General features: G+C 35.3%; 5 protein-coding genes, 1 long non-coding RNA gene, 2 other non-coding genes and 4 pseudogenes across 8 annotated transcripts; 7 read left to right on the forward strand and 5 right to left on the reverse strand.

Annotated features, from left to right (window-relative positions):
• Positions 1 to 3518: 3518 nt before the first annotated feature.
• On the forward strand, positions 3519 to 6176 carry LOC120172338 (annotated as a pseudogene).
• Positions 6177 to 9488: 3312 nt separating this feature from the next.
• Positions 9489 to 9583, forward strand: LOC120172379. The gene has a single exon (XR_005520960.1). It is a non-coding gene; the product is annotated as a small nucleolar RNA R41 (small nucleolar RNA).
• Positions 9584 to 9650: 67 nt separating this feature from the next.
• Positions 9651 to 9730, forward strand: LOC120172380. Its single transcript, XR_005520961.1, has one exon. It is a non-coding gene; the product is annotated as a small nucleolar RNA Z155 (small nucleolar RNA).
• On the reverse strand, positions 9659 to 13975 carry LOC120172340 (metal tolerance protein C1-like). Its single transcript, XM_039179820.1, has 12 exons — positions 13543 to 13975; positions 13388 to 13457; positions 13163 to 13260; positions 12924 to 13063; positions 12703 to 12818; positions 12174 to 12270; positions 11533 to 11617; positions 11300 to 11362; positions 11018 to 11123; positions 10348 to 10493; positions 10073 to 10164; positions 9659 to 9977 (listed from the first exon to the last, which is right to left on the reverse strand). The coding sequence occupies exons 1-12, from the start codon at positions 13912 to 13914 to the stop codon at positions 9857 to 9859; spliced, it is 1506 nt and encodes a 501-aa protein (XP_039035751.1). The 5' UTR covers positions 13915 to 13975; the 3' UTR covers positions 9659 to 9856.
• Positions 13976 to 15294: 1319 nt separating this feature from the next.
• On the reverse strand, positions 15295 to 22224 carry LOC120172370 (homeobox protein LUMINIDEPENDENS-like). Its single transcript, XM_039179841.1, is given in 14 exon segments — positions 15295 to 16349; positions 16764 to 17038; positions 17041 to 17280; positions 18651 to 19079; positions 19476 to 19564; positions 19663 to 19691; positions 19774 to 19825; positions 19901 to 20030; positions 20427 to 20520; positions 20604 to 20697; positions 20785 to 21137; positions 21376 to 21506; positions 21748 to 21775; positions 21877 to 22224. Coding segments are annotated over 14 exon segments (2946 nt in total). The 5' UTR covers positions 22051 to 22224; the 3' UTR covers positions 15295 to 15521.
• An 8092-nt stretch (positions 22225 to 30316) lies between these two features.
• Positions 30317 to 32783, forward strand: LOC120172364 (annotated as a pseudogene).
• Positions 32784 to 34029: 1246 nt separating this feature from the next.
• On the forward strand, positions 34030 to 36607 carry LOC120172366 (annotated as a pseudogene).
• Positions 36608 to 37881: 1274 nt separating this feature from the next.
• On the reverse strand, positions 37882 to 39039 carry LOC120172368. Its single transcript, XR_005520958.1, has 3 exons — positions 38996 to 39039; positions 38793 to 38914; positions 37882 to 38117 (listed from the first exon to the last, which is right to left on the reverse strand). It is a non-coding gene; the product is annotated as an uncharacterized LOC120172368 (long non-coding RNA).
• An 859-nt stretch (positions 39040 to 39898) lies between these two features.
• On the reverse strand, positions 39899 to 48595 carry LOC120172367 (cysteine-tryptophan domain-containing zinc finger protein 3-like). Its single transcript, XM_039179835.1, is given in 13 exon segments — positions 39899 to 40097; positions 40374 to 40513; positions 40516 to 40524; positions 41190 to 41350; positions 41539 to 41699; positions 41797 to 42553; positions 42845 to 43718; positions 43808 to 44232; positions 45158 to 46428; positions 46549 to 46947; positions 47084 to 47205; positions 47311 to 47383; positions 48061 to 48595. Coding segments are annotated over 13 exon segments (4761 nt in total). The 5' UTR covers positions 48241 to 48595; the 3' UTR covers positions 39899 to 39908.
• Positions 48596 to 51695: 3100 nt separating this feature from the next.
• LOC120172306 (peroxisome biogenesis protein 6-like) lies at positions 51696 to 53051 on the reverse strand (the record flags this gene model as incomplete). The annotated part of the gene is given in 8 exon segments (XM_039179791.1): positions 51696 to 51814; positions 51947 to 52018; positions 52165 to 52307; positions 52406 to 52524; positions 52607 to 52647; positions 52738 to 52848; positions 52924 to 53015; positions 53018 to 53051. Coding segments are annotated over 8 exon segments (702 nt in total), but the record flags the coding sequence as incomplete, so codon positions are not given.
• A 6049-nt stretch (positions 53052 to 59100) lies between these two features.
• On the forward strand, positions 59101 to 61344 carry LOC120172363 (annotated as a pseudogene).
• A 4889-nt stretch (positions 61345 to 66233) lies between these two features.
• LOC120172344 (E3 ubiquitin-protein ligase MIEL1-like) lies at positions 66234 to 69935 on the forward strand. Its single transcript, XM_039179823.1, has 12 exons — positions 66234 to 66393; positions 66482 to 66569; positions 66711 to 66767; positions 66881 to 66913; positions 66992 to 67069; positions 67153 to 67196; positions 67824 to 67864; positions 68146 to 68227; positions 68313 to 68403; positions 68497 to 68566; positions 68797 to 68834; positions 69621 to 69935. The coding sequence occupies exons 1-9, from the start codon at positions 66335 to 66337 to the stop codon at positions 68368 to 68370; spliced, it is 540 nt and encodes a 179-aa protein (XP_039035754.1). The 5' UTR covers positions 66234 to 66334; the 3' UTR covers positions 68371 to 68403; positions 68497 to 68566; positions 68797 to 68834; positions 69621 to 69935.
• The last annotated feature ends 2154 nt before the right edge of the window (positions 69936 to 72089 follow it).

The following is a 72089-nucleotide window of genomic DNA, read 5'->3' on the forward strand; positions in this document are numbered from 1 at the left end:
CATGTGAGGACCTTAGCAGAGGAGTAAGGGAAGCGTGAGACTCCTATTTCATTAACAGAACAGTTGAGCCCTAAATAGGTAGCACTTGATCAAGATCATGCATGTACCTACTTCTTAGTACAACATTTTTATCATTATTATGTTTATGAGACTCATAATATTGCTCTAGATTAGCTATTATACTACTGGGCTTTGTAAGCTCATCATTCAGATATTTTCGTTCGTAGGTTTTTAGCTTGGACCGTTTATGGAACATCGTCACAACATGACTTTCAATATCTCATTTAGAGTAATGTAATGTAACTTTAGTGTGCATATGTATTCATAGAACCTTACTCATGTATTCAGATTTATAACTTAGAGTTTGTATTATTTTGGTTTTAAATTATATGTCACGGAGCTCTAATTTTTTATAAAGTGTTTTTGTAATTGTTATTCATGTTTATTATGATACCATTTAGATTATTTGAAAAGAAAATGAATATGTTTTGAACATCAGGAATTGTCTTGGTAGCCCAATGTGGTACTTTAGGCCCAATCGGGTTTAGGTTGTTACAAAAGCACATTCTGAACACTGAGCTTACAAGCTCATTACCACACTAATAATTGTATTATACTACGTGCAATCATTACATGAGCATGCTAGTAGGAAAGGTATGAACATACAAGAATACTAACATATAAAGCCGAGGTAGGCATCATGATGTGGTCGGAGAGTCTTGCATCTCAGGACACACACCCATATAGCCTACCTATAATACCTTGGGTATTCGAGGTGAGATCCAGAACTACACCGGAAATGTACACCCGGCCAGCTCATCAAAGTCTTGTGGCATATGCGCCTAACCAACAACTAAAGTGCATTGGCACGAGCTGAGATATATCCGGATATTCTAAACATGCAAGATGATCATCATACTACTAGAGTAACTCGGGTTTCATGTCTGTTTCCCGAGCATCACACAATGGTTAGATTTATGCCATATTAGTTCATATTGTATCTAGTTGTAATTGCATTCATTAAATGTTCCCTCTTGTAGTTTTATTTAATGAAGTTCTGGTGTTATTAAACTTTTTCCCAAACCCCTTGGCCAAACTGGGTTTCTTGCCCAATTTAAGACGATGATATCGATACTAAGCCTTTTAGTATCGGTACCCACCCTTGGTGCTGATACCAAAACTGGCTACTGGAATCTAAGAATGCTTGACAATATCGATACCCTTATTTAGGGTATCGATACTTCTGTACTAGGGTATCAATGTCATCCTGAGTATTGATACCAAAATTAGGTTTAATGTTTTGGGAAACTAAACTCAATATCGATACCCTTACTTAGGGTATTGAGACCCCTGCTCTGTATGCTATCGATACCCCCATGAGTATCGATACCAAAACTAGCTACTGGAATTTAAAATTCAAAGATAGTATTGATACCCTAACTTTGGGCATCAATACCCGAAGAATAATATTGATACCCAATGAAAATATCAATACCACAAGCCAAAACCATTGTTTTAGGCTATTTGAAGAATAGTATCAGTGTTGTTCATCTAGTAGCGATAACAGGTCCATAAATGCTCTGTTTTGAGTACAAAAATGATACTCAACTTTCCTCAAAAGTTCTACTAAGGCACCCAACTATTATTTAGATTTTATGTACGTTAAAAGGGGTCATTATAGGCCAATTTTTATGCTAAATAACATCATAAACTAAAATCTGCCATGTATGCACTTATATGTTTCATGAACTTATGCAAACCAACCAAACACATATGGTGATCTATAAGTGGTAAAGATGAGTTAGAAATGTATTAGCTTAAATCCTAGGCTATTGAAAACACTCAACGCTCAACCAAGTGGTTGGTAGCTTCCCATTTCCTTTGTTTTTGAAACTTTCTCCAACTTCACTTACTAATCAAAAGATAAGAAATTGATTTACTCACTCAATTAGGAACTCAGAAGTGAGCACATAACACTTCCTAAGGTTTAAAACCACTAAAAATGAACTAATTTAGTAAGGACATCTAAAACCCCACTTATGGTCACCATAATTAACCTTTGATTTTGTGGGCTTCAAAGGTAGCTCTAAGGATGCTGATTAAGAATCTTACCTTTGTTGATTTGAACTAATGGTGTCGGAGAATAAAACTGACACCTTGAGGAAGTTACAAGAAAGAAGAAGAGAGTGTTTGGACGAAGATGAAGATAAACGTTTGAAAAATGAAAAAGACACAATGACCAGTTTTTTATCCTCTCTCAAGCGGTGTGACCTCACCCTCATTGATGGGGATTCAACCTTTGAAATTTTAAATGGGATATTTATGCCTTTGGTCCTCCTAATTTTGATCTCAACTGAAAAATACATTTTTATTACAAGTTGGGCTCAACCCAAGCCCAATCCAACTCAACTTTGGGTCAAGGCTTCTTACAAGGCTAATGGCCTTATCTAGAACCATCTCGGGTTAGCCTGAAACTACTAATATGAGATTTAGGGCGTTACAAGGTTACTCTGTAAATATTATTAAGGTAAAATGAATTGAGATTGAATGAATAAAGTTATGTTTAGAATTGTTTATTTATTTTTGAAAGTGTTCATATTTCGTTCGTGTTCAGTAAAACTTTTAGTATCATCTTCGTGTTTGTTTATTTAATTTTGAAGGTGGGTGCTAATTCATTTAGTGTTCATAAACATATTCATTTAACGTTTGTCAGTATGTACATTTAATGTTTGTAAATATGTTCGTTTAATGTTTTTGGTAACCAAAACTCTCTTTTTATTCTTTTTATTTGCAAGCTAAAGAAAAATGGTAAAATCAAGTTAGTACTCCTTAATTTCCTTAGACGTCACAGTTTAAATTCTAAAATTTACTTTATATTCGATTTAGTCCTTACCTTCACCAATTTTTAAAATATAAAAAATAAAAGAAAAATGAAAACGGAGTAATCAAGTCTATAAGTGAGCCAATAAACGAGCTTGTTCGTGAACATAAATGAATCGAACACACTTATGTTCATGTATTCGGTTCATTCATATATTAAATTAAAAATCTATTTATACTCATTTATTTAATTTTAATAAGTTAATATAAACAATTGATCGAGGCTATATTGATTTACATCCCTAAATCATGCCTAGAAAACAAAGCAGCAAGCAACCAGATTCATTGATTTTATGTTTGATTAAGAGACAGAAACTCTGGACACTGACTTGTTTTGTCTGGTATCCTACATCGATCGGATGAAAAGAGACAAACAAGATTCGGCACAATTTCAACTTATTATACCATACGCTTCCTAATAATGACATGATAAGCTTCTTTTACATATATATGTTGTCTTAATCGATTATGAAAGCGAGTGGCAATTAGTTTAACAATTAGCAAATTAGAGGGTAATTGCAAGCGGTTGTCCGTTCCAAACTCTAACCCTATTAATATATATATATATATATAAAGCCAAGGAAAAAGGTGTTCCAGTCCAGCTAGTCTTGGAGGCAGCTAGTGCTAGTTCCCTTTGCTTTTCACCAGAAATCAAGGGAGATTATTTTGTCTTCCTCTTTGATACAAAGCAAGCCTGGGTTTTAGCTACTGCACCAACAACACCAGGGTTTTGGAGCTAAGCGAAAAGGGAAAGGGACAAGCTTTGATATTTGTTAACTAAAATGTCGAATATGTCAGGTGATGATGATGGAAGCTTCTCTTCGGGGGAGGAAGTCCAACAGCAGAAACAAGGGCCGCTAAACAACTTTGCAGTTGGCTCTGCTTCAGGACCTTCTGCTGCTGCTTCACACCAAGCAGTCAAGAAGAAAAGGAGTTTACCAGGAACTCCAGGCAAATCATCCCCTTTACATCCTCAATTATGCTTTCTTCTATGCTTCTAAACCTAGTTCAGGATATATATATATATATATATATATACGCAGATAGATAGAAAGAGTGATAGTATCTCTTCACACGGTTTAAAATTTTCTAAATTTTACATATGTTTTGAATTGCTGTGCGAGTGGAAATAAATTATTGATTTTCTTAAATAATTTAAAGTGATTATGGAATAATATTTATTTAAAAAAATTTAGTCAATTAATAACTTTCTGACGCAGCTGTTAAACCCAGATATATATTATATATTAAAAAAAGGAAAAGTTTTGATGAAAAATATAGCTGACGTTGGTTTTTGGTTATGAACCAGGTATTTCAGTTCGATATGTATGGGTTTAAGGTTCGCACGTGCTTCCATAGAAGCATGCAGGTCCAGCTATGAAAACAAAAGAACAACATGAAAAAGAAAGATCAATAGTCAAATTCTATCATTAGTGCTTGTGCTATGAATAAATTTTGGATTTGCTCCTTGTACTATAATTTGGTCAATTTTAGTTCTTGTACTCCTCAAATTTAGAAATTTTAATCTTGATCCAAATTGAAAAACATGAAAACCTATAATTTACACATAATACAAGAACTAAAATCGACCAAATTTGTTATAGATCAAAATAATTGCCAACAACCGTGTGCTGATTGATTGCACTTTTTACTTATCTTTTTTAATTTTGACTGTTTGCTAATTGATTGCACTTTTACCATTGGCTTTTCAGTGTCCAAGTGATCCTACAGAACTTGCTGCAATCTTTTGAGCTAAACGGTTTATAATTTATGTTTGAAAGCAGATCCAAATGCTGAAGTTATTGCACTATCACCAACAACGCTAATGGCCACAAATAGATTTGTATGTGAGATATGCAACAAAGGTTTCCAAAGGGACCAAAACCTACAGTTGCACCGGAGGGGTCACAATCTCCCATGGAAGCTAAAGCAAAGGTCAGCAACCGAGGTCAAGAAACGAGTGTACATATGTCCCGAGCCCACCTGCGTCCACCACAATCCGGCTCGCGCTCTCGGAGATCTCACCGGTATTAAGAAGCATTTCAGCCGTAAACATGGCGAGAAGAAGTGGAAATGCGACAAGTGCTCTAAGAAATATGCTGTGCAATCTGATTGGAAAGCTCATCAGAAGATCTGTGGTACTAGGGAATACAAATGTGATTGTGGAACCATCTTTTCAAGGTTAATTTGTATATATAAATGTATATGTCTATGTGTATATAGTTTATTGAATGCCACTGATTATTCTTTGTGCAGGAGAGATAGCTTCATCACCCACAGGGCATTCTGTGACGCATTAGCTGAAGAAAACAACAAGGTAAACCAGGGCCTAATGAACAACATGGGACCTAACTCGCAAAACCAAATGGCACCCGAGCTTATACCGTCGATGCCGATGAGCAACGGCAATGCAAGTGTGGGAGTACCCGACTTCGGCAACTTAGACCCGAGTTCCCCGCTCAAATCGCTTCCCCAAGAGCTAGTCCCAATGCCGTTTATGTCCATGGACATGGGAGGAGGCATGTTTTCGAGTAGTTCGAGCAGTCAGTTCGGCAGATCAAGAAGCGTTTCCTCCTCCTCGTCTAGTCTACAACTTAGTTCAAATAGTGCGTCCGGACTCAACTACTCTCATGACGGTAAAAAATGGTTGCCCGATCATGTCGGCGACGGCCTTGTTACAGAAAGCAGCACAGATGGGTGCAACTGCAAGCAATAGTATAAACTCTCCTATGATGCAAAAAGGCTTTGCTAGTAGCATGACATGTCCTCAGCAGCAGAACAAATCTTACGATCATCACTTTGCGCCGCAAACGGATCAGTCGAGCATGATGGGGATCAGCCCAATCATGAGCTCGGCAATGAACGATATGGGAATGTTCGCAAACATGTTGGTTAACGGAGCTGATCACCAAAACCAAGGCTTGATGAAGAGCATGGAACAAGAGGATAGTGACAGCTCTAGCTTGTTACAAGGAAGAACTCAGGGACCGGCGATGTTCGGAACGAACAGTGGCGGTGGCGGAAGTAGTAACATGACGACCCTTGATTTCATGGGGATTGGAGGGTCAAGGCCAAACGGCTTGCATGAACAGCAGCATCACCAGCAACAAAGATTGGAACTGGAAGCAATAAGCCAACAACAAAGACTGCCGATGATGAACCCTTTCTCGCAACAGCTCTCTCATGGGGATCCATCCATCGAAAAACCCCTCTGGGAAGTTTAAGAGCTATATAATATAAGCTTTCTTTGTTGCATTTTTAGCTATCGGCTGTCCCTCGAGGATATTCTTTCTCGTCTATGGTCATAATAAATAAGCTGGTGTTTTCTTCTCTAAGGTTCAATCTTTTCTTAAATGATTGAAACAAACAACCGACACCTTTTGGTTTGTAACCTAAGAGGCACCGTTTATCATATATACACTAACAATATTTTGATTGTAATATTTAAATTTCAATATATATATAATATTAATATTTTTTAATAAGAAATTAACCGCTTGAAATAATGTCAATGTACATATAATTAATTTTTTTTAATAATTATTTAAATAAAAAATTAATTATTTGAGATCATACATTGATCATATAAAAAAATGTTAAAATCACAATATAAAAATTCAGACAACGATATGAATAGATCTTATTTCAATGACAAACAAACTAGAAAATGAGATTAAAACTACTAAAAGCCTATAAACTATATGTCAAAGTCGAGCGATGTGAAAACGGTGTTCCCAAATTCAATATGAGAGTCCTAAATAGAAAAGATAAATAGGATAAAATATAAGTGTCTTCTTGATCGATTGATGCGTCGTCAAATCTAATCCTTAAAATAATAAAAAGAGAAAGATAGAAAAAATGTCAAAAAATATATTATTAAGACAGAAAAAATATTCTATAAAGATAGTAATATTAAAAATAATAAATAATAAAAATAAAATAAAAATAAAATATTAATAATCGATAATTAATATAAAGAGCAAAGATGAAAAATAAAAAAGTTTAAGGTGGCGGGAGGAGAGAAACTGTGAATACGTTTAGGGTTGAGTAGTGTTTATATATTTTTTTAAAGGTATTAAGTATTTTTACAATTTACATAATGCTAATATTATCTTAAAGTGTGTTAATTTTATTTATTTTCAATGTTTTTGTGTACTTTAGGAATTTTGAGACAAGTGACACCCTTAATCAAAGTCCGGTTCCGCCCATGCTGCTGATTGTGAGACAGAATAGCTAGGAAAAACATTGCAATTTCGAAATATTTCTACATGTGTTTTTGGATAAATTGAGTAATTTTTTTAATTAATTTAAGATAAATATTATGTAGTATCTATTTAAAGATATTTTTTAATTATTTGACGTTGAATGTTTATACTTTAAGTATAATGGTGTTCGAATTTAGGACTTTAAAGAATAATAAAAACTTTTTTTACTAATAAGATCATTTGATTCGTGCAATAGATAGAATAATTGAATGAACGAATGAGATAAATAATAAAAAAATATTTTTTTATGAAAAATGAATTATTTTTAAGATAAAAAATTAGTTTTGATTATTAGATTCAATTAGTTTAATGATATATAAGTGTATCCTATCTCATATATATATATACATATATTATAACTCATTCATATAGTATAATACTTTTAAATCTTATATTCTTTTATTAGATTAAACTATTTTAATGATTGGGATTAAAAACTTTTAAACTGAAAATAGTATACTTTTTCATTATTATTTTTATTTAATTTCACTCATCTATTATTATTCATTTAATGATCTAAAAAATGTATAAACTTAAATATAAGTATAAACCAAGTTTTGAACATTTTGTCTTAACCCAAAAATTATATACTTAAATTAGACTCGACTATAATTTTTTTTGTATGATACAGAAAAACACAAGACTAGCACAAAAAGGCTTGGTCTCTACCAATTAAATCGATCACCTCATTAGGAGGGATATAGTGAAATACCATAGATATTATGGGTGTGAACGTTTAATGTCAAAAAATTAAGAATTATCTTTGTACATATACTCCCTTACATTTACTAAATTAATAAAAAAAAACTTTATCAGCAACCAAACTAGCCTCACCACAAATGTGGCTTATCTTTGTTTTCTAGTCCCTATTCAAAATCGCACGAATCGAAATCGCCGTAGCACTATCTGTTTCCACCTCGACTTTCTTAAAGTCTAGCTCCCAAACATATGACAAAATATCGTGGATAGCTCACAGTTCTGTTGCCGGCACAGAACAAATACCCAAGCTAGGAGCGAAGTCAAACAGCCAACCACCTCGACTATCTCGCAAGACCCCGTCAGCAACGGCCATATCTCGCAAAGCCCCCACTGTATGTCGATCTATTACTCGACTTGCTGTTTTGACGCCAACACTTTTTATTTTTCTCATTTTTTTTAAGTAGCATACTTTGCACCAGAATATCCTAGCAATCAATGTAATCAGACTGAAACATCAAGTCACATCGACGCTTCCAAATCTTCCAGCAAATAACGGCGAACAGAGTACTCAAGTCTCTCTCATTAACCGCATAGTGGCCATGATTATTCACGTTTCCTGGAATCTATCATCAAGAATCAGTCGATGCGAAACACCAAGGGCGAACGGGCAACGACGGAACGCATGAGTCATATATTCATCCTCATTCTGACATAAAGTCACTGGGCAGAGGTAGCTTGTATGGCGCCGATATGTAAGCAATCTTCCATGAAGAGATAACCAAAGAAAACCCTTATTCAACGAGGTATATTAAGCCTCCAAACTACCTTCCAAGACTCGGCAGTGACAGTTTGTGAAGTGGGGGATAAAGCTTTATAAGCCGATTTGAACGTGAAAGTGTGGTTTGCCTCCCATCGTCATCCTAGGTGAGGAAAGCTGGTTGCAGCAATCCGAATACAAGTTTGCTCCGGAACACACGCTGACAGCTTATTCCAATCCCAAGAATCGGGGCTGTTAACATTGAGCACACCGCTGTCCTGTAGGTTGACAAGGAACGTTATACAAACAATGATCAAAATGAATTTTATTTGGTCAAAAATCAGGTCAACATAAATAAGGATTTAATTAACAAATCTAAAAATTAGAAAAAAATTCTAAAAATGTGAGTAATTTTTTTCTTATCTCTTCAACCCATTCAATTAAATTTAATATAGTTGTGAGCATTAACCTCTAATTTAATGATTAACTTTCAAACAATTAATATGAATTAAGCGGTAAAAAATTATTATTATTTCTTAAAATCCCAGGTTAATCGCACTCATTTACTATTATTTCTTAACTTTAAATTTAATTGTCGTGCTACCCTAAATTTTACAAAATAAGAAAGAGTCTGGTGGAATAATAAAAACACCAAAAGCCCAAACGCAATGAGCCATCTGCCGACTTCGAGAGTATCGTCCACCACAGGGGTGGAATCGTAATAAGGATTTGAAGCCCTAAACCCTATTTTATAAAAATTTTCTATATTTATAGCCAACTCTGCAGCTGAAGCCAATGCTTCGAATTCCTTTCATTTCCTTTTTCTCTGTTTTCTTGTGTCTTGCAATGAAGCTTTTGATTTTTTTTTCTGTTGGTTTCAATAAGATTAGAAGGCTGTGATGTTTGAAACCTACCTATTTCATGAAGGGTTTTCATAGCCCTCTCTTGATTAGAGAATCACCAATGGATCCTTGAGCCTTCTTCTTTCCTAAACTCTACGCATTTTGTTTTTTATTTAATTACAAAAGTACTGATATATGATTCAGAGCCTTTGAGATGATGATATTCTTTTCTGAAATAAAATATAATGTAGACTAAAAGATATCAGACTACAATTATCTGATCATTTGGCTCTTAATTTCGTATCCCTTCTCCTTTTTATTCATGTGAAATCAACTATACCTACAGAAAATAGAGAAAGAAGGGGATGTAACTTAAGTCATATGTTAAAAAAGAGGAATATTTGAATTCATGTTTAAACATATTTGAACTGTGGAATTGGGCGTCCTAGTCTCAGCTGAACATTGACATGAACAATGTTTGAAGCTGCCTTCCTTATCTCCTTCTCTGCTTCCTTTGCTGCGTCCATGGCTTCACTGCATTTACCCAAATAATTGGGGCATTGAATTTGAATGTCAATGCTAAAGTCTATAAAAATCACTATCGGTAGAACAAAGAGGAAGCTAGTTACCGAATTGTAATCTCCGGCGGCATGGTACCCTCTACTTCGAGTAACATTTTCCCTTGCAACGTGTGCCTGGTGATGCGCTCCACCGTGAATTTCTGCAAACATTCATATATGCTTCAAGAAACACAAGGTTGACGAATAGAAAGTGTAGAACCCGGTTATGACTCGATGTGTGTTTGCAATGGCATTTCGCCTTGCTACTTGGGCGCTTAAAATCTCTATCTACGGCATGGCTATTTATAGCTGGGTTTAAACTCTGAACAAAATGAGAAGATTACCTCTGAGAACTTTGATGAGAGAATGCCAGAAACAATTGCTTCAACATTTTCTTCCCTGGTAGAAATATTACCATTCTGTTCTGTGATCGTCTCCAAACATTCTTTCTGGTCCATCACATCAGGGGAGAACTCTATATATGCAGGGTCTACAATTTTGAAATGGAAAAAGAAAAGTGGTCTTAAGCAAACAGTGTTTTTATCTCTACTGGGATGTCAGTTATCTATGCCAGAATGCAAAACAAAATGTTAAATTAAATACTGAACTCCATTGGGTGCATGAGCAGAAGCCGAGAAATAATTGTACCCAGATTGAATTATTAGCAAGATCAGCTACAGTCGCCACCAAACCTAAGGAGAAGGTTGACTTGAGAAAGCCCTTAAGCTTTCTCCAAGAAAAAAAAACACCCTTTTTTAAGGTGGCGTTCGATGGAACCCCCATGCTAAACTGTAGACAAAAGAATATATGGAAGTCCGAAACAATGGAATCACCATGCCAGAATAAACTATCCACATGAGGCATGTGGTTACCTTAACGGAAAGTTGTTTACTTAATCCTCCCTTCATTTTGTTCTCTCCCTTTAATAGTTAATAACCACTAGTCCCAAATTACAGTACTCATCTTAGTTTGTTCATACTAACTGATTTAGGGATGAAGAATCATGTAATGTACCTATGTGTATGAAAACTTCAGTGACTTCAGGGTGAGATTTATGAATTTGATGACGAACATTTTCACCGATGCCATGTGCAGCACTAACACTAGAAAAAGGATCAACCTGCAGGTCAAAAATAAGAAAATTACAAAGGGCATCAGGAAAATCACAAATACACAGTTTTATAGTCGAATAAAAAGACACCATATACGTGATTTTGCAAAAGTGGGGCAATATTATACTTTCCAAACCCACTTTGCAATTTTCACAGGCAGTAAAAAGATATACTAAAAACTCACCATAATGTGTACATCAAGGTACAGATTTGAACCAGCTCTCCTTCCTCTCATGCGATGGCATCCCTACAAACAGTTTTGGAAGTAATTAATGAAGATTGCCAAGACAGCAAAAAAAGAACTGAGTGAATTTCTGGGTGCGAATGAAATATGGAGTCTATTCACTACTAAGTTTTATTTTACATTTAGAGCTGTATCTGCTGTTCATTAACAGTTACACAAGTAAATTTTGTTACCTTGACTCCTTTAACTTCTTGAATTGTTTGCTTTATGGGCTTTAATTGTTCAGCAGGAATTGCAGCATCAACAAGTTCAAGGACACTACAAAGTTGGCCAAAAAGAAAATGTCAATTCTGAACATGCCATTGCTGTCTATAGCTGTATCATCTCTAACACTAAAAACAAAGCTTCAATATTTGGTAGGTGTTGTCGGCATGCTTCCAATGAAACAATGAACCTATTAAAGACTACAAACATGAAATGAGAAGCCAAGCGTTTGCCACAACTCTACCAATATCATCAGCATTTAGTAACACAAATGTATAAAACAGAGAAAACTATGCCTCAAGGAAACACAATTAAAACAGCTGACATAAGAATCTAATCAAGCAAGAAAATATTAACCTGATAATATGAACCTCTAACCAAAACACAGGTATTGAAGAAAAACAAATGCAGAGATTTTAGACATTATGCCTATTTTTACAGTGAAATTTTAGACCTTAAAAGCATCACAGTATGATTGACAATTTCCAAACTGATTCCAGTACATCTTAAATTGCTGCGATCACTTGGGAAGTTTACAGTTCTAAAATAACACCATAGCAAAGCAAACAATAAAAGAGATGAGCATATATAACGACAACAGACAATTTACCTCTGGTATCCAGTTTCCAGCCCAGCTTTTAGAATCATTCCTGAGACAACCAGTCCCGCAAGAGGATCTAAAATCTTCACTCCAAGAATAGAGCCTCCTAGATTATGATGGACAAGGCATAAGATAAGGTCAACGAGTGTCTGCTTAAATACAATTCAAGCAGATCCAAATAAAGAGACTTAAACATTCAAAGGAGATAAAACCAGTTTAGCATGTATAAATCAAGTACAGTGAATTTCCATTTCACTTGCATAAGTACATCAACCACCCCCACCTCCCAAAACAGAGAGATTTTCAAGGTAAAAGGGGTGTAAAGGATGTTATATATATTTTAAAATTTTAGTTTTACATATAAGATACAATAATCAAGCAATCAGAAAAATTTTAACCAAGAAAAAATATATTGTCATAATTAGCACAACTTGATTCCACGAAGTTAATTAAACTAGAAATCAAGGATTTAATTTCGCATTGCTTACGAAGCTCATACAGGAAAAATAAAACAAACCAGCCATAAAAGAAGTCTTACCAACCCCTAAAAGTGCAACTACAGATGAAATTGCATCTGCACGGTGATGCCATGCATTTGCTTTCATAAGTCCACTGCCTTGCCTTTCCCCGGCTCTTTTTGTTATCCGATAAAGCCTGCATGTTAACATATAGAAATTAATACCAGAAGAAGCAATCACACATGCAAACAATAAGTTATAAAAAGCGAAAGTGAAATAGGCCAAAAGAGAAGCTCAATACCCTTCTTTAACAACTATTGCTACAATGGTCATATTCAAAGCTAGTAAAGGGTGATCCATATCAATCCCATGATGATGATGGCTACGCCCGTGAACCAATGAATGACTTTGAACAGCTTCAGGAGAAGTGGACAGTAACCCCTGTAATGTCCAATCCAATTTCAATTCAAATGCAATCCCATTTTACTCTTATCCTCTTTGATTCATGGGATATAGGTAGAAATAAATAAGTGGACATACAATTAGGAGCTCTATAGCATGCCAAGCAATTCCACTAGCAGTAGCCAAAAGCATACAAGAAATTCCCAGAGCACCAAGAGTTTCAAACTTACCATGTCCTGAGAATAAAACAAGGAAAATTAATAAACCTAATAAATAAATAAACTCTTACAAGCATAACATTCATAACTATGATCAAAATTAAGGGGAAAACTGGAGTAGCATGTAGGTACAATCATAAATAACCATAAGGGTGTTCTTTGTCCTTGGGAACATTTGCAGCTTTGAATGACCATAAAGCAACCCCACTAAGAACCTACAAATTAAAAAAAAATCAAAATCAAATTGCTTGTCTTCCAAGTTTGAACAAACAAAACCTCCTAAAGACTAAATGTTTTTACCACGTCAGAAATCGAATGTGCGGCGTCGGCGATGATGGCGGTGCTTCCGGATAAATACCCGGTCAAAGCTTTACTAGTAGCTAAACCGATATCCGCTCCCAGACCCAACCGAAATATCTTTTCTCCTTCCTTGGTCAAATTATGGTGGTAGTGATGATGATGATCATGGTGATCGAGAGAATGACCCAAATGCCACCTTCTGGGAATGTTGTAAATAGGATTATCGGAGAAAATCTGAGGGTAAATTAGGAAATGGGGATCGAGGGACTGAATCATAATGGAGTTTGGGTGCTGAAGATTTCTGGGAGAAGAGAGTTTTCTTGAGAGATATGATCTGAAGGTGGGATTTAGATGTTGGAGCCTGAATCTCATTCTTCGTTTCTCTGTGTTTTATGCTCCAGAATTGTTATGAGAAAAATCGAATTTCCAGAAAATGTTTGTTATTATAGAGGATAGAGGAATATGCTCTGCTGCTTTTGAGTGGAAAGATAAACCCTTCTCGAATCGAACTTCATTAACAGATCTTGATGATTACTATTACTATTTTCCAGCGTTTGGTGGACGCAGACTCGGTGCGTTTTGTAGGCTGTCCTCACGGCCCACTTTAATGCTTTCATTAATTTCGGTGTTCTATGCTCAAATACGATTCTGGTCCCCTCAATTTTACTCAAATTTATAATTTAATCTCTATATTTTGTTTTGATATAATCTAATATTTTAATTTTAAAATCCATCCAAATAATTCACGCCTTTGATTCCTTTTAACATCTCACCTATAATTATTTATCAATAAAATTTTATAATATACTAGTTTTTTACCATCCATTTTGATTTATTATTTGGAGTCATGAGTCATTAGAAGAATATCCAATATTGGATGTAAGTATTCAATTGAGTAAAAAAAATTCGAGTAATTCACAAGTACTATTTTATAATTTAAAGTTTATTTGAATTTTTTTTAGTTGGATTATTCGACTTTTTATTTAAATTTAGTTGTAAAATATTTATAATATTATACTATGATCAATTTACATCAACAACTAAGATCAACTTCATTTAATACAAAATCCCCTAATCTAAGGAAAGTCAATCACAACCTACCTAATCACATCAATTAGTAGGAATTTTTCATTCGATAGGCGTTCACACCGGATATGGTAAGAATCATTTACAATCTTCTCTGATTTGTTGTCTCTTGGCATATTTACCGAGCTCTTGTGATCATCTTCTAATATGATGTCACTTTTCATATTTGCACAATTAATGTGAACGAACTCTCTAACATTCTCCAAGTGATGGGTTAAGTCTGGTTATATTGACAAGCTCGATACTCCATATTCAACCTTTTTGGATGCTATTTGATTTCAATTCAAATGATTTTATATGATTATATATGATATACATACATATTTCTTCATATGTGATATATGTATACCATGCAGAGATGTTGAATTTAAAAATTAATCCAATGATTATTAAAAATTTTAGTTATTCAAAATATTCTTATTTTACTGTATAACCCGATCTAAATTTTAAAAAAATCTAGTAAAATCAGTTTCTTAAACAGTTAAAAATTATAATTATTTCGAGTCAAATTTTATTTACCCGTCTGCCCTCCATGTTCAGTCGATTGTCGTTCCAAGTGTTGCAGCAAGGCTCAAAATTTGATTGCAGATTGGGAGATTGATTACAACAAATTCCTAAGCCAAGGTTAAGCCATTAGTCCGTGAGAGAGAAAATCTGGCAAGTGTTTTTTTTCTTTAATCTTTTCATGTTGCTTATCGAATGGAGAACAACCAGAAAACTGCAATTGCATTTGTAATGTCCAGCATACAATGACGTCCAGCTACAGCTAGTCCTATTGGCTTCCATTTCCATCTATACAACCGCCAAAGAATTTAATCGCCATGGAAAAACACCCGCCTTGGATGACAAGCCCGACATTCCCGACCCAACAACAACAGCGGCAGCAAGCCTCGTCATCTTCTGTCACGCCATCTATTTCCCTGTCTGTGCTGGTCCCTACGCCCAGGAGAATTCCCTTGCCATGACGGCCTATCGGCTCTATTGCTCCACCCGGAATTCATTCTGGGTTCAATGTAGTTCCTTCCCGCTGCATACTCTGAAGACCTGTTTGGACTATTATCTGGACTCCATGACTCGAAACCATCATTACCCACGTACTCATTTTCTTTCCGTGGAGGATGGCCCGATCGCACCTGAGGCTGCATTGATCCCCCAAACGACGATGATGCATTATAATTGTTTTGATTAGCCTGGGAATGAATATTAGAACCCAAACTCTGTGCGCCTCTCCAGGGATCAGAGATTGGACCTATGTTTCCTACTGCGGGTCTAGTCGAATATGGATGTGTTTGAAGAGGATCGTATGCATGGTGTGATTGTCGCTTTGACAGCGACGGCATCAACGGAGATGCAGAGTATGAAGAGTGCACTTTTTCAGGTATATGTGGTACCATGGTTTCTACCCGCATTGAAAGACCAGCAGGCGATTGCATAACAGAACGGGAAGAGAGACCATGATGTGCATAAGCAACATTAGGGGAATGTATCTTTTCTGAATTCGTCGTATTTGTTTGAGGCAACAGCTGCGCCATGGCTGCTGCAAGCTGTTGAGCTACTGATCTGCCATTTGCCTCTTGCCGTGGCGCCACCATGCTAGTAGCGGGAAGGCGTTCGGCAATGGGAACGACCGTTCGAACTCCAACAGTAGCTTGGGCAACTCTGTCTTCCATTTGACTATGTTGTGAAAAAGGGTTCCTCACAGCCTCCGGTCTCCATCCACTCTGCAAATTAAAAAATATATACACATTCAATAAGATGAATCCAAAAACTAATGAAAATGTCATCAAATCATAGATTCTCTGGACGTGTAACTTTTAGGATAGTACAACTGTAGTACTATATAATTTCATAAATGTTGCTATGATTGCTGAGGATCCAGACATGCCACGTATTGCCATCTGGATACCTGATAATGATACCCATCAATGATAAACATAAACCATTCGCCATTCCCCGTGTGGGTCATGCTCCCATCTTAACATTAAATTGGTTGCCATTTTTTTATACCAAGTCTCACACTTTTTAACCTTATAATTTTCTACCTGGTTTAGTATATTCCTTTTCACGTAGATTTTCTTTTTAATCATGTATGAAAATGTGGATCCAGGTAGTGCAACGAAGCCTATATCACGCACCGTTCCTGGATTGCTCGATGGTGTCGGAGATGGAAGAGACACTTCAACCTTCTCTTCCACCTTTTTACCAGTATCAGCCCCACCAGCCTTAATCATGTCTAGCAGCTTCACTGTTTCTTCACTCGACAAGTTACCAGCTTGGCCAGAAGTTAAGGCAAAAACCAAAGCTGGGTTTTTCAGCAGCACAGCTAATAACTCAAGATCCGGCTCGGTTGCAACAGCACCACCAATTTGGGAGGAAGAAGGTTCAGAAGTAGCTGCTGCACCATTTACATTTCACCATGGGTGAACTGTGTTTCAGTGGAGTCAGTATCGGGTGGCTGTTCGGTTGGGATTTCTGGGGTCAGTGTGTCATCGTGGTCCATTTCTCGATCCCATGGTTCCTTGGGGTTAGAGGGTATCTCCTGCTTCGTGCAATAGAATGTTTCCCTCTCTCTACGGTTTCTGTTTTTCTGCACGTCAACCTCTTTGCTACTCTCACCGGCAGCAACGGTCCAAAGTTGGTCGATTTTTATTTCTGCAGAAAAATACAAAGCAAAATGACAAACAGTCTGAAACCCGCAGATCAATTAATAGTGAGATGACCCATGAGTCACTCTAACAAAGAGAACATTGACCAAAAATATCAATATCAAGCTATGGGGAAATTTTTGTTTTTTAATTGTCTGCATTGAACAAGGATGTTGAATTGTCTTTTAAGCTGGAAATCATAGTCCAATTGTAATCGAATTATTCTGATAATCAAATAAAAAAATGGGTCCATTACTAACACTGGCTTAGATATACAAAATCATTAGAAGCGGATTGAAGTGACCTGTGTGTTGTTATTATTGTTCTTTTTGAAGAAGAATTTGCTGGTAACAAGAAAAGCATGTAATGCAAGTTTTGTTTTACAGCACAACGAATCTGTGATCGTCAAGCCTCTTCGGTCAATTTTTGCTAATACAGGTAATACCTCTTCAAAATATTCCAAAATCAATGACATATTTGCTTTGATTATATTTAAACCAAAAGTGCTCATAGTATGACAACTTATATCCAGAGAAGTATCAATTTCTTAACATCCGATATCAAGTTCATGGCATAAAACAAAATCCTTATTTCCATCAGCCTGATAATTACACCTTGGAAGCACTCGTCATTCAAGATTGAAGCTCCTTATAAATAAATAGATCTTTAACAAGGATTCAATCAATCATAATTGAGTATTCCATTGAAGAATTAAATGCCCTTTGCCTTGGTTCAAGGCACACTTATTTCAAACGACCAGCATGATACTATTGAAGAAATACAATACTCCAGTCTGATAATAAAAACATGATAGAGATTGAACTAACCACTGTGTATTAGCAAAAGCTTTTTGAGAATTTTATCTACCATGACTAGCTGTCACTAAAGTTTTAAACCAATGGTTTTCATTTTCTCTGGTATACTTCTTGGATGTACAATTCATCCACGTGCTGATGTTCATACCAAAGAAAAACAATCAAGGCGTAGAAACTAACTTTAGAAAAAGATCAAAATCAATTAAATGCAGTTATTGGAATCCTAATATTTTCAAATTTCAACAGGAATATTTCCACCCTGACTATACAATTATTATCACATATCAAGAAAATATATCTGTAACAATTTTTTAACTTTCAATATAACTAGGTAATGAGGGATGAGCATATAACAACTAAACCAATTCCCAATTTTGAAGCATAAAAGAAAGTTTCCAAAAGGAAAAAGATTGTGGGATAAGGGACAGAGAATTAAAGCAAGTAGTCAGCCATGGTTGCAAAGATGCAATTGAATCTTCCTCCATTGTGGATACTTAAATAGCACTCTCTACCATCTAAAACAGAAAGCAGGAGCGAAAGAAATACACTGATGCAGATTTACCTGGCGGCATGTGCCATGGGATTTTGAACTCCTGGCATTTCTCCCATGGGGATTCCTTTGAAGCCACAGGCTGTTTTGGATCAACAGTCATTTCCAGCACGTTAGAAGTTTTGAAGGGAAGTATTACAGGCTTCTTTTGTTCTTCAGGGGGCTGGGAGGGAACTTTAGAAACTGGTCGAGAAAAGCTGGTCTTAGAAGGTGAAGGTTTGTTCAGACCTTCACTCTTCACTTCATTCATCCCATTAGAGGAATCAGTTTTCCCATGTTTACCCTGCATATATAGGGCACGCATTTTTGCCTTTTGGATATCATCAGCAGACAGAGGACGACTTTGGCTAACAGGTACTGTTCTTGTTGTTTGGGAGTTTTTGCCAGCCACTTTTTGCCCTGGCTGTTCTACCAACTGAACCTTCCTACGTTCCCTACTATCTGGACTAGCTAAGGCACTGTGATACTCTTGAAAAGAACTAAACGATTGCACATGCACCAGCTTACATGTTTTAAATCAATTATGATCGGTAAAACAGAAGAATGGATTGAAAATAAGTTCCATCAAATAGATCATATCTAGCATCAAATAAACCCTAATAATAATTATAAAAAATAATAAATGTAATAATAATCCAAATTGTTAAGGATGAGAAACAACTAATGTACCAGACACAAAAAGCAGCAGATTCTAATTGAGCTGGAAAATAGACACCGAGCCTACCTCTCTTACAAGGTGAAAAAAAATTATCACTAACCCGACCAAAAAATAAATAATAAAGAGAGAAGGGAACGGGGAGGAGTACCAATAATCATTAAAAACGACACCAAGGATACGAGCACCAGAAACACCAAGGTGGTTCTTCTTTGAGAAGTCATCCATGGAGGCCGGTAGCTGTTTCAAAACTAGTGGAGACTCTAATTTCCTGAATAAACAATTATCTTTATTATCTCCATATTACGATATACTAAGAATGACAACCAACATATAAATATTAGATGCAAATATAAATAAATCCCACACCTGACATTAGATGTAGCAAGAGTTCCTTCCTGGAAGACCATTGACATTAATTAGAAAACAACAATCAATCATATAATCATGTTACCAAATATTTAATTTTTCCATACTTACAGCATTGTAAACATTGGACAGCCACGAGCTATCACCCATAATTTCACTGATACTGTAGTCCGAGAGAAATAATAAGAATTAAATTGAAAGAAATCAAGCACACAGGGAGGCTAAGATGTAGAGTTACCTCTGCTTCAGTAACATTTCATTCTGTGTTTCAGTAGAGGATCTCAAGCCATTTGGTTTCTTCGCAGATTGGCTTCTTGCAAACATTTTGCTCCACCGTGATATCAAAAGTCTTGCCTTGTTTGATACGTCTGATCTTCAAATCAGAAAATGAGATCCAAGGTACCATAAAGCATATAAATAATACAGCTCAGCAGAAAAACTATTTTCCCCACAAACGAAGGTTATCTACTAGTGGATTTTTATCAGGTACACCAGAAAGAAGGTATTAGTCTTCACAGCATTTTACTCTGAACACTTAAGTTCAAATACAGGGAAAAAGAAAGAACAAAGCATTATACCAGAAAAATTAACACAACCAAAACAAAATATGAAAACTTCTAATAGGGCCATAAGTCATTATCACATATGAAACGTTGGTTAAGATCTAAGATAATGATACAAGCCCACTAAGAAAAGAACAATAATAAGATATGGGGAGATGAAAAGGAAGAAGAAGAATTAAATTCCAACCGACAAATGCAGACCTGAAAATCTGTACAAACACAGCTTGTTAACACTTTGCAGTACAGCTGACATATGTTCGGGGAGAGCTTTTTGTAGCGGTAGATGGGAAAGAACCTACATTCCAAATATTAACTGCAACCTTGGTAAAGTTACAAATACAGGGTCATATAAATCATCAACGTTGAATCTACATGTACCTTGAGGATGATCAAGACAACAGTAGTTTGTTCTTCAACAGCTGCTTGACTCAACCATGTTGCTATAATCATCACACCACCTTTACTTAAAAACCTGCAAGATTAAGAGACACTATCAAATCAAATAAGACAAGCAGCAGTATGCTTATTGCTGACTGTATTAAGTTTCCTTGATAAGTACCAATATAATACTGATGGATTTTGTATCTGCAACACCCACTCCATCAGTTTCACCTGCCCCGAAAAAGTTTCTTCTTTCTGCATCTTACAGAATATGTTTTCAACAAAATGCTTATCCAACTCGTCTATGCAAGTAAGAGAATCATCATGTGTCGAGCATGATGGTGCTTCTTCAGAATTAACAGGGCCAACAGAATTTAAGGGAACTGGCTCAACTGGTATAACAGCTTCAGACCCAGTTGGGAGTACCCCTTCTTCTGTTTCTTTACAAGAATTGAATCTCAAGGCTTTCTCTCTTGACAGCCGAACTTGCTTCCTCACCCTAGTGCGTTGGCTATTAAAAAAATCACGCACCTACAGTTTAACATTAATCAATCAAAATGCATTCTCTGGGAGACAGTATGATTGGAAGCATCGTATTGCTATATATAAAAGTTGGAAGTAGATAATTGAATTTACAATAATATCTAAAAGACCATACATTAACATAAATGCAAACCGATTCTTAATATTGTGTACATCATTGGCCTAAAGATATGGAAAGACTTAACGTTATAAACTACAAACGACATTAATTATTAAATATATATACCTGTGTGACAGAAACGCCAAATTGAGCACTAATCTCTCGGGATTCTTTCTTAGTAATCGCATCTTTAATGGAAAAAACAGCTTGCATATACTTCACGGCCTTGGGGTTAAGCAAATCTCTTGGACGTTTCCCTGGGAAAATATTAGATGATTTAGATAAAAAAAAAGTAATAAACCACGTCCTATTTCATTAAAAATCGCACATTTTACATTTGGAAATAGTTGTCGCATCAATAAGCACTGATGAAATCAGTTGAAGCTAACGATCTCAAAACAATTAAACAACTATAACAATGCCGTCGCTAGAAAATTATAATGTAGCTCTTAACAGTATCTCAAATGACCCCACAAATCAACTTTAGCAGATGCTTACCAATTTTTATGGACAAAGCACCAGCTGCCTGCAAAATGGCAAATAAAAAGTTTAAAATATAGAGAACGTGATTTATTTTTTATCAACTCCGGCCAAAGGGAAAGAAAACGGAATTTTGGAATGACGAACCATTTCTTGGGCGAGTGGGTTGACGCCGGTGAGTTTGCATTGTGTAACAACAACATTCTGAAGCTGGTCGATCTGGCTGTGGAAGAGCTCCCTCTGAATGTCTATAAACTTTTGAATTGACTCCATGGTGCTCCCAATCTCTGCCTCCGCCAGATTCTCCTTCAACGCGTCCATCACCTAAGCTCCAGATTGATAAATCTAAGCTCCACGCACCGAATCGATGCCTACCTCGCATTGGAGTTCAGGGCATCAATAACTTGGAGAACGGAAATAATTAAAAGTGAAGATTTTGTTTATTTATTCGTTTCAAAACGAATTATTAGGGTTAGGGTTTGCAATTTAGAGAAAAAATCGAAACCAGAAGATAGAGAGAGAGAGCATCGACTAAGGGTACAGCCGAGTTACGATAGTAAAGCCCAAAAACAACTTTGTAGGCATCAACCACGCGCTAAAATTACTGCTGGCGCGCGTAGGATTTATTAGAGGCTATTTTCCCGATATATCATAATCTACCGCTTGTTTTTCTGATTAGATACAGTTCAGACTATATTTCTCGATCTAACACCCTTTGTAGAAATGTGTGCCCCTGCAGCGTACTTAACGTTGATTTGGCGTCACGTGGAGTAAGGCGCGCCTGATGCTGACATGGGATACACGTGTGTATAGCGCGGCCACTGGGACGCGCCTTAGGCCACGTAGGTATAGCGTGGGACAGGGGTCGCGCCTTATCTGATAATCTGCCACGCGTCAGTAAGGCACGCCCCTTGCGGTGCGTCTTAGGTATAATTATCCACCTATCCCGACGTTTTACACCCCTATCCCTCCCTATAAATACCTCAATCTCAATCACTTTCATCACACCAAATTCTCTCAATTTATCTCAAATACTCTTATAATTTCTGTCTAAGGTATATTTTATTATATTTTTAATATTTTGTATTTAATTTATTTAAGTATTTAATTTATTTAATATTTTACTTAATTAATTTTTTTGCAAATATAAAATGAAAATCGGTATACTTCGCTTGGATAGAAATCATATATCTCGCCACTTACAGATACGGTAACATTTTAATGTTTTAATTTAATTAAAATTATTAGTAACAATTTGTTGATTTATTTATTGCATGATTATTAGATTAAGAATTAATTTTTGTAATTATTTAATTTTAGGAAAATGATTGTATATTAGATCCTTTTATTAGGAACCCTAAGTTGGTGATACCTAGCTGTGTCTTGCCGTGTTTAGTAGAGGCTGGATTCGATTATATAGGTATATATCAGGGTCACTGTAAGATAGAACCAGACCTTATTTCTGCCTTAGTAGAGCGGTGGAGGCCGGAGACCCACACATTTCATCTTCCGTGCGGAGAGTGCACGATTACACTTGAGGATGTTTCTATGCACCTGGGGCTTACGGTGGATGGAGATGTGATATCGGGGAACGCGCAGGGTTCCTGGACTGCTTTGTGTTGGGATAATCTAGGACGTGTCCCGGAAATTTTTAACAGTGGTCGGATACCGTTAAATTGGTTAGATGTCAATTTTCGGGAGTTGAGCGAGGACACGTTAGATGATGAAGTTAAAATATATGCACGGGCATGCATATTGAAGCTGATAAGAGGGTTGTTGATGCCGGACAAATCGCGCAACCAAGTTCATTGTATGTGGTTACGACATCTTATCGACTTTCGTGTGGACGGATTACTCAGTTGGAGCTCGGCAGTTTTGGCTTTCCTATACAGGGAGATGTGTCGAGCCACTGATTACAGGTGTAATGCTATCGGCGGATGTCTCCTGCTGCTGCAGTCTTGGGCATGGTATCGATTGCCCTTTTATGTCCCGTTGTGAATAATCCATTCGTATTTACACTACTCTTGAGGTAATTATAAAACTGATTTTGTATATTAATCATTTTATACATTGTATAGTATTTTTTTTGCTTGAATAAGTGGTCTACTGATAGGAAAAATCATCAGGAGCCACATGATGATTTAGAAAAAATTAGGGTGCTAATCGATCAAAAGGCTGGCACACAGGTATGAATTTTAATGTTTAAAAATCGATTTTAGAATATAGTTATATAATTAGATTATTATTTTGATAAAAATTATATATATTTGTTTTAGTTTGAATGGTGTCATATTCTAATGATGATGTGAGGACGGTGATCCCACCTGAGTTGAAGGGCCCATCAGATGTTTGGATGGTGTTGGTCCCCTTGATTTGTTATGCGACCGTCGAGTGGCACTCCACTGATCGTGTGCTCCGGTAATTTGGTTGTTTTCAACCAATTCCGGAAGCACTTTGCAATATGGACGAGTTGCATAGCACAGATAGACGCGGCAAGACCGATACAGATTGACTGGTAAGGCATTATGAGTGCGTCATGTTATGGGAGGATCGACATCGGTGCCTTCCCCGTAGGAGCCCATTTATGTTGATGACTTGACGGTTAGTGATAATTATTATAAGTGGTTCAACAGAAATGGGAAACCGTTTCTGCTTTCCGAGGATGCACGAGGGCGGACCTTTCCACGACGTCGACAGAAACGTTCACCGACACAGCACCATCGTCCCCCGACTCGTGGACGGAGTGTAGGTGCTTCCGATTCATCCTCAAATACACCAGCAGGACCTTTACAGCAGCCACCGTCTGCAGTAACTTACATACCACAGCCATATATGATGTTACCGCCGCCGCCTTCACCTGGTTTTATGACCTCATCGTCTCCACCTTCACAGAGTTTTATGACCCCGCCATCTCCACCTTCACAGAGTTTTATGACCCTTCCTGGAGGCTATTATGGGTCTATGTTTGCATATTCGACTTGGGGTTCATATGCTGGATATTTGGCGGGTTCAGCCTCATCACTCATGGTCGCAGCACAGACACCTCATTTACAGTTTTCACACTCAGCGATGTCTGGGTTTTATGAGTTTTCCCAGTTTTCGCAGGCCGGTGGGATAGTCAGTCATACACCTCCAGGGTCCTTATTCTATGGAGGTGCTTCATCGTCATCAGCTATTCATCAACAAAATTTAGCTGCTCAGGACGACGACGAAGAGGATGATGGTGATGATGATGACAGCGAGGAGTCACAACCAGTGATACGAAGAAATCCTCCTCGAGACCGACAGCCACCGCCCTGCGGAACACATTCGCGTCGCAGGCATCGATAGATTTTGTTTTTTTATTATATTTGTATTTAGTACTTTTTTATTGTAGTTGTTTATTGGACTTTTTTATTGTAATTTTTTATTATTTATCATTTAATATTTACTTTAATTTGTTAATATGGTTGGATTTATTTTAATTTATTTTGTTAATTTTGTTGGACTTTTTGTTAATTTATTTTGCTTAATTTTGTTTATCACCATTTAATATTAGTTATTATAATTTGGTTATCATTTACCATTTAATACTTATTTTATCGTTAATATCAGTTATTCGTTAATATAACGCCAACGTCCAATATCGTATAATTGTATCGTTTTTTTAATCTTCATCAGCAGTTATCGAATAACATTAACTTGAAGTAAATGCAAATTAAAGTACAATAATTATTAATTAATAAGCAACTACATCATTTCCTCATCAATTGTTACTTGATGACAACAGAAGTGGACATGTTTTTCTAGTGTGTCCTGTGTTTCTACAATGCCCACATCTTCTGTCTTGTCTAGATCTTTCTCGAATATCCATATCGCAATGAATTTGATTAGATTTTGGACGACCAAGCTCCCTCAATAAACTCGGATTTGGTACAATCGAAAGCTAATCTTGAACCCCATCAGGGTCTCTGTCATTACCTATGGGGGGAACTCAAATTCGTATACTTTAAAAACTTCATATAGTAGGTATACGTGATCCATAAAATGGTTATAGTCTTGACGTATATGCGAGCAAGCTGCTATCACATGAGAGCATGTATATTTCAGAGTTTGAAAAAACCTGCAGTCACACGTTCTATCTCTTAGATTTACTCTTAATGACACAACTTCAATCCCTTAAAGAGGTCGCGACAACTCTGCGAAACGAAACATTTCATGTCTTCTAGAGAAGCTTGTTACAGACATCACATTTGATGCATCAAATTTTTTTCTGTAGATCTACAACTAATCTAGGGTGATAGACATGACCGCCTTGCATCCAAGTTTGAGTTTGTCCCCCGAGCTTCGCAAAAAGCACCCCCAAACAAAAATATGTAGTCTTTATCAAAGCCGCTACAGGTAAGTGACGTGCACCCTTTAAAGTTGAATTGATTGGCTCTGCCAAGTTGGTCGTCATGTGTCCATATCGATATCCACCATCATATGCGTTCGTCCACATCTCTTTATCGATGAGGCTGATGTAATCGTATCCTTCCTCGTTCTTCGCCCGCAAATCTTGAAGCATTGATTCAAACGTTCGAGGAAGAAGTTTGCGTTCGAGGAAGAAGTTCGTAACCTGATCAAAAAATGTATAACTTACTAACTAGATCAAAAGGATCGAAAGAAAACAAACTAAATCAGTTTCACTTACCCATGCACACAAGTAATTGACACTCATCATTCTTCTTGTATCTTCCATGGTAGTTCGCAGCAATGTGTCGAAGATAATACCTATGTTGGACAAAGGGTGGTTGCCACATTGGACCCAAATAATCCATTGCTACTTTGATCCCACTCCACGATCTGAAATGACACATATTTTTTCCCTCGTGATAACATGTGCACATAAATTTCGGAGGAAAAAAGCCCAAGAATCTGTATCTTCTCCTTCGACAAGAGCAAAAGCAATTGGAAGAATGTTGCGATTGACATCTTGGACAACTGCCAATAATAAAACTTGCTTGTATTTTCCATACAAGAAAATCCCGTCGACCTGGACCACATATTTGCAGTATTTGACAGCATTAACGCACTGTGGGTAAGCCCAAAAAACCTGATAGAATTGGCATCGATCGCGGAGAACTCGATCATTATGGTATGCATAGGAGGTTTCGAAGTCCACAATTGTCTCATGATTCAACCTCCGTACCAGCCTAAACCAGCTTGGAAGTTCGTTGTAAGATGCATCCCATTCGCCATAAAGTTTGACAATGGCATTTTGTTTTGCCAACCAAGCTTTTTTATAGGAGACAGTGTACTCATACTGCGATTGTATAGCTGAAATCAACACAGCAACAGCTATATGAGAGCTTGTTTTTACCATGGGCATGATGGCTTGGCATACCACTTCCGAGTCCAAGTTGGGATGATCTTGGTTGACCCCTCCAGCACAACATGTGTGATGACCGTTGTATACTGTTAGTTCCTATATGTTGTTTTTTCTCTTCCTATTCGATACGTGAATCATCCAATTGCATCCGTTTTCGCGTCGGGCACAATACATACATATTTTTCTGTCGTGGAGCGGTCGACTCTCGATTGAACAGAATTACGGATATTGTAATTTTTTATAGCTATCATCGCTTATTCTTTGCTTGAAAACTCCATGCCTAAATATAACTCATCATTATTTATTGATGAGTAATATCCATAGTCACCGAGATGAGGCATATCCGTAAATTTTGGCACATACATTACATCATAATCAACTTCATACATGGTGCTGGAGGGTTAATTTGTGCCACATTTGTTGGAACTTCATCCACATCATCATCATCATTAGGAGTTGAATTGTGGTGATTATGGGTGAATGAATAGTCCAGTCTCAGCACCATCCGCACCAGGCTCATGAAGCGGTTTTCTGGTGGATATGATGGTTCCTCCATGCTCTCCACATTTAGGTCGAAGAACCTACTACTTGCACGCCTTCCCCTTGAACTGGAAGGCATATCGACATTCAGATCGAAAAAGCTCGCAGTCGAATGCCTCCCCCTAGAGCTTGAAGTTATCGTGTCAAATGGAAAATGCACAGACTGTTGCGTCGATGGAATCTCCATATTAAGGTCAAAGGGATTTGCAGATGAATGTCTTCCCCTTGAACTGGACGCGATGTTTCCATACGGATTGTTCGTCGACCCACCTCGGTACATATCGTAAGGAGTTGCGGATGAATGTCTCCCCATTATGGCATTAAAATCATTACACATTATTGTCGTCGGGTTGTCAACTTGTTCAGCCAGCCCATAGTGGGAGCTTAATGATTAACCCCGAAAAACACGCACTTGAACAACCTTTGCATACATCTCAATATCACCATCTGAATAATTACTTTGAGAATCATCCATCATTTTAACATTATCATTGTTCGATAGTTCGAACGCTGTATAAGTTAATGACAATAATGATGTTGGAAATCTGTACTGCAACGACGATATTCTTCTACTACTTCCAACATGAATCTTCCTCGAAATCTTCGTTATCAGCTCATCAAGAGTTATGTTTCTCTTCAATGATATTTTAACACGTTCATTTAATACGAAAACAACGTCGGTTTCATCTTCTCGAATTTCACCATCATAATAAAAAATAACTGAAAGTCGTGTCATTCTTTGAGTTTAAAAGTGCGACAATATTATATCTGCAAAAAAAATAACTGAAACAAAACTGATTGAATAAATAATATATAAACGAAAATAAACACAATAAATTTTTTACACATAAACGTAAATAATTTAAATAATATAATTTTATATTATTACATGTACCACAAAACTATTTCGACGTATGCTCCCGATTTTTAATTTTACAAACACAGAAATTAATTGACAACAATTAGTATAATATTTTTTTCAAATAATCATAATAAACAATAAGTATAATAAAAAAATTATCACAAAATTACCTAATAATGAAAAATTACACAAACTTCTGAATCAATTATGAAAAGATTGTCGGATTGTTGTATTAAATTTTTATAATCGAGAGGAGATGTGAGGAGTTACCGGGGGGAAAGAGTATTTATAGCTGAGAAAAGCTATAAGACGCGGTACCTGCACCGCGCCTTACATAATTATATAAGATAAAATTAAGACGCATCCCCTAGTCTGCGCCTAACATAATTGTGTTAACGGTAAGGCACGGTCTCTGTCAGCATAAGGCGCATCTCATGGGGAACGCCTTGCCCCACGTGGCATCAAATCAACGTTAAACGCGCTGTAGATGTGCGTCTTTCTGCAAAGGGTGTTAGATCGAAATATATCTGAACGGTGCTTGATCGGAAAGAAAGCGGTGGACGGTGATATATAAGAAAAATCGCCTTTATTATACTGCATTTTTTTTCTTTGGGTAAATTAGATAAATAGTCATTTATGTTTAAATAAATTTGCTTTCGTTATTGATTTCAAAATTAATGATTTAATAACATTTATAATAAATTAATCATTCAACATTATTAATTGTTATTGTAGATGATGAAATGTTAATATAATATTTTAATCAATTGATATAAAAATTGTATTATCACATAAAATCATCCTAATAATTTTATTTGCTTTGGCACACCATTTCTTTTTATCTCACAACAACACTATTACTTTCGTTGTTAATCATCCTCTTCTGAATTATCTTATCTTAATTCAGACACGTACTTTAAAATTCACACATGACACTTCTAAACTCTTTATCTCTTATTCTTCTGTTTCTCATTATCTATCTACTTTTTTTTTATTTAAAATAAATATTAAAAGTTAATATTTTTTAATATTTCATTTTTAATTTTGTGTATGAAAACAAATTATAATTTTACACTTATTAATAAATGAGTTCCACTTAATTATGTATTTATATTTTATTCTAATAATTTAAAACCAATATCTTTAAAAAATAATTTATTATTTAATAATTTTTTTAATTACTTATATATAAATAAAATTCACGGTTTATATATTAAAATATTAATAGTGAATTATTATAAAATATATTTTTATTATAATTATATATTTTTATTATAGTTTAAATTTATATAATTTATATATATTAACTTTTTTGAATTTATTATAGTTTAAATTGATATGATTAATATACAAGTGTAAATATAATTTAAATGTTATATTTTTAATATACATTATAATGTCTATTATGAACATTTTATCATTTTAAACTTATTTTTAACATCAATCTCATATAGTTAAATTTTAAATTTAAATATTATACAACACTTTTAAAAGTCAATTTTCAAAAGTTACGTCAGATTAACTCTAAATATTTTTAAAAATAATTATTTATCTTAAATGTTAAATGTAAAATATATTTGCTTAACTAAAGATTAAAATTTAAAACGATATAGTTTTAAATTTTAATTTTTCCATTCGAAACTTTATAAAATTAAATTTGATTTAAATTTAAAATTTAAATAACTTTTAAAATTAGTTTAATAAATTGCATAATTAACTTAAATAATTTAAAATTAAAAAATTGATCTATCCAAGTAGAATTGATTGTTGATCACAATCAAAATAATACTAGAATCCAACGAACGTCCCTTATTATGCGTTCGTATTTCATTAACTCTTTGTGTTTAGGATTTTATTAATTCTTCCTTCATTCTCTTCGCTCTTCCCCTTCCTGTTCTCCGTCCCTCCTTATCGGAGGAAGAATAAAGAAAGCCCTCTCCAATCCCTTCTTATCTTTGTTTATTTCAACCGCAACGCCAAAAACAAACGCCCAACATCACCTACGATTACATAGCTTCCTTGTCCTTGCACCTGCGAGTTGTGATGCCATCTCATATCGTTCCTGATTCTCGGTAAACTAGTTTCTTAATTTCCCTTTTTTCTTATTCGAATTTGTTTAGGGTTTCATGCTATTTTTGAATCCTTTCAAACAACATGATAGCTTGCTGCTTCTAATTCATAACCGATTAAAAAAAATCAATTTTGGGTTCCCCGATTACCCTTTTCATTCAAAGTCAATGTAGAAACGAATGAAATATTAAGAGATTTAATTTCCTTTTTACATTCTATTGTCCCTCGCCGCTGCTTGAGCGATACCCCTCACTACTAGCCTTAATTTGCAATGGCCTTTGCTTTCATGTGGAAGCTACAAAATATATGGCCATTTACTGTGTTCAAATTCGATGATTTAAGAGCCTCCCGTGACTAGTTCAGAAGCTTCCGATACCAGACCGGACTAAAAAGTTCGTGTTTGCTGTGAGGGTACCTAACTCTCAGTCTGTCATTTACATGCTTTCTGCTCAGAACTTGTCTGAGAGGTCAGCTGCTGATGCTCAGTGTCTTATTAGGGAACTTAGACCGGACGCTGTCGTCGTACAGGTTGGTATCGCAGCTCTCTCCGATATCCTGGCTGAAGATAGTCTTGTTGGTAATACTGTTCCCACTTCCTCTTTTGAAGTACTCAAACGATGCTTTGTTAATAAGATTAACAAGGAGCAGTACGATGATGTGGCTGGAAAATTGGTTTTGAGAGAGATATTTGGTGTTGGTTTTCATGGTCATTTCTTGGCTGCCAAGAGGGCAGCAAGGGAGGTTGATTCAGCTTTCATGGTGCTCGAATCACCAGTTGGTAATAATTTTCTTTCATATGATTCCTCCAAGGAAGTTGAGGCAGGGAGCAAGATTCAAGGTCTAGTTAGTAGTTTGGTTCCACAAAAAGGCACTTCAGTTCCAGTTTCCAGTTTTATGCGTAGGTTCTGTGTTACCAATGATGTTCAGTCACAGATGGTGAAGTTGTTATCTTCGCAAATAGATTTATTGGAATCTGGTTCTGAGGTCGGATTGAATGAAATTCGTCCAACAGGGAGTTTTGAGGCTCCACCATTTGCACAATCAATTTATCCACTGCTTTTGGATCTTCATGATATATTCGTTGATCTTCCTTCGATTGGAAGAGCACTTGCACTTTCACAAAAGTTGCTTTTAGATGTAAACAGAGGGGAGGTTGTGGATACCAGGATAATGTCTGAAGTTTACACTTTCAGAATTGCTGTTGAAGCACTGAGAATTGCACTTAACAACGATGGCCAGCTACCCATTGAGAAATTAAGAAATGCCAAGACATCTGATATTGCTTTTCCTGAGCTCCCTATCGAGGACAAGTCGCATGCAATCCTTGCACAGGCTCTTCAAAGTCAGGCTAAGAACTTCAAGACTGTAGTAGCTATAGTGGATGCTAGTAGCTTGTCAGGTCTTAGAACAAATTGGAACACCCCTGTTCCTGATGAGGTCAAGGATTTAGTTTCCAATCTTATTGTAGAAGATGGGGAAACCTCAAACCACACTGACAATAAGCGGTTGTTATCTAAGAAACCTGTGGTGGCTGTGGGTGCTGGTGCAACAGCTGTTTTAGGAGCATCATCAATCTCTAAAGCTATCCCTGCATCAACCTTCATGAAGGTTGCGACTATGAATGTACCTTCTTCACTGAAGCTAGTTATGTCTCAGACCCAGAAGGTAGTGGGAATTACTCTTGGTAAAACTCTTGGTCCATCAAAATTGGTCGCCCCTGGACTTGCAAGTTCTGGAGCAAATTCATCTTTCTTCAAGGCAGTCGCTTCAGCTGAAAAAATCCGGACAGTGGTCCATGGTGTTATTGCCTCAGCTGAAAAAACCAGTTTTTCAGCCACGAGAACGGCTTTCTATGAAATAATGAGGAAAAGGAGGGTGCAGCCAATTGGGGTCCTACCGTGGGCTACTTTTGGGTGTAGTATTGCGACTTGCACGAGCTTGCTCGTATATGGGGATGGTATTGAGTGTGCTGCAGAGTGTCTTCCTACAGCACCCTCAATTGCCAGCTTGGGTCGTGGGATTCAGAGTTTACAGCAAGCATCTCAAGCGGTGAGGCAGAAAGATGACAACAGAATACATAAGTCTATAGAACGCTTAATGCACAGGTTGAAGAACGCAAAGATTCAATAGGCCTAATTCTTGTACTTAAAACTATTTTTTTACTATTAAGCATCTGTAAAAGTGATGCCTAAAGATTACTGTGCATAAAAGTCCATAGCAGCGGTTGTTTTTACATCATGATTCATGAGTGTTTTAAGGCAATTGTTTTTTTCTTTTAAAGTTTTGTTAATATATTTGTTATAGTAACAATATATTAAACAAATGCAGGATTTAGCTTTATCTGGAAGTACACAATTATAATGTAGTTAGCTATACTAGCTTTATCCATCATCTGCAGTGCACTGGCTTTCCATTTTTCTTATTGGAAGATGGTTGTATTTGTATATTTGTCACCACATCTTTGCTTAATGGCTAATGCTGATGCCATTAATCTGTTCATCATCAAGTGACAATTGCAGCACTTCACGCAGCTTTCTCGATGTTACTGATATCAATACTGGGTTCTTATGGAAAACTTCAGTCCAGTATAGGAACTATTATTCATGGGTAAACTATAAATCTCATCCCTGAATTTAATATATTCCTATTTTGGTCACAAACTTTTAAAAATTTCAATTTGATCATTCAATTATGATATTGTTTCATTTTTCACTCGCCGCTAATCATTTAACAATGTTATGACAAGACATCTATTTTTACAAATTATGAAAACACCTTATTTTTTAAAATTTATAAAAATATATTAAATTTTTCCTTGCCAAAATTTTAACTTATTTTTTTAAATTCCTTTTAATTTTTTGACTTAAAGTATTTACTTCCAAATCCCGACAGTGGAGAGGTGAAGGAGGAGACAAGAAATATGTCATAATTCTACCATGATCGATCGATTGGTATTGTAGATCAGAGTCGTTTCCTCCAAATTTTGGATTGATTTTTTTGCAAGTTTCAAATAGATTTTGAGAAAATCTAAACACATAAAATGATATGAGAAAAATAAGGTGTGTTCATCAATGTTTGGGTAATTGAAAAAAAATCGAAGAACAACTACGTCGATGGCGATATGAGATGGAGATAAAACTCTAAAAGTTTTACAGTTATTGGAAAGATGATGAAATAGGAAAAAAAATTAGATGACTTTCACATAAGCATAAATTTAGGCCACATTAGCAAACAATAGATCATGCTATCCAATTGTTTCTAATTTAACACTTGAGTGATAAAAAATAAAACAATTCAAAAGTTGAATGATCAAATTATATTTTTTAAATTTGGTAACCTAAATAGGAATATAATCAAAGTTGAGTGATAGAAAGTGTAACTTAACCAATAAAAATTCCAGTAAAGTAATTATTTGTAGTTCTTTGCTTGCTATGAGCCTATGACCTACATTTCCCTAAAAATATTTTTTGCCCAGTTCCCCTAATTTTGATAATCAAACCATAAAATTCAGATCTTTAAATAAACACTGAAAAAATCCGGACCTGGAACTTCAAAATTGGTAACAGTGGTGCATTCTAGAAGGGATAGGTTTGATTTGACTTAAAAAAATGGATTGGGATTGGAATTTTACGAATTTGGTTTCTCTGGTATGTCTGGGATTTGCCGTATTTCTGTATTTTCAGTTTCAATCTCCATCTTCTTCGCTTTACATTCATGGCTTGGCTGAAGACGCCTCCCTCAAGTCCATATACCACTTCACGGTCAAGGTATTCCTTTTTTTCTTTCAGTTTTTTGGATTGGATTTTGGATATTATTACTATTACTTTGATGGGTAAAACTTGAATTACTTGCTTTCCCTCATGTTTGTATATTTTCTGCTGCTAGACCTGGATTTGTATTACTGTTGAATTACTTGTTGCTTGTAGTTCTGCTGATATATATTATCACTTTAAACGATCCGATTCATTCCGCTGGGCTATTTGGTGATAGCATAAACCAAAGCTATCTTCTTTAAGTACTACATGTCTTGCAGGTGTGCCTCCAGATATCCGAACCCAGAACTTGAAACATAACACACATATAAGCACACACTGCAGAATGGATACCAATTCATCTACTAATTTCACAACCATACTTTACCAGTAGACTGTGTTGTGATTATGATTGAATATTTGATTGAGTGAGTAAATTTTTGAGTTATTCGACTTGATTAATTATATTTTATAACTCAAACTTTATTTAAAAAAAATTCGAGTTGAGTTCATGAAATTAGAGTCAAGTTGTTCGAGTTTCTGTTTAAGTTTAATTGTTAATATTTATAATGTCATGGCACTAATTGATTCTAATTTAAATGCCTTTCTATAAACGTATACAATATACATATATATTTTTTCACATGTGATATACATATATATGCAGAATTGAAAGACTCAAACTTGAAAAGCATCATTAATTATTAAAAATTTCAACTAATTAAAGTTCTATTTTATAACTCAAACTTTATTTTAATTTTCCCAGAGTAAGTGTTTGAAATTTCGAGTCGAGTTTTTTAATGTCAAGTCAAATTTAAAAATTCGAAATTTCCTAGTCGAATTTTATTTGCCCGATACCAAAAACCTAAATTGTCCTCTTCAGATACACACACGTCACTCAAGGTTTTGTCAATCTTTAGATGCACCTTGACAGATTCGAACCCGAAACATAACACATATATATAAATGCACTATGAAGAATGATATCACTTGGTCTATTGTAGGTACCCAAAGAAGACAATTGTGGTTTATGCAATCACGGCATGGTCCTACGGGCTAGGCCGGTTTGAGACAATCACTCTTTAGTTTTAACTTTTGATCATTCATCATACACATCAATGTCTGTTTCTGAAAAAGAAAGTTACACATCAATACTTTTTTATGAAAAAAAAGGAAGAAAGAGAATAGTCTCAAGCTTCAACTGAATAAACTTTATGTTATACGAAGTGCAGGACATTCATGGGAATGATGTAAGTTTAAGTGAATACGAGGGGAAAGTTCTTTTGATTGTGAATGTTGCTTCAAAATGGTAATCTACCTGCTTCATCAGTTAAACTATACGACTTGATTCTTTACCATCATGATATAAACCTTTTAGCTATTCATGTTAAAAATCATTTTCCTCCCCGTGGCAGTGGTTTAACGCAATCAAACTATAAGGAGCTCAATATTTTGTATGAAAGTACAAAAACAAAGGTCTGTTAGTTGTCGTAAATTGGGGAATTTTTTGTGTTGTGTCTAATGACTTTTGGATTGAAGCTTATAAATGTTGGAGTGCAGGCTTTGAGATATTAGCATTTCCTTGCAACCAGTTTGCAGGGCAAGAACCTGGAACCAATGAACAGATTCAGGAAGCTGTGTGCACCGTCTTCAAAGCAGAATTTCCTATTTTTGATAAGGTTGTAAATACTTTTCCTTTGCTAATGTTTGTTGTATTATTTCATTGTTTGCTTTTGGATCAAAGTGCACTTAGAATTTATCGTTTCCCTCTTACAATAAGCAATGTCAGTCTCTTGAACTGCATATATAGCTTCCCCCGCTATGGTTCTATCTTATGCTACGCAAACTTATGCTTACATTCTAGTGAACAAGCATAACTAATTAATCTCCGTAGAATGAAAATGGAACCAAATGATTGGTTTACGACTATGACACGGAAGTTTCTCTATTCAGAGCGGAGCATACAAGCCTATGTTTTCTAATATGTCAGATCTGACTATAGGTCGAGGTAAATGGAAAGAATGCCGCCCCTCTTTACAAGTTTCTAAAATCAGAGAAAGGCGGATACTTTGGAGGCTCAATCAAGTGGAACTTCACGAAATTTTTGGTGAATAAAAAAGGAAAAGTTGTGGAGAGATATGCTCCAACTACATCACCCCTCAAAATCGAGGTTAGATTTGTTCTACTCATTGAGAAAGCCTGATGCCTGAAAAAATTGTATAAATTCCATCAAATTGTTCCGATTTTATAATTTACATTCCTCTCTTGCAGAAGGACATACAGGACCAACTATGATCTTCTTGATTGTGAAGATATAGAGCTACTACACCATATAGCATCAAGGAAGCTGCAATGGAATAAATCGTAGAATTTCTCGTTTTCAGATCATGGTAATTGTGGGGATCAGTGATTGCAAGGTCAACCATTGATAATATCTGTGGAGCTTTTACACACAAAGATGGGTGCATTTTGGGATAATATTTGATCAATTGATTGATACTGCTAGTGACCACTCCATGTATTTTGGCATTTTACAATAATATTTGATCACTTGATTGATACTGCTAGAGACCACTCCTTCATGTAATTTGGCATTTCAGACATAATAAATAAATGCAGCCAGACAATGTTGTTTAAGGCCAAATGTTTCGTTTTTGGACAACTTTTGTGATGCTTCTCCATCTTGCTCCATACACAGACCTCTTATGATATATGTCTGCTGCAACTGCATGTTGTAACTCTCATCAATTGCTAGATAGCGGGGAGAAATTAAATAATTAATGGAGAATTCTCTTACATATTATGATTTTAATTTTATTGCTGCTTATTTTAAAAAGTTCATGATAAAATAATAAAGAAAAGAATAAAAGATTAATAGTAGATGCGAAAGGTCTCAAACTATATAAGGTGGAGTCTTGATACAAAATTTTCTAATTTAAAATTTTATGTTCGTAAATATGTACTTAAAAGTTTTTTCTATAGTCTTTCTTATATCCTGTGTTTTATTATCATTCTCATAACTTATTTTTGAAATTATTTTTCTTGTGTTCTTATATTATGATGCTTATTTATTTTTTCATCATTCTTTCACCGATTTCATTACAAATTTAAATAAAAGAATCATTAGTGTATGACTAACGAAAGCAGTTAATTAAGCTATCGACCGAACCAAATTAATTGAATTTTTTTAACTATAATTGAATCAAAATTTTCTTACAATTATTAACCGACTTTTTTTGAAAATGTTTTTAATTATATTAATTTGAATTTAATAAGGATATTTTTCCATTTGAAATTTGATTGGATCTTAAAAATTTAATAAATCTAAATGATTAAAAAATTAGTTAAATCTTAACTCTTAGTAGATTTATATATATATATATATACATATATATTCAATTAATTACGATTTCAAATAAATTTAACCGTTAATCAAATATTTGGAAAAAAAATAATCATTTTCCAACCTAACTAATATCAGTGATCAACTATTCAACTGAACTCATTCAGTTCGATTGATCTAATTCAGTTCTAACAAAAAGTGAACACTACTATGTATGGCATAACAGGAAGCGGCTCCAATTTAAATTGATGAAGATTTGATAAACTGTTTACTTCTTTTTGGTACAAATAATTGTTATACGTACAGAATTGAAGAGCAGTAATGAGAACCCGCCCAACCCCCCAAAAATACTAATAATAAAGGGCCAATTTTGATTGTGTAAGTATCAGTTAGATCATACATTAGGCGTGAAACAATAATAAACAAAGGAGCAATTTCGCGATTTCCCCATCACAGTCCATCCATAGCAGCCTGAAATTCAACAGATATATTCTAATTAGCAGTAATCAAAGTGCCTAACAAATAAATCAAAGGCAGTAGAAAATGCACAGATATTTACTGCCAGATTCAACCAAGAGATATGTCGACCTCGGCAATGCCAAAGTTAACTGAAAGATTCACGTCTTCCAAAATTTGCTTAATAGTGCATCACAAATGTGTCGACCACATGGTTTCACATTTTAAGAGGCCCAACTTTTATGTAAAATATGGACAAGCAAACTGGGAACATGGCTCATGCATCTTAATTTCATAGGATTTTGCAAGGGATAAAGCAACTTTTAGCCCCTGGACTCAACTTGGTCGTTGAACCTTTTTTTGTCGAACTTGGATTTTTGGCCCCATTTTTAGTCCTCCTGATGACATGACAATCTCAGAGCATCACATCATAAAAAGGATCAAAAATGGGAAAAGTTGTCAACTTCAGGGACTAATGTGGACCAAAGAAGTTCAGGGACTAACTTGAGAACATGGGCTAAAAGTTTATTTATCCCTTTTGCTAATTAATTCCCTAAGAACATCCAATGCATTGTGAATAATGAACAAAGTTAACAACTACCACATTTAATACAATGTTACTACAAAAAAATATATTAACCAAGAGAAATGACACTCAATAAAAGAACGGTAATGGTTATACTACAACACCTATCAGTAACAAGATGGCCAACTTGAAGATGATAGATGATCCTCTCCCAAACACAAAAGCATTTGCGACATTCTGAATTGAGAACCATTTAAAGATATGTTCATGGTACATAAAATATTTACTGCCACAAAATTAAGAATGGTTAGAAAAACAGGATGCCGGAGCTGAATTTCAGTAATCAAACAAACAACAATATACCAACCTTTGAAAGAAAAGAACATAAAGAATATATGCAATCTTGTTTGAATCTCTACCACTAATTTTAAATATCTTCTTATAACTCATCTTGACTAGTCATTAATTCATAAGCATATGCCACGACAGGTACTACAACAGCTGACCTGCACATATTCCAGTAAAAAAGGTGAAACTGAGGAAATACAAATTATAAAATTAGAAATGGAAAACGACAAGGGAAGGTGAAAGAATATTGACTTAACATGACAAATTTTACATTTTAAAGCAGGAGTCTTAGGAGTAGCAAACCAGAGGCTGTCAACTACTATGATCCGCTCCATGGTGCTTTAACCACGAAAATCACAAGGAACTAGCATGTGCTGCAGCATTTCCCAGTATTTTCCAATGGAGGTCTCTTAGATAAAATAGTATGAACAAATTAACCACAGGTGGAGTAAAACAGCTTCTGGGGAACAGTGATGCTAAAACAATGGCAAACTCTACTATTGGAATTCAAAATCCGCCTCAATATTTAGTTGGCTTCTCCATTTTTATATAAACTTTGGAGAATAATCACCAAATTATACAACTTAGAACAATTCTGCATTTTATCCGTTATGAATCCCATGTCCTCAATACCATCTTGAGGGGGAAATTAACAGAGCTTGTTCAAGTCAGAAAGCAGCTGAAGCTTGTGAAGAATATACTAAAAATCCCAGATTTATGTTGAATCACACATATGTACCGTGAGTGTTAGAGACAGTATGCACTTAGCCAGTTTTAGAATGCAACTGTTAAGGACTGCAGCAGGAAGAGTTAGCAATTTACTCTTCTTTTTTCAACTCCAGAGCTTCATACCAAAGGATAAACCATCATAACGAAATTCCTTCTGGTATAAAACCATCCTTACCAACCAGATTCCCCCCCCTCCTTTTCTCTTAATGGCTAATGGCTTCCATTGCCAGTTGTACCAGACGTAGCACTCCCACAACATCTAGGAAGTTAAAATCAAGAGCCTTCTTCACAGAAGATATAGCCTCTCCACCCCCTATTGAACTCGAATTGGCAGCCGCAAAAGCAGTTCGCGATTTCCTGGAAGCTTCCATTGCATAATTTGTATCCTGTGCCTGCAAATCATCCATTTTGGTTTTAGTTCTTGAAAGCCTTTGGGTCAAGGTATAGGAGGGAGGAAAGTTTGTGAGAAAGCCAAAAGGAATTTTGGGGCATTAGACCAAAAGGAAAAACATTTTTTGGGGAAAAGGTGTGTGCAATTTATGTTGTTGGGGTGTTTTTTTATTTATTTATTGGTGGGGGGGGGGGGAGGGGGTCTTCATTCACCCTCATACCATATCAAAATCACAAGATTATACCTCCAAATTATAGACAAGAAAAACTAGACTTACAAAATTAAGCAGCCGCACAAAGTTAGGACGGTTTCGAGCAGAAATGACATGATTTCCAGCAACCTGGGGAGAGCTAACACCTTTCGGAAAAGCAATCTTGTCCGGATGGTTTAAATTATCAACATCAGAGGCAGAAGAAGAGGAGATTCACCTGATATGGAAACAAGAACCGATATCAAGAAAAGAAATTCAAATTAACTTCATCAATTTATCTCTATCAATAAAATATTGACATTACTTATAAAGAAATTCAATCTGCATAAAGGAAAATATGAAAGAAAAAGGTCATTAAAGCGCTAGGAAGATAGAAACAGATGAGAGCTTACTTGAAAATATCTATTCATGTACATGGATAAGGTCTGTCCTAAATAGGTCCAACACCATTTTGTAAAAGCTAGTACATCTTTCATGTCAAATAGAACTAGAACACTGATGATTTTCAAACTCAAGTTCACCTAAAATAGAACAGATATGCATGTGTGAACAAAAACAACACAAAATTAATCAGAAAGGCATTTGTCTGAAGATTCTCAGAAAAAGATACCAAAGAACAACTCCACGACATGTAAACAAAAATACATGCACACACTGTAAGCAAACATATTAATCATTCATGCAGTGCAATCAATTTCAGCTATGCTTCTAAGATGCAAACATCTTATGCAGAGATCTTCTCACAACTGAAGCACCAAAATTTCAGACCAAAGGTCAGTGCTCCCCGGTTACCAAGTGCAGAAGAACCAGTAATAATAATATGTGTGAAACAGACTAGCAGGAAGATTTCAGCCAATATAATCACTGGGTTCTTTCAATTACCAGGAGGAACCATTTGCAAAGCTATCTGAAACTCACGTCGGTCTCTATTTGCATTGGTGTGAGAGGAATAGATTACTCTCATATAAGCAACCTCCATACATTTGTAAGCCAAAGAAGCAGAAGCCATGTCCTTTAATCTCTCGTATTCATGGGCACAAAACCTGAATATTAATTGGTAAAGAAACAAAAATAAAACCAAGTGCCAAGAAATGAATCATCCCAAAACAATATGTAAAAACAGAAGATTTTCATATTAACGCTCATACAAGGTAAATCTCCAACAACATCTAGCAACCTAGGATTACAAAAGAAAGAAAACACCGAGCATAGCATCTAATATTTAACTTACTCGCAGAGTTTTGCCGTGCTACTATAAATTTGCATAGACTGAATCATCTCCCCATGCTTGGCAGTTTCACCATTGCAAGATTCTAGTAGAGAAGCACTATGAAGAAACTTCAGTGCAGCTTGGAAGTAAAGTGTGGTGCTCTCCACATTTGATCCAGAGTTCTGGGAGAATATATATTTAGAAAATAAAATAAAAAACTTGATAGAGGCTAGGACAATAAAGCAACAAAAAAGTGACAAGAAAACAGTAAAGTCAAACCTTGACACGATCAGCTAGATGCTTTAAATCTTTAGCTTCCTTCAAAGCATTGGTAGCTGCCTGACTTGACAAATCCTTTCTCATTGGACTTGGGGCATCAACACCCCTGATCCTACGTCCACTAGATGCATGTTTTGAAATACTGTTCTGAGACCCATTCTGCTGATCAGCCTTTTTTATTTGTTTTTGTACTTTCAATGCATCATCATCTAGAGATTCATCAGCTCCATTTCCTGTTTGGGAAACAGAAACTGGGAGGGGGCAACGAGTCAGCATCTCATATTTAGTTCCTCCTGAGGGTAGTAATGGACGCAAGTTCTCTCTCCCAGAAGCAATTTCTGCATGATCAGATTTGTCAGAGTGGAACATCTTTGTGTATTTTTCCCTACTGCCACCCTGTACCAAATTCTGCTTCACAGTAGAGATTTCATCTTGACCTCCAGTGGCATCTGATTTATCATTTGACTGAACAAAATTTGGTTGACTCTCTCTTTTACTACTCTTACCAGACAATTTTCCCAAAGGCTCTTTGTTATCAAAAAATCTATGCTCACTTTCACCAGACTTGACCCCAGGCCTCTCCTGAAATTTGTTTCTACCAACCCTAGGTTTTATCTCATACGAAGACACGTAATCTTGCTGTTTATAAGCAGAATCAGATTTAAAATTAGGAGTCCTGTCCTTTGACCGTGAGGATCCCTTGCCAGACTTTCTTGGACGAGAGATATTGGCATCGCCACAGTTGTCATTCTGATGTTCCTCATAATAGTGTTCATCCATTATTGTTGATTTACAATCATAATGGGCCTCTTGGCCTAAATAATCAGCACTATGATTCATAGACTGCCCTTTCCTGATCTCAGGAGGAGATTCAATTGGTGTCTTTGCTTTACTTCCACCAAATTGGCAATGATCCTTATCCTGAATGTCATGTATAGAGGACTCAAGGGACCCATGTTGAGCTGCAGAAGAAGATTTTTCCCTCCATACTGTCCCTGATCTGTTGCTCCTACCATTATCTTCACCATCTGAGTTTCTTCTTGGATTACCGGCAAGAGAAAGACCAGCATCACAAGACTCATCTCTCCCTGCAACATTCCTCCTTGTTGAAGCAAGTTTGCCAGGATTGGCAATCCTCATAGGAGATGAAGAAACTGATTCCACAGGTGAGCCTTTTGTTTCATTGAAGCCAGGTTTTGATTTCTGTGTACCAGATTTTGATTTACGTGAACCAGAAACCTTAGATGAGCTAGAAGTAGCTGCTAATGAAGGCTGGGCAGATCCAAAATCCCTTTTCAATGAATCCATACCATCTAAACTCCGTTGGGACAGAGAGCTGCCTAGATCTTTCCAGGTCTGGTGATTCTTTGTCTGTCTAGTTCTTTTCTCAAGTTTACCACTGCTTTTACTTGCAGAGGAATCCTTTCCTCCTGACATAGATACCCTGACCTTTTTTTCTCTCCTGTATTCATTCTCGCTGAAATCTTCTTTTGCAAACCCTTTGCTATCCTGGTAGTGACTGTCAATACTTTGAAAGCCTGCATTTGATCGACCATCAATACATTCATCAACTTTCCTCTTTCTTGAAGCTTCACCGCCATCAAAATTTGCCAGTTCCAGTGATTCATCCATTAAGGAAACTTGAAATTTTTCCTTTGATCTATTACCAGATATTTGTTGCCTCTCCTTCTTATCTAACTTTGAATCCTTACAAGAAGAATGTTCACTGTGCTTGGACTGATCCTTTCCTACTGATGCTGTAGGTAAACCATTACCTGTGCTAGGCACCCCCTTCCCACCATGCTCAGACATGCAATCTTCATCAGCAAAATGTAAATTTTCACCCTTAATTTTCTTGGAGGACTTTAAAGAATCTTGATCAGCAGTCCATTTTCCTTTCATCTTTGAAGTTTTGGCATCGCCTGTTCGTATGTTTTATAAACACAACACATTACATAGTTATAAAATAAAAGAATTTACAAGAACAATACGTAATGGTTTAAAAAAATACCTCCATCATAACTGTGTTCCAACAATTTATGCTTATCTTTCTGCTTATTTTTCTTTTTCTTGACAGGCAAATCACGTTTGCTTAGATGATGTAAACCAGGTTCATCTACCACAGGAGACCGAGCCCTATCAGAGAGACTCTTGGATCTGACTGATGACTTCAAGTTATTTTTCATAAGAGTTGGTGTATCTTTATCCATTGCATTTGATATTTCTTTTAAACCATGTTTCTTCCTTCCAGCAGGGGGCATAGCTCGTGAACCAAAAGTTTGATGGTTTTGGTCAGGTTTCTGGGCATCAGCCGAGGGTAATCTAGACATAATATTGCCAGGATTACCTTGATTTTCTACAGCTGGAACTTGATACAATGCAAAAACAGCGTTTGTAGTTTCCTCCTCATCAATACTGCAGTGATTCATTCCAGGTCTAAACATTTACAAGACAAATAATGTTAGAGATTTGAAGAAGGGAGGAGAGATATCTTTCCACCTCTGTCATAAAGTTTACAATCAACCTTGGGTGATGTAGAAAACAGACAAGCAAATGTGGGGTTAGCTATTAAGATCTTATCATGGGTTATACTTAGTATTTTAAAATATCTTATCATTTTTTTTTAATAAAAAGGGAGGCCTCGTTAAAAACCCCCATCATAACCATCAAGCTACAAGAGTGGCTCAACGGACATTGAAAGGAGGAAAAGAGTGCCTCAAAATTTTATTGCATAGATACCAAGTACAAGAGTACAATACCACCAAACGATCTTATCATGGGTTATACTTAGTATTTTAAAATATCTTATCATTTTTTTTAATAAAAAGGGAGGCCTCGTTAAAATCCCCCATCATAACCATCAAGCTACAAGAGTGGCTCAACGGACATTGAAAGGAGGAAAAGAGTGCCTCAAAATTTTATTGCATAGATACCAAGTACAAGAGTACAATACCACCAAACACTACCTGACTACCACCTCAACAATGAACAACATTAAACAACAGAAACAGATCAATGAACAACATTAAAATATCTTATCATTATATTTATATCCTATTAGTTTTTCTTTTTAAATCAAGTTCATTAGTAGAGTTTTAAGTATTTTCTTTGAAGTGCTACGTAGAATAGTAGTTATTGTTCTTCCAGGGCTCAGGTTGGTCGTAGGGTAGTAGCCTATATAAATAACAATGGACTTTCTTTTAAAGGACATATTATGACAATTTTCAGAATTTTTTCTATTCAGACAGTGTGATGCTTAGGAATAACAGAAGAGACTTGCTTATCTGAGCCATTAAGTTACAGTCACAGAAAGTTTGAAGGGGTCACAGAAAGTTTGAAGGGGTGACAATAGAGAACTTACAGCCAGTTAAGCATGATGCAAAGCCACTTCTCAGGTAAGTCGGAAGGATTTATGCTTATTGGAAGAAGGCGCCACTTCTGACACTTATCACAACAAACCCAATTTTCCTTTATCAATACAGGAGCAGCAGTTGCATGGGAGGTTCCAGCAACATTCACTTTGGTAGAGTTAGAAGAACCATCCACAGTTGCTCTTGTGTATGATTCAGTTGCCAATAAATCCTCAATTTTCTTGCCACTTATTATATCACTATGTGCACTGTTAATGGATGATGTATTTTTTCCAATATTATCAGCTGCTTTCAGACGATCATCAGAACAGGTTTCCATTGAACTTTTTTGGTGCTCTTCCTGTTCTGATTCTCCAATATCTCCAAAAAGATCTCTATACCTATCTTCAGCCTTTCGAGATGGCATTTCTAGTTTTAGACCTCCTGGTTCCTTTTTGTTTGCATCAGAATTAGCATGAGCAGATAGCTTATTTTTCAGCATTGAAGAAGAACAAACCCTTAAGCATTCTTTGGGTACCCCTGCAGCGAGACTGACACGACGCTTACTGTCTTTTGATTTTCTTTTTCCACCAGAAGACATACACTCCTCAGTGGAAGGCACCTTCCGATTGTCTTGCTCATCTGATGTAGCTCTCTGGCTGACCTTCTGCTTGGGAGGATCCACCAATTCACAATTCAGAGCTTGGCTACTTTTTAGAGTATTAGAATCAGCTTTGTCAGAATCACGAGTTTTTTCAACTTTGTTATACCCATTTTTTCTAGCATAGCCTGAAACACCATCCACAGCACTTATCTCTTGTTCCTCCAAAACCTTTTGAGAAGAACTAGCCCTTTGATTCTCCCAGCCAATCTCTTGGGTAAGTAATGGCTCCACTGACTCCTCTATAGCTACATCATGGACATCTTCATTTCTTGTTATGCCCTTATTGTTTACCTTGTCAGCAACAGAATATGAATTAGATAAAAGAGGAAGCTTTAATGTTTTCGAAACAAGCCCCTCACAAGCCAGTATGTCACTATCTACTTCCTTCTTTGGCATAATTTCATTGTCATTCCTTATTTTCCTGCCACTCTTCCTTTCTCCTGGAAAATCCTTTTTCTTCACTGACTTTGCTTTCTTGTCTCTCAATAATTTTCCATCACGCTTTCCAGAATTAGATCTATTCTCTTTCAAAATCTTTTCCTTTACAATCAAGTTAAGTAGATGATCAGGAAGAGGAGATAGTAGTGCTTCCTCCGGTACTGGGAAGGAAGTCATAAGCTGCTCAAAAATCCAGGGAAAAAATTCTAACCAGTTCAGGACTTTTGGTGGATTAGATGTAAGAGGATACAAGAAAAGAAAGTTGCTTTATAAAAGATTACAAAGTAAGGGAGGATTTACCCGAAGAATGCTCGTTGGAGATTCAGATAATGGCTCTTGAGACTCCCGATACATCGCTTCACTTTCTGAGGGGCTCTGATCTAAGGAGGAAGATGGTGAGACATCAAGGCCAAGACCACTGTAGATTGCAGCATTCTTTTGCGTCAACATGTTACCTGAACCCATTTTGATTCGCACCTTCAATGTTTTCTGATCTGGCACTGGCAGACTGGTACCTTTCTTGTTTGCAAATTCGCACCTAGAGTCAAGATCATCAACATGAGAAGATATTATGCTGACATCTTCTTTAATCGAATCATTCACATTTGATGTATTAGGAAGGGTTTCAAATTTTGTAGGAGCTCCAGGCCTCAGTGACTGAGAACCACTTGCCGAACATACTGGGTTTTGTCGACCATCCTATATAACAAAAGAATGTAAGCGCCCAGTTTAACTTGGACTTCTCAAATAAACCAGGATCCTGAGATATATTCCTTCTCTATATGAAATAATTATATTTCCAATGGGGGAAAAGAAACATTGAGAAAAACACAACCTCTGTTGTCATTTTTTGGGGGGATCTGCAGCTCTGAACTTTTGGAGGACCTTTCGGAGGAGGCCAACCAGGAGAACGTGTATAAATAGGTAAGAATGACCCATATCCACCAAACTTTGCCCCTGTGAGAATCACGAAAATCCAAAAATCATGAATTTGAAATTAAGAACACAATGGTAAACTATTGACCTCATAATAACCATGATTCTTTTTGTGTTTTTACTAACCCAGATTCTCTGCCGAAACTCCGCCTTCAAAATCTTTTTGAAGATGTCCAAGAACATTTTGAATTTTCTCATCCTTCAAAAACACGACAAAAGTTAAATATCACTAAGAGATTATAAAACACATGAAAGGACACTAGGAACAAGCATCAGAAAAGTAATAAGATTTTGAGAAATATCTGCATACATATAGTTCTCGATGAACAGTTAGCCGTTAATCTTCTAGAAATGGCAATAACAAACAGCAGCTATATAAGCTAAACAATGTGCTAGAATCTTATTCTCCTTATACATATGAAATCCCAGACTTACAGTCAAGATTACCATAATTAAACATCACCAACCTTACACGGAAATAAAGTTCATGAATAATGCCTTCTCGAGTAACCAGAAATCCAACAAATATCAGACAACTGATATTTCTTCTTGAAAAAAAAACTAAAACCATTCATACATCCATACACTAAAAGGCTCCACTAATAGGCAAGGCACGGAAAACAATTCACATAATTAAACATCCTAAAAACTAAACTCCGAAGATATCTGCATCTTGAACCAAAATAACTAGTAAAATTAGAATAACAACCAAAATACCAATCCATTTGTAAAAAGTAAAGACATTTAAATCGTAACTTCGGATCTAAACCCAACCAAAAATATATAGAAAAAGCGAACACAATACATAATCAAAACATTAGTTGAAAACAAAAATGAAAGCTAAGAAAAGAAAAAAGAAGAGGCTTAATTTCTTACTATATATGATAGAGAAGATAGATCATTTTCGGGGTCTGTAATGGCATCACAGTCATCGTTATTGTTATTATAGGAGCAAGCCTCTCCTTCTTCAAGTTCAATTTCAATTTCTTCCATTTCTCTTCCACCAAACTCTAACCCTAGCCCGTTCCTCCCATCGTTATTTCCTAACGAAATCATTCAAGAAAAAAAATAAAATTTAAACAAACAAAAAAAGTAAACCTCACCCCAATTATCAAGCTCTCGAACGTAATTTTTTACTATTCCCACCACCTATAACCCACCAAAACAAAGGATCCTTCGAGCTAATTTCAATCGAGACCAAAATCTAGACAAGGAAACCAAACACCTAACCGGAAATTTTACAACGGTTTAATTTCGAAAATCAAATAAAGAGATTTAAGAACAAAGTTCAATTGGATCTCTCGAATTTTTACTCTTATTTAAGGGATTTTCTGGGGTTTTTTTCTTTTCTTTGAGCGATCTCTTTAACTTGAAATAATTTGCATATGCATAGAAAGAAAAGAAAATCTCCCTCCGGTTTTGGTGCACAGAGAAGCCGCGTTTTTTTTTTTTTTTTTACATTTATTTATTATTTCCTTCGTGTTTTCTTCCTTTTAATCCACTGAGCTAACCAGAGAAACACAGAAGGAGGGTAAATAACTTTCTTTTCCTTTTGGCCACATTCCATAAAAGAGGCATATACTATGTAATTCTATCATATTTAATCCCTCTACTATAATTTATTTATCTTCATAAACAAGTTCTTGTTTGTTTGTTATTCGATTATTACATAATCGAGAATTTTATCATTGTTTGTGTGTTTATTTTAAGAGTTAATTTCACTACACATCCCTAAACTATGACTCTAATTTTAAATTAATATTTAAGTTTTTGAATATTTTAATTTCTTCTTAAATTATAACTCCATTCTAAATTGATTTCTAAACTTTTGAATATTTTAAATACATCCCCAAATGATGGTCATCATTCTATATTGGTCCCCAAGTTTTTGAACATTCTCCCCAAACTTTTAAATGTGTATGAGGGATGTAATCAGAGTATTTAAAATTTTAGAGATTGATTTAAAATGGAAGTCATACTTTGGGAATAAATTTGGAATGTTCAAAAGTTAGGTACAAAATGTATAATTTATCCTTTTAATATTTACTTAATAAAGATAATTTAATTAGTGGTGTGTTTTGATCTATTGTTTTAATGATGTGTAGTTGTGTGTGACTTGTGCGGTATAATTATTCAATAAATTATAGTTTAGGGATTAAACTCGCAAAAAGTAGTAGTATAGAAACTTCCTAAAAGATTTGACCCTTTCTTTTAACTGCCCCTGTCTTGGGGGGGGGGGGGGAATTTTCTTTTTCTTTATTTTCGACCTTTTGGTCGTAACTATAAATCGTTTTGTCTGAAAAATAAATGAACGGCGAGTGATTTCAGACGTTGCTACAACGTGAGTAACACACCACATATCTCACATAGTGAAAGATTAAAATAGGATGAACGAAACTTCACTTTGAAAAAAAAATAAAATTTTGATTTGATTAGACTCGAGAAAAGTAATTTTTTTATTTGATTTGTAAAATCAATTTTTTTAGTCGAATCAATTTTAAAAAATTTGACTTGGATTAATTTAAGTTGTAATTTCATATACTCGACTCGAGTAAAAAATCAATTTCAAGTCAAGTTATAAAATACAGCTCGAATAGTAACTCGAGTAACTCAAAATTTTTAATAATTAGTGAATTGATTTTCAAGTTTGAGCCAAATTTTTCGGCTATGTATAATATATGAAAATAAAAGAATATATATTGTATATGGTTATAAAAACTATTTAAATTAAAATCAAATAATATCATATATTATAAATATTTTAATTAAATATAAACAAAAAAATCCAAGATTCGACTCGAATTTTATAAACCAAATTGCCTCAAAAAAAAATTAAATCAAATTTAAGTTATAAAATATGACTAATTAACTCGAATAATTAAAATTTTTGAGTTGATTTGACTCGATCGAATGCTTACCTCTAAATTAAAATATTCTCTCAATTTATATATAATTTGTTTTATGTATGATTTAGTTTCCGCACTTTAATTTTTAAGAATTTAATTAAAAATTAATTGTTAATATTATTAAATTATTTTATTAAGTTTACTGATTTGATAGCTTAATTTTTTTTTTAAATATTGACTTGATAGGTGTGTAATCAAAAAATAATGTTGCAGTATACTTGAATTTAACATAAAAATTTCAAAGATTATTGGTGTAAATTGTGGTTGTGTCGGCTTTAAGTGGCGTTGTTGATTTTTTTTTTGTTTCGGTAGAAAATTATAAACAGAGATTTTAATGGGTCGAATAAGACAATGAATAGTGACATAAGTTGAGAAAGTGTGTGAGAACTGAGAACAGAGAAAAATGGTTATGCGGTTTATATATTAGCTTTTATTGCAGATGTTAGATATAGCGTTATGATATTTCATGCAATTTGATTATTACATGAGTCTATCAATGATTATCTTAAAAGATTATGATTGTCCGAAGAATTCGATTCGATTCGATCAAAAGAAAGAGTTTTTGTTTTTAGAGGTATTGATTTATAAAGGACTGATAGAGAATGTATAACACTTGTCTCCCTAGCTTAAGGGAACGTAATCAAATAGCTTGAAAGCATCTGTTAATGAAAACAATCTGAGCAGATTTGTTTCAACATAAGTATATATAGCGGAGGGTTCCCGACACTTTGATGAAAAGGTAAAAAAAAATGACAGTATCTCAACGTTATATAGGGCGATAGATGATAGTCGTAGCAGATATATCTCGATTATTTTTGATCGATTTTTGAAAAATAATAAAATATTCCTTTAGTCATGGTGAAGCGAAGATATATCTTAAAAATTTTTTTATTATATAAATATAATTTTTTAATTGAGAGAATTTAATAATTTTTTTTTTTAAATAATATATATTTTTAATATTAATTAATACTTAAATAAATAACTGGCAAAGGCCAATGCTCCTCTTGGTTCCCATTATTTTTTCCGCCAATTACACGCTCTCAGTCAAAGAGTATGAAACTCGATGCCCTCGGTGGAGCACCGAAGGATGGGCCGATGTATCTTCATCTTAACATTTACAATATTCAAATGAACAATAATCGACTCTAGCTAACGCCTATCTTCGATGTTGAAAGCTTGTTCATTTTTCCTTTCTACGTCACTTATTTTCTCAACATTAAGAGATCAGCAACTCTTAAGAGTTTTTTTTTTCTATTAACTCCTTTGCTGCTAATATTGTTACTGTCATTATTATTGGGTCGCCTGAGAGACTTGAAGTTATGCATGTATACTTTGTAGTTTGTTCTGCAAGTCGTGATAAGCGTGGTAGTACATCTGGTTATGCAATTTTACAGTCATTAATAGAAAAAACTAGACACGTCAAAGGATTACGGGAAGACAGTGAGAAGTAAAATTCAAAGGATTAGAGCATGAAAACTGAAAAATACTGGAAGAATAATTTATTACACTCTGAGCATTGACAGCGGTGCAAAATTTTACAGTTTCATCCATAAAAGAAATGGTATAGTGGCTTTGTTTGCATATTTTATTTTGTTTCTGTAAAATATGTAATTTGACAATTCACCAGACACTCAAGATGAAGAGCCTTCGCACTGATCTCGAAGCATTTCGTACTTCTTAAGCTCTGCTATGGAAAGGGATGGCGAAAGCTCTCCCAACACCTGCATATCCGGGCGGATTTTAGATGTTTAGCCGAAAGAGAGAAAAAAAGGCATTCATACGAGATAACCACACATGTAATGAAATCCAAATTCTTGTACATGTTTTTACTCTTACTAAGATTCGTGCCGTACCTTTATAAAATCTTCATATTCTACAACAATGGAATCAGCTTGATCCGTTGAAGATGAATCTGAACTCGACACCTACACAAAAAAGAAGCGGTATAAGAAACAAAGACAACGGTTTTATAGGCTGTGCTTGCAGTGTACCTAATACATGATAAGCTAAAATTCAAGGTACATTGTCTTGACATCGATGATACAACACCTTAACAGTGATTCTTATTCACCTTACGCTTTGCAGCATGAAACCAAGCATCTGCACACAAGGCATACATATCTGCACCTGTGAAGTTAGGTGGGAATCTCTTTGCAATCGAGTAGAGGGATATATCTACGTGCAATGTGAACTTTCTGGTAAGTGCTTTAAGAACTCTGGACCAAGAGAGGAATCAGCCATATAAAGAGAACGAACCAAATTAAAAGCATACAAGCATGAATGGAAGAAAAGATTCAGAGATATGAACTAACCGCTCTCGTAAGATGCGTCAGAATTAACTCCAACATATAGCAGTTTGTCGAATCTACCAGGCCTTAGAAGAGCTGGGTCAATAAGTTCTGGTCTGTTGCTTGCCCCTATAATAAATAGGGTCCTGGAGAAAGAGAAGTCTCATTGCTATTTGGACAAAAAAGTAAAGGTAATATAATATTTTCATAACAAGAAGCATAAATACCTGGCTAGAATCATTAAGGCCATCAATCTCTGCAAGCATCTAGCAATAAGAGAAATTTGTCATGATTAGCAAAAGTGAAACTGAAGAGAGCTTATCAATCAATGTCATAGCAAGAGTGTCACTGGAAACCTGAGAAACCACTCTGTCCATAACACCCCCAGAATCTCCAGAAGCACCTCGAGCAGGAGCAAGAGAATCGAGTTCATCAAAGAAAATGACACATGGCCGGGCTGATCTGGTCTGCAAGATTAAAATATTATAATGATGAAAGGCTGTATGCAACCCAATTTACCAACGAAAGGAATTACATAAGACAAGCTGAAAAATGTCTCGAACATTCTTCTCCGACTCTCCTATGTACATGTTAATTAATTCTGGCCCTTTCACGTTAAGGAAATTTAAAGAAACTCAGTTGCCACAGCTTTTGCCAACAAAGTCTGACATTTAAAGCAGATAGAATAAGAACAGGAAAAAGAAAAGCTACAGAAGATATTTAAAATATATAATTGCAAACCTTATCATCCACATTACCTTCAAAGAGGGATGCTAAAGTATCTTTTCCTTTATAGACAAGAGATCTCAAGCACGATATGTGTAGGTTAAGGTTAAAAGCTAACAAGGGACACATCGGCAACATCTCGGTCCAATAATACAGTCACTGGGAGGATAACTGTATGATGGAAAGACAAACATTGTACGCGAGGATCAGAAATCGATTCTTTCTTTGAACGTGTCGACATGGCATTTGGAGGATCTTAAACAACAATCTGAGCAATTCTTTGTATCTTTGCGTCCAAGTTTCTAACAGTACCTAAAAGAAATGTAAAGGGTGGCGTAGAAGAGCTGAGGTCAGTCGTTATAACATTACAAGAACATTGCTTCTTTATTTGCAATGATAATCATCATCATTATTACATTGCAAATTTGAAATTACTGTATAAAACTCCATGTTCTACTAACAGTCAAGTTTAAGATTCAGAATTTGACTCTGAAACAAGAGAAATCCCAAACGCAAAATAAAAATTCACTTTACAGTTTTCCTAGAAAACAAACCCAGCAAGAGAAGTAATTCAAGAAAGTCAAGCAACAAAGGCACACTTCCATTAAGCTAAAAAAAATAATAACTCAAACTCACCAGCGAGCCAGAGGTTACGGATAGTCTCTTCAATGTAGAAGTAGAGAGCCCTATCAAAGCAGAATTGTCAAGTGAAGGTAATTTGGGATCTGAAACATCAAATTTGTCCTTCGAAACCCTTAGAATTCCCGCCTTCAACGCAAACCGTCACCAGAAAGATTAGTCGGATCGGCTTCATTGAGTCGTAGAACTTAGTACCGAGTTGACGAAACTTTGGTGGAAGAGAGCACAAGCGCTTCCTTCTTCCCACCATCCTGAAAACCCGACCGCCAAAACTTGGAACTCGATTCAATTATGGAAATTAGTTAGTATTATATATTGAGAAATGGGGAAGTTGAGGCTGAATGTTTGGTTATTTCTCGGCCGAGCTTTGAAGCTAAAAGCTAGTACACTACACACACTTTTAAGCCGGTGCTAACTAAGGCCAATCGGCCCAATAGTGACCCGATAGATGTTCGGTTAAAGAATCCATGCTCAACTAACTTTGGACTGAAGCCTAAGCCTCCCCTATGGGCTATGGACGCTCTCACTTTGTGAGGAGTTGGGTCAGGTTGAATCCGAATTAAATATATATTCATATGTTTCTATAATTATATTTTAATCAATAAATAATAGTTCGAATTCATTTAAAATCATAAAGGCTCAATTACTAAATAAGTGTCCAAACTATACCGTTTTTCTCAAATAAGTATTAACTTTTTCCTCGATTCGTCTAAGTGTCTAACGTTACAAATGTTACTACTTTAGGTTTTCCGACCATAACATCTATTAAAAAACTACATTAATGACATGTGTTACATTCTTGTAACTTTTCTTAAACCCTAAAAAAATTAAAAAAATTATTATATTGGAAATAACCTTAATTTCTCTAAATCGCAAAAAACCCTAAACCCTAAAATTCTAAATCCTTAACCCTATGTCGTCCTCTTTGTTGGTTACCACCCCCGATGTTATCCTTGCTATCTTATAGTCAAACGTCATCATCCTTGTCGTCGATTAACAGTAGAGATCATGTGGGGTTGCGCTTTGTAGCGTCGAGATACACACATCGATTGGACATCGCTTGGCTCTTGTTTCAGTGACTTTTCGTGGGGTTATCGGTAGTCGGGTGGAGGTTCATCGATTGGCATGCGTGTGGGTTTAGGGGTTGAAATTATAATTTTAAAGTTTTGGGTTATTTTATAAGTTTTTCAAAAAATTTAGGTTTTTTTTAAATATAATAATATTTTTAATTTTTAAACAAATTTTATCAGAACGCGATGTGTATCTTTCAATGACATAATTTAATAGCTGTTACGGTCGAGACACCTAAAGTGATAACATTTAACATTATACACCTGGATGAATAAAAAAAGTTTAAATACCTATTTAAAAAAAACAATATAGTTTGGATACTTGATGTATTCTAAATAAGCAAATCACAACTGGTATAGGTCTCGGTGAATTTAAATACATTTACACATAATTTTGTTAATGTATAGGAAGCCAAAAGTTTAGCAAATGATAGGTTAACACTTTGAGTGGCTACACCAATACTTCATGCATTATGCTACTTTTTTAAGCATGTCTCGTGATTAATTTCAGGTGCTACTCTAATGATTTGTTTTACAAAAATACTTAAAAGCAAAGGGAAAATGTTTAAAAAAAAATAAAGGAAAAAACAAATACTTTAAGCTTTTGCCCCTCACTCCTCATTCCTAAAAAGTCCCCATGGAATAGCACAGAGCAAGAAAGCATAAAGCTAACAAGAAATGGGGGGAGGCAAAAAGTTGCAATCATTTTGGCAGATGATGAGCCAGCATTGTGGCTGATTAAAGCTTACCACTTTCTGTAATTGTCCATACACATAAAGGCATGACTTGATGGGATCATTATTACACTTGATCAATTCAATCTTAGCTCATCCTCACGAGTACACACATACAATACTAAAATACCCCAATAAATTTCAGGGTAAATTACAAGCTTGATCACCTTCGTCTTTATTTTATCTAGTTTTGATCATTAATTTTAAAAAGGTTATATTTTGGTCACTTATATTGCCAATTTATTATATTTTGGTCATTGAGTAATTAAATCTCATTACCTTGACTATGTAACACGTTAAAAACGATTAATTTCTATTTGGACTCTTGAACTTGGATAAATGTTAATTCAACCCTAAATTTTAGACAAATTATCAATTTGACTCTGAAATTTGATTAAAAGTTCACTGTCATCATCTATCGCTTATCATCATTGTTGCCCATTGTCGGTCGCCATCATCAATGGCATACAGACCCAAAATTTCCAATTTACCCCTTTTGGTTTATGAACTGAAAATTTTAGGAGCCAATCACCACCAACGACGATGCCCGACAACGATGGTAAGTTTTGATCGACGAAAAGGGACTTGGTTAATTTCTGGTCAAATTAATATTTTATCTAAAATTTAAGATTAAATTAATACTTTATCTAAATTTCAAGATTTTAAATTATAAAATAACCATTTTCAACATGCTACATCGTGAAAGTAACTTGAGCTAACTACTCAATGATAAAATTTAAAAAATCAATAATGTTAATGAACAATATAATATATATATATATATATATATTAAAAAAAATGATCAAAATTAGACAAAATTGAAACAAATGGGACCAAACTTGTAGTTTACCCCTAAATTCATGTATAAAACTTGAGTGATTAGGTAAAGTGGAGCTTGAAACAATAAAGCAAAACAAAAACCATTATCATTTTGTAGTTACAAGGATTGAATTTGCCCCCATTTCTTTCAATGGGGTTTTAAATTTGTCATATTTAATCAGTGTCACCCTCTTTAAGGCCAGTAAAAAGATGTTTGTCCCAACTCACACTCCAAAAACCTACAAATGTTTGCACTAAAGTTTGTTTAGAGACGAAGGAATGAATGTCCTAAGATTTTGGAGAAATTCAGGAAAACTATCTAGTGACTGTGGCAGAGAAGTCCATTATTTAAGGCCTAGGCTTCTAGCTTCATAGGACTGAAATAGGCTATATTATATATATATATATTATATATGTGTGTGTGCATTCTCTGCAAAGTTTAAAGCAAGTTCTTCAGTAATGTGCTATGGACAGAGGAGAGAGTGGTAGCAATTATAACACTTTAATCCAATTCAAAAGTATTGCAAAAACCATCACCATACCCTTCAATCCTGCATGAGTTCATGACACTTATACCTCACTCCACCTTTTTTTTTCCCTTTCCACGACAGAAAGATCATTAAGAGAAAAACAAGAGAGAGAACCACTCATCAGTGAGCCCTCAAACGAGCTGTCTGCTGCAGAAAAAACCATGAAACTATTGAACTGAAAAGGAGCAATATTGATCTTTCAAAGGCGCCACTGGAGTTGGAATCTGAATTTTACTGGTTTTTTTTTAGATTATGGTGTTGTTACTATTGCTGAACTGAAAAACGGTTTATCTGGGAAGAGATCTTTTCGTCCGAATTCAAGTACAAGGCATGCCACTGAATGGTATGGTACAAGTACAACATTTTTTTCCTGTTTGTTTCCATGAAGAAAAAAAAGCTAGCTTTGTTGCAGGGTAGTTTTAAGGTTACTTTCACAGTTTCACACTTTCACCTACATATGATAGTCTATTTTCACTCATACATCTCGAATTTAATTCGGAAAACGATATTTTCCAACTCTATTCTTTAGTTCTGACAAAACCAACAACAGATTTATTGCTGTTGTGTACTATTTCCTAGGTGATCATATATATGCAAGAGTGCAACCTTCTTTGGTTGGTTTCTGTTTAAAGTTTGAGCATGTTCATAGATGCTTCCAGTCAGTTATCTGCCTCATCTAAGGGCCCTCTAATAGACAGCACCACTTGCTGATAGCCATTGAGACAGTCGGTGTCGAATGCGACGGGTTAACGCCTTTTCGAGCTGCGATCTCGACCTTATATGTCGTTCCACTTCAATCAACAACGACAAACATGTACGAGAAAAATCGTACACGCAGTACTTTTTAGCCTGACAAACCTTCTTGTTTTCTCACCGATTAATGCAAAACAAAACAGCAACTCAAAAAATAACTCTGGTTCAGCTTTTATTGCCTTACTCTTGCTGTTGAGAGCAACACCACTCATGTTATAAAATTATGAGTTGTCAGTTTTCCAACACGGGGCCTCCATTGTCGAACCAGAGAATCAAGACAAACTTTGTCCAAATCTTAAACACGTTCTCAATGAAAACAAACAGTTGACCGAACTGGTGGAGGGGAATTTATGGTTTCAAGCATTGGAATGTAGGATTATGGGAAAAAACTAGGTTGGAATCTGAATTTTACTGGTTTTTTTTATATATGGGTGTTGTTACTATTGCTGAACTAAAAACAGGTTTATCTGGGAAGAGATCTTTTCGTCCGAATTCAAGTACAAGGCATGCCACTGAATGGTATGGTACAAGTACAACATTTTTTTCCTGTTTGTTTCCATGAAGAAAAAAAAGCTAGCTTTGTTGCAGGGTAGTTTTAAGGTTACTTTCACAGTTTCACACTTTCACTCCTACATATGATAGTCTATTTTTCACTCATACATCTCGAATTTAATTCGGAAAACGATATTTTCCAACTCTATTATTTATTCTGACAAAACCAACAACAGATTTATTGCTGTTGTGTACTATTTCCTAGGTGATCATAATATATGCAAGAGTGCAACCTTCTTTGGTTGGTTTCTGTTTAAAGTTTGAGCATGTTCATAGATGCTTCCAGTCAGTTATCTGCTCATCTAAGGGCCCTCTAATAGACAGCACCACTTGCTGATAAGCCATTGAAACAGTCGGTGTCGAATGCGACGGGTTAACGCCTTTTCGAGCTGCGATCTCGACCTTATATGTCGTTCCACTTCAATCAACAACGACAAACATGTACGAGAAAATCGTACAACGCAGTTACTTTTTTAGCCTGACAAACCTTCTTGTTTCTCACCGATTAATGCAAAACAAAACACAACTCAAAAATAACTCTGGTTCAGCTTTTATTGCCTTACTCTTGCTGTTTGAGAGCAAACACCACTCATGTTATAAAATTATTGAGTTGTCAGTTTTCCAACACGGGCCTCCATTGTCGAACCAGAGAATCAGACAAACTTTGTCCAAATCTTAACACGTTCTCAATGAAAACATAACAGTTGACCGAACTGGTGGAGGGGAATTTATGGTTTCAAGCATTGGAATGTAGGATTATGGGAAAAAACTAGCAATACGATATCTAAATTAATGGCACTAACAAACATGTAAAATCGCATTCATCTATGTTTTTTCTTCCACTTTTCCTGGTTTTTCTTTAGTATTTATGCAGCTTCGTTAAACTCGGTTATCGATCTTTTGCAGGCCTATTTCTGATGTTTCCAGTGATCTTAAGATTGAGATAGGAGCATCAAGCTTTTCACTTCACAAGGTAACATATGCGTATCACATCTACGCTTCCCTCAACCGAAAACGGAACGTTGAACATAGTTTGTTCTTTTAATCCTGATTGCCATTTCTGGTTTTTCAGTTTCCTCTGGTTTCTCGAAGTGGAAGAATCAGGAAGCTGTTAGCCGATGTGAAGGATGCGAAGATTACACGAATAAATCTCTCTTCTGTTCCAGGTGGACCGGAGGCATTTGAGCTAGCTGCAAAGTTCTGCTATGGAATAAATGTTGAGATTACATTATCAAACATTGCAGCGTTAAGATGTGTATCACATTTCCTGGAAATGGGAGAAAAGGTTGCTGAGAAGAACCTTGAAGCTCATACAGAAGCTTATTTAAAGGACGTTGTACTCCTAAACATATCGAGCACGATAACCGTTCTTCACCATTGTGAAAGCCTCTTGCCTATATCAGAAGAGATCAACCTGGTTAACCGGCTTATCGACGCAATCGCCAATAATGCATGTAAAGAGCAGCTCACTTCTGGCTTATTGAAACTTGATCACAACTTTCCATTGAAAGCTACATCGAACATGGAGCCGGAAACGCCATACGACTGGTGGGGAAAGTCTCTGGCTGTTCTTAATCTCGACTTCTTCCAACGAGTTCTACTGGCCATTAAATCGAAAGGTCTAAGGCAGGATATGATCTGTAAAATTTTGATAAATTACACTCAAAATTCTCTTCAAAGTCTGGTTGTCAAGGACCACCATTTGGTAAAAGGAAGCCTATTGGAAATGGAGTTGCAGAAGAAACAAAGGATAATTGTCGAAGCCATAGATAGCTTACTGCCTACTCAAGCGAGGAAGAGTCCGGTTCCCATTGCATATCTTTCGAGTTTACTGAAAACCGCAATAGCCTCATCGGTATCCACTTCGTGCAGATCGGATTTAGAGAGGCGGACCAGTCTGCAACTAGACCAGGCGATTCTTGAAGATATACTAATACCAGTCAATTCACATGGAAACAATCATACAGCCACGTATGATACAGAGTCAGTCCTGAGGATCTTCTCCATCTTTTTGAACTTGAGTGATGAAGATGATGATGAAGATAATCCTTTGAGAGATGAAAGCGGAATGGCATATGATTTCGATGGCCCGGGATCTCCCAAACAAAGCTCAATCCTTAAAGTTTCCAAGTTACTGGACTCTTACCTAGCTGAAATTGCATTAGATACAAAATTGTTGCCATAAAAATTCATAGCATTAGCAGAACTACTTCCGGACCATGCTCGAATTGTTAGCGATGGATTATATCGAGCTGTTGATCTCTTCCTCGAAGTAAGGATCTCACACGAAAGAACCGAGTAGTTCCATTAGTTATTTCATAATTTCAGGCTCTTAGAATCATGTTCTGATTCCTTTTACAGGTTCACTCGAACATGAAGGATTCCGAACGTTAGGCTGTGCAAAACGATCAACTGCCAGAAACTATCTCAAGAAGCCTGTAGCCATGCGGCGCAAACGAAGGTACCGGTGCAAATGTCTGTCCAGGTGTTATATTTCGAACAAATCAGGCTTCGGGACGCGATGAGCACAATCAGTTCTTTTTCAGTGCAATCAACGGTCAGTTCCCTCAACGATCTGGCAGCGGTGCAGGTAGTGGAGCCATCTCGCCGAGAGACAACTATGCATCGGTAAGAAGAGAGAACCGAGATCTGAAACTCGAAGTTGCACGGATGAGAATGAGGCTAACCGACCTAGAGAATGATCATGTGTCCATGAAACAAGAGTTGGTCAGGTCCCATCCTGCTAACAAGATCTTCAAATCATTCACCAAGAAATTAAGCAAGCTCAACTCCTTATTCAGGATCAACAATCTTAGGCCATTAGGGGGTAAATCAAATTCAGAATCCAGATTGTTTTTCAAAGGCGAAGGCGCCACTCGGTAATGCATGACTGAAAGTTTATGGTAATTATGTATAGTGTGAAATTACATGTGCCCTATGAATGCAACCGGAACAATGGGCTTACACCCAATCTTATGCACACTCGTTGGCCGTTCCGAATCTCTCTATCTCGAAAACAGTCAGGTTTGCCCCGAACCCACTTATGAGAGTCTTGATGGTATGGCTCATGCAACAAGAGCTCGTGCTAAACATCACCACCGGCCTGTCTGCAACCATCATTATAACCATTTCCATGTAAATACAGAAGAGTAACCTCATAACCATTTCTAATGTTATTAAAAATATTAATTTTAATCATTATTCTTAATATTTTAATTTTAATGATTTTTACTTTTAATTTAACTATTGAGTTGAAGTCAATTCGTAACATTAAACTCAACAAAAATATATATATACATGGATAATTAAAATACATTTTATATTATATTTTTTAATACAATTATATTTTAGATACTTAACATTATTATAAAATTTGAAACATGTTAAATAAAATTTTTGATGTTGACATAAAATGCTTGGAGAGCTTTATAACGTATTGACGGTTTATTTGATGTTGACATAAAATAGCTCCCCGCTTTATATAGGGGGCTCTCAAGATGCTCCGAAAATGGCACTAGTTAGTTAGAATTCATGCTGTCAACTGCTGGATCATGGTGGCCTAGGTATTCGTCCCCTTAAGATCCAAAATGAGGCATTTATTATTAAGCTTGGCTTTGATCTCCTGATGAGACTGAATACGTTATGGGCTCACATCGTCCGTGCCAAGTATAAAATTCAGCAGCGTGTACCTGAGCACATCGATCCTATTAGGGGGTCGTTCGTGTGAAAGTCCATCGCTCATGCTTGGAGTTGCATCCAGAATAACCTCAGCTGGTCCATAGGAGATGGTCGTACCACCAATTTCTGGTTCGACTCTTGGATCCCAGGAATGGACCCGATTGCTGATCATGTGGATCCCTCTCAAATCGTGTGTCCCCATGCCTAAGTTCGAGATTTAATTACTATGGAAGGCGACTGGAACGTCAACCTACTCCAACGAATTCTAGATACTGACATGATGCAGTTGGTGATCGGTATGCCTACCCTAAATGATGATCTCGGAGAGGATAAACCCTACTGGCGGTGGGAGCAAACCGGGAGGTGCCAGACAAGACGGCCTCGAAAGTCATTCAAAAACCATATTTGGAGGCCAAGCATAACCCGTGGAGCCTGGCTTGGGACTTTGATGGTCCTCAACGAGTCCGTCATTTCCTCTGGTTAATCCTTCGCCAAAGAATTATGACCAACACCGAACGGAATCGGCGAGGACTGGTGCAGGATCCAAATTGCCCGATATGTGGCGCTGGAGAAGAAACGATTTTCCGTGTCTTAAGAGACGCCACCCAAGCGAAAGCGATATGGGCGCCTTTGATTTCAACAGGGAAGATTTCCACCTTCTTCTCTAATCCCTTAATTGATTGTCTACGCACTAATTTAATCTCAAATGCAGGTTGCGAGAGAGAAGGATGGCACTGGAAACATTTGTTTGGCATTATTCTATGGCGCATCTGGAAGAACGGGAATGAATTCGTGTTCAGTGGGAAAATATGGAGTCCAGTCTCCTCAATCCAAACAACCAAAGCTTGGGCCATAGCTCTCAAAGATCGTCCCCAGTGGCCCTCCACAACCAAGGATAAAATGAAGAACATAAAATGGAAATGCCCGTCGCCCGGATTCCTAAAGCTCAACACTGACGGTGCTGTTAACACCTCAACGAAAGCAGCCTCCAGAGGTGGAGTCATCCGAGATGAGAACGGAACCTGGATTTGAGGATATACTAGGAACATCAGCTGTTGTTCTGTCGCCTCCAAGCCGAGCTCTAGGCAATCTTCGATGGTCTGCAAGTTGCCATGTCCTGTGAGGCCTACAAACTGGAGATCGAAACTGACAATTTGGAAATCATGCAGTGTCTTACGAGGCCATCGCTGCTTCATGAATCTGCTCTTCTCAGACGAATCCGTTGGCTCCTTAACAAGAATTGGCACACTACAATCTCGTACATCCCCAGAGGCGCTAACCAGCTGGCGAATAAGATGGCTCAAATCGGCCGAAATGGAAATAGGTGCTTGAATGTTTACCTAAAACCACCGCTTCAAGCACAGAGCATTTACTCGTCAGATATGCCTCCCTCAAGGAGAAGAAACCCACACTGATTGATTTAGAATGCATTTTGTAACAAAAAAATTACTAAATTACAGTTTATCTTTTATTTATTAGGGTAAAGCATACAAATGGTCACTTAACTTTTCAAATGCTTGTATTTAGGTCTCCTAACTTTTAAAACTTGCAATACAGTCACCAAACATTTAGTTTGTTTGCAATATGATCCCGACGTAACCGCCGTTTCACTGCCATTAGGGTAAATTATATAAATGGTCACTGAACATGCATTTAGGCCCCCCAACTTTTAAAACTTGCAACACAGTCATCAATTATATTCTAAACCCTAAATTCCAAAATATTTCAAATATATTCTAAACCTCAAATTCAAAAATACTTCAATTACATGCCCAATCCCAAATTCATAATCCATTCTAAAAATCTGTCATAACAAATTGAACTTGAAGCAGCAACCCTAAACTCTCAAAACATAACCATTTCGAAAAAATGTAACTAACTATAAGTGAACAATAAGTGATTATGTCGGGTTTAGGGTTATATTGGCCCTAAATACTCAATTCAATTTATAAAATAATTGACTCGAAATTTTTTCGATTTGAGTTTATAAAATTTAAATCAAGTCAAATTGAATTGAATTTTCGAGTTTCTGTTTAAATTTAATTATAAATATTTATCATATTATAATATTATTTGATTCCAATTCAGTTTAGTTTATAAAATAGCTGACTCGAATTTTTTCGATTTGAGTTTATAAAATTTAAATCAAGTTGAATTGAATTTTTCAAGTTTCTGTTTAAATTTAATTATAAATATTTATAATATATATTATTTGATTCTAATTTAATAGTTTTTTTAATCATATACAATACATATATTTCTTCATATTTTTTCCATATGCGGTATACATATATTATATAGAGTCAATAGACTTGACTCAAACTTAAAAATTAATCCACTAATTACTAAAAAAATTAGATATTCGAGTTGTATTTTACAACTCGATTTTAGCTTGAAATTTTTTTAAGTTGAGTTTATGAAATTACAATTCAAAGTCAATTTGTATCAAATTCTTTGAATCAATTCAAGTCGAAAAATTATTTTTTCGAATCGAATTGAGTATTGTTCACTTTTAGTTGGTTAAATCTAACTTTTAAATCTTAAACCCAACATAATCACTTATTGTTATGGACCCAAAATGAACTAAATATTGTTGATTATGTTGGGTTAATTGGGGGGAAATTTAGCATTTAGGGTTATGTTTTGAGGGTTTAGGGTTACTGCTTCAAGTTTAGTTTGTTATGGTAGATTTTGAGAATGAATTATGAATTTGGGGTTGGGCATGTAATTGAAGTATTTTGGAATTTGAGGTTTAGAATGTAATTGAAGTATTTTGGAATTTGGGGTTTAGAATATAATTGATGAATGTGTTGTAAGTTTTAAAAGTTGAGGGACCTAAATGCAAGCGTCTAAAAAGTTCAGTGACCATTTATATAATTTACCGTCACAACAGTGAAATGGTCGTTACGTCGGGGACCATATTGCAAAAGAATTGAATGTTTGGTGACTGTATTACAAGTTTTAAAAGTCGGAGGACCTAACTACAAGCATTTGAAAAGTTCAGTGACCATATGTATACTTTACCCTATTTATTATCTTTTATTTTTATGAAAACTTTATAGTAACTTGTAATCTAATATTTTTGGGTAAACCATACATTTAGGGTCATTCACGTATTCATGTCTTTCATTTTAGTCATCTAATTACTTTTTCTCAAATCATACATAATAACGTTTATGTTTCATTTTAATCATCAACTGTTAAAAAATAAACATAATTGTTGATGCAGTAGTTTTTTTTATTTTTTTAATGATAAAATAATATTACTATAATGATGAAATGTCAGCATTATCATTAGTTTTTAACAACATATGATCAAAATGAAATCAAAAGGTGATGTTATATATATTTTTGAAAAAAATAATTGGATAATCAAAACAAAAATTGTAGAAATTGGTGGGTGTCTAAATACATACTTTACCCTAATCTTTTTACATAATTTATAGGTAAACTACACGAATGGTCACTAATGTTTGAGTAAGTTTCCTTTTTCCCACTGAAGTTTCAAAAGTAACAAATTAGTCACCCACGTTATCGTTATAACAAAATGGTCACTCCATCGTTATCCCTGTTAAATCGATGACGTGGAGCCGTTAGTAAATATGTTAATGTTTAGTTATACCCTTAAACTATTGCTAAAACAAATAAGTCCTTAAATAATAATCTTATATCTAATTTATCCCAAAGCTTTCTAATTTTCATTTTTTAAAACACCCCACTATCTCAATTATATTTTAAAAACTTTCCTTACAAAACAAAATCACATTTAAACAAACTCTTTTTTGTCTTTAAATATTCTAACCACTTCCCTTATAAAATTAAACTCATCCCAAAAGCATTATTTTTTATATTAAAATTAATTGAATATAGGGTCTTAAATACTCATGTATGTCTTTAATGGAATAACTTTGTTTATCTATGCAACAAGATTTTCATTTTGTAAGGAAGGTGGTTTGAATATAGTTGTGGTGGTGGGGTGTTTGAAAAAACTATAAATTAAGCTTTTGGGATAAATTAGGTATAAATCATTGTTTAAGAACTTATGATGTTTTAGCATAGTTTAGGGGTAAAACTAAATATTAACTTTTTTATTAACATTGTCAAATCATCAATTTAACATATATAACAGTGGAGTGACTATTTTTGTTACAAATCAATAACATTAGTGATCATTTTGTTATAAATCAATAATATTAGTGACCAATTTATTACTTTTGAAACTTCAGTTGGGAAAACATAAACATACTCAAACATTAGTCCATTGGTGTAGTTTACCCTAATTTATAACAAACTTATTTTTTGTTGCCTTAAATTACCCAACTTTTATAGACACGACACGGGTTAGCTAACTTAGCTTATTCTATATTTTTTCCCTTAATTTCAGAAACAAAGAAAAAAGGTAAAAGAGGGAAAATTATATTTTGTTCTTTCTCTGTACTCCAATTGTAACCAATGTCAGCAGACTCTGTAATTGCGCTTCAGAAGCAAGATTTCGGGAAACTCGAGCATGGGTATCTTCTCTTTTCTCTCTTTCTATTGTTTCCTTAGTTTGTTTGGCTTTTTTTTTCAATTTGGTAAATGCTCTTTGTTTTTGTTTAGATGCGATCACTATAAGAGACGGTGTAAAATCCTTGCTCCTTGCTGTAATAAGATTTTCCCTTGCCGCCATTGCCACAACGAAACCTCTGTAGTCTCTTTTTCCTTTTCCATAAATCTTTAGCATCTGTTAATATTTTTGATTGCCTGTCTTGATTATTTAAATTTATTAATCTTCTTGTTTTTGATTGCTTAGTGTTTAGTGATTTATTTATTTGTTTGTTTGTTTTAGAACTCACTTAGCAACCCAAAAGATCATCACGACCTTGTCAGGCAGGATGTCAAGCAAGTATGTTTTATTTGACAATCTCCTCTCCTCTTATAACAGTAAATGGCACCTTTTTTTCTCTTGAAAAGGGGAAAACATTTTTTTTATAATGGGGTGGAATTGATTTGTGTCAGGTTATTTGTTCAATTTGCAATACCCAACAGGAGGTATGCCTTGTTGCATCTAATTGTCTAGAAGTTACTGTAAACATCTCAACTCTGAAGTTCATCTTTTTAATGTTCTAGGTTGCTGAAGTTTGTGCCCATTGTGGGGTGACTATGGGAGAATATTTCTGCAATATATGCAAATTCTATGATGATGATGTAGATCATTGCATGTTTTTCTTTTTCTTTTTTAATTCCATTCCACTTAAAATCATGCTGAGTTTATGTTATGGTTGTTGCAGACATCAAAGGGACAGTTCCATTGTAACGATTGTGGAATTTGTAGGTTAGTTTAGTATGTTGTGTCCAATTTACTTAAAGTTTTAAGACCCCATTCTGCAATTTTTTTTTAAGAAAAAGTAGGGGTAAAAAGTGCTTTTGAGGCTAGAAGCAATTGTCACCCCTAGAACCTCAAACTAGCAAACGTGGCGATTGATATCAGAGCGAGTTGAGGGAACTTGCTATCGCACCAGCTTGCATTATCTGATGAGTTTCTGTGTGTTTTGCATTCGAGCTAGTTGTGGTGGTGATCGAGCTAGTTCGTGGCAAAGCAAGAATCGAGATTCTAGAGGCGTGACACAATGTAGAACATGTAGCTTCGTTTTCTGGCCAAAAGTGCTTTTCAATTTGATTTGAAAAGTTGAAAATTCTAGCTTTTAGCTTTACCCAAAGCACTTCTGAGCAAACATACTCATTTGTATTACCATTTCTTTTATACTTTCAAAAGTAATGTCTAAACAGATGTTTTATCTACTTAAAAGTACTTTTTAAAAGCAATCTCAAACACCTTTTTTAAACCAAATAACCCACAAGCACTTTCCACCGCACTTTCTAATCAGTTGTTTTTGTGGCTTGTCTTCTTCTTATGCCTTGACAACTACTGTTCCAATCTAATCTGTACCGTGGTTTATAGGGTTGGTGGTCGTGACAACTTCTTTCACTGTGAGAAATGTGGTAGGCAGTTTTATTACTATTCTTGCTTCTCTTCTGATTTAGTTTTATAGACAGTTTCTGTATACAATCATGTCGAGTTTCGAATTAAACTTGTTACTGGGCACAGAATGCTACTCTTATAATCAGAAAAGCAAAGAAAAACATGAAAAGGATAGCTGAATTACAAGTTAAAAGTGGTTTTCTATAATTTTTAGTCTTAAAGGCAGTTTCTGTATACAATCATGTCGAGTTTTCGTTTTTCCTATATTGCATTTTACTTTATGATGTTATCGTTGGCACAGGTTCTTGTTATATGGTGGATCTGCGTGACAATCACCATTGTGTAGAGAACTCCATGAAGGCACACTGCCCCATATGTTATGAGGTTTGTGCTTCAAAAGTTTGACTATTCTTCAGTTTGCTCAGATTTCATGAAATTTGTTGTTTAAGACCTTTTTTCTATGCGTCCGTATCTTTTTGACTCAGTTAAAAGCATACGCATTATGGAGTGTGGACATACTACATAGGGACTGCTTTTCCTCAGATGCTATGCAAAATCAGTAAATTCAGATTACTTTCTAATCGCTTAGTTATTTTAGTTTCACTTCTTTTTTATGAATAGTTAACATCTATTGGTTTTGTTCTTACTACAGGTATCGATGTCCCATCTGTAGCAAGGCAGTACTTGATATGACTTCTTTTTGGGAATATCTGGATATGGATGTATAAACCTTCTTTTGATCATTTTATTGTACATTTTCTACTAGACCTCGGTGTTTCACTTGTTAGCAACATTTGTTCGTTTGTTGGATTTAGTTTTTGATTTCAGGCAAAAGCACATATTAAAATGATTTTGCTGTAGAAGTTCTTATGTACTACTTTTAGGATTAACTGTGTTACTGTTTTGATCATTTTAGCATGTCGTTAATTTGTAATCTTTTCTTTAATTACAGATTGGTGCTACTCAAATGCCTGTGGAGTATCAGTTGAGGTGGTAAACTATATACTTCCTCTTTTAGTTTGCCTGCAGCATTCATGCTGTTATAATTGTTGCATCACTTGAATATACATAATACAAAATTTTGCAAGTTTCGGTCTCATTTAAAGATTGCATTTTAGTTGGACGATTTCATTGCCTCTTGAATGTATCCGTTTCTTGGGGATTTATCAGAACAGATATGCGTTGCTTTTTGTAACTTTCTTATTTCAGATGGCAGGGAGTCTTTCTTTTTTTAAGGATGTTAACAAATGAAAAGACTAGGGAGACTCTCTTCATATGAACTTATCTTTTTCCAAATGAAAGGGTTTTATGCTATGGTTTTTAGTTCTGTTCCTACACAGCTGCTTTCGTGGTGCCACGTGCAGGGACGGAACTAAGATAGGATAGTGTTAGAGACCAAATTGCCAAGGGACCTAGAAATTTTAAGCCAAAATTGAGGGGAACTAAGATAGGATAGTGTTAGAGACCAAATTGCCAAGGGACCTAGAAAGTATTTAAGCCAAAATTGGAGGGGGACAAAAGGCTTATTTTGCTTAAGATTTAAACTGATAGGGACCCAAAGGTGGATTAAACCAAAAAATAGAGGGGCCAATATTTGTCATCATTCTCGAGCATGGTTGTCAAGCCAATGGTATAGGTTTGTAGTTAAAACAATGTTCGGTCGAGTATTTGCACATTGATGAATGTTTTTTTTTAAGCCAATGGTATAGGTTTGTAGTTAAAACAATGTTCGGTCGAGTATTTGCACATTGATGAATGTTTTTTTTTTTCATGCAGGTTTCGATCCTTTGCAATGACTGCAACAGTACAAGCACAGTCCAGTTTCACATTCTTGGTCTCAAGTGCAGGCAATGCAATTCTTATAACACCCGCCGGATTGCAACGCCGGCCAATGACTGAGATACATACTGAAGTTGTAATAGATTCGTGATGCATATTCGACACTCTTTTATGCAAAACCCTCTTACCATTATCAAACTTCTTTGTTCAGTTGTATGTATGTATCTGCTTTCATTGTTTATTTCGGCTACTTTTGATGTAGGATCAGTTTGATATAATTTTTAAGTCAATTAAATACCAATATTTACTCCATATATTGTGTTAGCACGTCACATACATTCGAAATACCACGATAATAATAAAAAAACATTAAACCATGTTATTTTAAGACATCGACATACAAGCATCTTAGTATTACCTCATACACTAATATACCTTTGTCTTCGGCATAAGAGGTTTGTTGGATTGCAAGCTCGTTTAGGATCACATCAATCATAACAAAATACTTCTATGATATTATTTTTTTAGCACGATACAATAAATATTTTATTTCTCGTGTTTATATATGTATTTATTTTATTAATTAATATTAAAATATTGTTTTAAATACATCACTCAATCTAAATCTTATTATAAACGTGCCAATTCATTATCAAAATGGAAACAAACGTCTAATGTGGCCTAATACAATAACATTATTAGTCCCTACATGTCAATAATTTCAATTTTGTCTTAACTCGAAATAATTCATTAAATTAATCCTTTATATTAAAAATTCTATCGGTTTAGTCTTTTTGTAATATTTTCAAACCATACGAGCCAATCAGATCAAAGAAGTTGTTGGATAATTACGTTTTGTTAGAAAGCAACAACATGTTACTGTTAAATTGTTGTTATATAAAAAAAGTAACATAACATTTTGGAAGAAGATTAAATGTTAAAAATGATTAAATTTTCAAATATCAAATGTTAAATTTATTAAATTATTTTTAATTAGGACTAAATTTATAGACTACAACTTTTAAGGACTAAAAATATTTTATCCAGCCACTTCAATATTTCATTTTGATAAACGGTAGTTTATGTGCACATCCAATTAATTCTCAAATAAAAAATAAATTAATTGATTAAAACACTATTAAATCTACCGTGTTTAATCTTAATTATATCTATGATCACAAGATGACATGTTATAATGATGGAGTTAAACCTACCTTAAAATAAATGAACGACTTTATTAGCTAGTGGGAAAAGGGTATAACATAATGATGTACACTTGGCATTGAAAAAAAGAGAAGAAGAAGAAGAAGAAGCAAAAACAAATGTGAATGGACTTAATTTGGAAAATGCCTTTGAAGCAGGTAAAGCAAATACAGCTACATGACAAGGTAAAGCCAGAAACCAATACAGTTACACAATGGGCAAAATGAAGAGATCAAAGGCAAAAGCTATGAAATATAAAACGCCCACATAAAGTACACACCTCATCAATATATAACATTCTCTGCAAATAAAAATATATAAGCTAAGAGAAAGAGCTTCACATCAACAAAATGGCGATAGGCATCCATGATCATAGCTTCTCTTTTGCTTTGGCCTATAATTACTTCTTTTCAAAAACTAAGTCCATATGTACTTTTTCCCCTTATACTGTCAATTATTTTGTGCAGGATATGTATTGCCATTCTTTGTTTATCTTGCCCCAATGTAAGTTTGCTTCTACTTCTCAAGCTTTGGGAATATGATTATATGAATGTGTTTTAAGACTAGAACAGTGTTTCTTTCTTTTGATGGAATTTAAACAAACACGAACCGAACATGAATAATTTAAAAAATAAATAAACGAGCACAAACACAATCTTATCTATTGATTAAAAATAAATAAACGAGCACAAACACAATCTTTTTTTATCGAAGTAAGGTTAATATCGTAATAAATTGATGTTGAATGTCTTTTCATTGAACTGGATAGAATGGTACCATGATGTGGATTTCTTATTATGACGTTAAAATCATTACACATTTTTGTAATTGGCCTGTCAACTTGATCAGCTTATTGAGCCAACCCATAGTGGGAGCATAATGACATACCGCGAACCGCAGACACTTCAACAACTGTAGCATATATCTGTGTATCAACGTCTGAATTTTGATTCTGATAATCAACCATCATAGCAACATCGTAATCGTTGGAGAGTTCGAACATTGTATAAGTTAACGGAAATGTCTCTATTAGAAATTTGTACTGAAGTGAGGACAATCTTCTAGTACTTCCAACATGAACATTTCTTGAAATTTTAGTGATCAACTCCTCAAGAATGATGTTTCTCTTGAATGGTATTCTGAGAGAAATATTTGATACGAAGACAACGTCTGTTTCATCTTTCTTAATTTCTCCATCATAGTAAACAATAGCTAAAATACGCCTCATTTTTAGAGTTTTAAAATTTGAAAGGTTGAAAGTCT

The sequence above is a fragment of the Hibiscus syriacus genome, unplaced genomic scaffold, assembly GCF_006381635.1.
Source record: "Hibiscus syriacus cultivar Baekdansim isolate YM2019G1 unplaced genomic scaffold, ASM638163v2 tig00111848_pilon, whole genome shotgun sequence".
NCBI lineage: Eukaryota > Viridiplantae > Streptophyta > Magnoliopsida > Malvales > Malvaceae > Hibiscus > Hibiscus syriacus.

Bases quoted from the DNA above. Each gene is read 5' to 3' on its own strand.
- LOC120172344 (XM_039179823.1), top strand. From the start codon at position 66,335: ATGTCAGCAGACTCTGTAATTGCGCTTCAGAAGCAAGATTTCGGGAAA. The intron at 67,070-67,152 runs GTAGATCATTGC...TGGTTGTTGCAG, and splicing joins GCAAATTCTATGATGATGAT to ACATCAAAGGGACAGTTCCA. The intron at 68,228-68,312 runs GGTTTGTGCTTC...TTCTATGCGTCC, and splicing joins CACTGCCCCATATGTTATGA to GTATCTTTTTGACTCAGTTA.
- LOC120172340 (XM_039179820.1), bottom strand. From the start codon at position 13,914: ATGAGATTCAGGCTCCAACATCTAAATCCCACCTTCAGATCATATCTC. The intron at 13,064-13,162 runs GTATGTCCACTT...TGGACATTACAG, and splicing joins ATGCTATAGAGCTCCTAATT to GGGTTACTGTCCACTTCTCC. The intron at 11,363-11,532 runs GTAACAAAATTT...AACTGTTTGTAG, and splicing joins AAGAAGTTAAAGGAGTCAAG to GGATGCCATCGCATGAGAGG.